Source organism: Myotis nattereri, assembly GCF_964212035.1.
Source record: "Myotis nattereri genome assembly, chromosome: 14".
NCBI lineage: Eukaryota > Metazoa > Chordata > Mammalia > Chiroptera > Vespertilionidae > Myotis > Myotis nattereri.
In genome coordinates this window covers 55,266,299-55,338,387 of record NC_138089.1, presented here as the reverse complement: position 1 = coordinate 55,338,387, position 72,089 = coordinate 55,266,299, and the positions used below count along the sequence as shown (strand labels likewise).

The following is a 72,089-nucleotide window of genomic DNA, read 5'->3' as shown; positions in this document are numbered from 1 at the left end:
CCACATTATACTAAAAAGTGTTTTGAGATGGTTAGTAGACCTAAATACGGAAGCCAAAACTACAAAGATTCTAGAGGAAGCAACAGTTTATGATTTGACACTTAGGACCTTGGGTAAGCAAAAATGTCTTAAACGGGTAAAAAAAAAAAAAAGTAAGTATACTAAGCATTCACAAGCTAGGAAAAGAACAAAATAAAGCTAGCCCATATGGAATAAATTAATATGGATGCAGCAATTAATAAACTAAAAAAAACAAAAAGCAGTAGCCTTGCTTTATAAATAAACAGGTGGTTATTTTAATATGCTATTACAGTTCCTCAAAACCAATGACAAAGCAGAAGGGTAGGGTGACACATGGTTGGTGGAAATCCATGAGCTCCAGTCCTAGCCCTGGCCACACTGCCACCCTCCTGCCCTGTCCATGGTGGTGAAGTGTGTGGTGAAGGTCATGGGACACGCAGTCACCTGACAAGCTAGACAGGTCTCTATGCATAGTGCTATGTGCAAATCTCTGCCCAAGGCCAGTATTTATTGGAGCGACTTTCCGATAAATGCCAAGTGGGGCCCAACCACTCATAGTAGATTTCCTCCCTGGGAAGACAAGGCTGGAGCAGACACTAAGAAAATAACTACATTTGAAACTGAGGAATTCAAATGAGAAAAGAAGCAGCAGCAAAAGCAAGTTACCTCCTGGTTTATAAGAAGATGTTAGAATTTCTTGGAATAAAACTGATCCAGGAAACTGTAGGCCATGATAACTAGCAAGAGAGGCCTTGACCCCTGAGCAGGGCCCTGGACAGCCAGGCACAAATCACCCGAATGCTGGACGCTGGGTGAACTTGGATGGGAACATTCTAGATTTCTTCCAGTGAAATATATATTCTTCACAAGGCATTGGTGTAAACAACCGTATTTGAAGCCTCTGGAATATTTTGTTTATACAATCTGAGACAAAAGGGGGGAACAAAGTCCCTACAATTTGCCAAGAATCCTTTCACTCCCTAGAGGATTTTATCTGGATCCTCCTCGAGAGGGAAGCCGGGGAGCGAAGGGTGGAAAAAAGCACCAAATATGCAACTCCTACTCCTGCTCTGGTCATAAGAGTCCACAAAAAGCCAAGGATTCAGAAAATTCCACCTCCGAGGATTTAAGTAGCAAAACAGCCAAAGAAAGAAGAAACGTGGATGGAGAAGGGCGCCTAGAGAAAGGGAGACTGATGATGGACCCCCCAGAACCCAGCCAGGAGGACACAGCCAGAACCCTGAAATCGCCAACAAATAAAACAAGACACAATCCACATGGAAATGGGACGGATATTCTATCTCTGAAAACAGTGAGGTTGGAGAAAAATCATGACAGTGAGCATCCTGGCAATACAAGTCCAAGTTTCCCAGGATGTTGTCCCAGGAAGGTGTGCCAAAAACCTCAGCCTAATTTGAGTAGGAGGGGAAGTCACTGTATAAGCTACCCCCAAAGACCCAAATGGGGTCAAATTCTAAAGTGAAGACTTAGCCATCTCTTTGTGACTTCTGTTGGAAACATTTTGTTTTTGTTTTGGATGATCAAGTATTTAATATTTCATCAGAGTCCTAAAATAAATGTATGATAAAAATGATTTTTTTTAAAGACCCAGGAACTATGGGAGGGGAAGGGGAGGTCAGAAGGGAAGAGGCCTGGAATAATCGTCATCCCTTCCCTGAAAGTCAGGGATGGAAACTGGTGCCTGAGCCCAGGGCAAGGCTGAGACCACAGCATCTGCCTTCCAGGCCTGGTCTTCCGAGCATGGTGGGCAAAGGGGATCCATGGGGTGTAGGGAGAGAATGCTAGAGCTTCCACTTATTTTAATGTTTGACCCCAAAAAAGGACATTAAGATTTTAAAGTATTTAATACTAGAGGCCCAGTGCACGAAAATTTGTGCACTCAGGGAGGGGAGGGGGATCCCTCAGCCCGCCCTGCACCCTCTTGCAGTCGGGGACCCCTCGGGGAATGTCTACCTCCAGGGAGCAGGCCTAAGCAGCAGTCAGACATCTTTGGTGCTGCCGAGGAGGTGGGAGAGGCTCCCGTCACCACCGCTGCACTCACAGCCATCAGCCCAGCTTGGGGCTAAGTGGAGCTCCCCCTGTGGGAGTGCACTGACCACCAGGGAGCAGCTCCTGCATTGAACATCTGCCCCCTGGTGGTCAATGCACATCATAGCGACTGGTCATTTGGCCCTTAGGGTCAATTTACATATTACCCTTTTATTATATAGGATATAGACATTGGGGCCCTCCCTCACTCACTACTTAATATACAGATTGTCACTGCGCCCTCTCTCACTCACTGTGTCAGAGAGTCCCATGTCACTTCCTTTTGTGGAGAGAGGGCCAGTAGAACCCCCTCAACCATTTGCACTGTGCTGTTTCATGGCCAATTCAGTGGAGAGAGAGAGTGTGTGTAATGTCTAGTTTTAAATACTCGTAAACTTGGCAAGTGATTTAAAAACATTCCTGCAAAGAAAGTTAGTAAAGGTAATCCTAGCTGTGGAAATACAAGCGGGTAAGAAAATGGCCTAGCGGACACTCCTCCCATCGTCCGATTTGACAGCCACAAGCTATGCGTAGAGGCCACTGAGTCCTTGAAATGTTGTTTAGTGTGACTCGGGAACTAAATTTAAATTTTATTTTATGGAGATTTGTATTTAAAGCTGATACTCATTCCATTCCTGGAAACCTCCTAAGTATACTTGGAATGACTTGAGTATGTGAGTCTATTCTGGCAACTATGAAGTTTCTGAAATCTAAAAACAGATCAAGAATTTCCAATAACTTTCCGCCATGGAGTCAAGTCTGCCGTAAATGTAAAACCCACACTGGACTTCAAAGGCTTGGTAGGAAAAGAGAACATAAAGTATCCCAGTAATAATTTTCGATTACGTGTTGAAATGGTAACATGTTTAATATGTGGCAGTTAAAATATATATTACTAAAATTAATTTCGCCTTTTAAAATCGTTTTCAATAGGGCACAAGCAAACTTACAATTCCATGAGTGGGACACATGAAATCTCTCCCAAAGAGCCCTGGTGGGGATGCACTGTTTTCTTAAACCAGACGACCCATCTTTGGTAACCCGGAGGGTCTTGGGAAACGTTTAATGTTGTCTGCCTTCCTTGACGTGCTTTGCTTCATAGCAAGCTCAGCAGACAAAGCAAACACATACACAACCGGCACAAGCACCGCGGGAGTCATTTGGTCTGTGCCAGATGTGGGGCTGCCAAGAAGAGCGCTTCCACTGGCAAAGCTCTCCCGACTTTAAAAGAACATGGGACATCTGCACGGGGCTGATGAAAGTAACAGCCGAGCAAGCACTTTTCCACGTGTCCTCTCCTCTGATCCTCACGACATTCGCTGGACAGACGATGCCCCACTTCGCAGGAGAGGAGCCTGGCACAGAGGGGCTCGGGCACGTGCCCAGCTCCTGTGGCCGGTATCTGGTGGAGCTCACGTCCAGCGGCTACTCTGAGATACCAGACAGTCCTCAGCACTGGGGAGGTGACAAGGGGCCTCACCGTCCAGCAATAATTTTCTTTTTTTTTTTAATATATTTTTACTGATTTCAGAGAGGAAGGGAGAGGGAGAGAAAGATAGAAACATCAATGATGAGAGAGAATCATGGATCGGCTACCTCCTGCCCACCCCACACTGGGGATCGAGCCCGCACCCCGGGCATGTGTCCTGACTGGGAATCGAACTGTGACCTCCTGGTTCATAGGTCGGTCAACGCTCACACTGAGCCACGACAGCTGGGCCAGCAATAGTTTCAAATGAGAAACTGAGGCTGCAGTTCTTTCTTCCCTCGGATCTACCATCCTGGTCCTGGGAGAGCAGCCTCTCTCTGTGGGAGCAACAGATACCAAGCCGGCTGAGGGGGCAAAGGGGAAAGAGAGCGAACCCCCTGGTTGTACTCAGTGTCTTTCTGGAGCCTTCCGGTATGGGGGCTGCTTCTTGAGAAATAAGACGCTCTCGAGCTGGCTCTGCCCGCGCGTGTGCATGCGCCCAGGTGGCATCCATGTGGCCAATAACTGCTCGTCTGCCCAAAGCAACAGCTCACTGTCTGTGGAGCCACCCTTTAGTCCTGCTGCCCACACCCCCGCCGCCCCCTGTGACCTGCGGCCCGAATGCCCAGGCAGCACCGGCAGGTGGTGGAGTAGGAGGCTCCCAGCCCTCAGCCCTCAGGGCCTGTGCACAGGCCCGCCTCAGGCCGCGGTTCCAGGCCCTGCCTTCTCTTCTGAAAGGTGGTAGTTTGACTTGGAATGAGATGCGTCTGCACCTGCCAAGTTCAACACATAGTGGAGACAAACACAGCTCTATCCCCAAGAGGCCCCGCCTAAGGCAAGGCACAGACAGGGCAGTTCATCTGGCGAACAGGGCGGGGGGCGGGGCGGGGGGGGGCAGGCTCCAGGGCAGCCGGAGGGAGGTGGTTGGAGGGCCCTGCAAACTGCGGCTCTGTGCGAGGGGCAAGGGGCCAAGTTTCCACTGCGGCCCACCACCTTCTCCAGTTAAGATACTTTCCATTTCGCCTTAAAATCACCCCATAAGGCTTGATGGATCTCTTTTGTTGTTGTTTTAACTGGCTCTCCTCGGGGAGGGTTTTCAGCGGTTCCAGGAGCTGGCGCAGCCTCAGAGGGAAGCAAGCTCTCCCACACCCACCGGCTTCCTCGGAGCACCAGGCCGGCCCTGGGCCACAGCTCAGCCAAGTCCTCCCAGGCCCCCTTCTCTGCCACCATTTCGCCAGGCGGGAAAATCACCACTGGTGAGAGATGCAGCCCAAACCAGCGACGTCCCTGGAATGGAGAAGACAGCCCTGCCCTGCAAGATGTCCAGCAGCTCTGAGTCTGTGGCCTGGGGAGAGCGAGGAGAGAACAGATAGATATACCTCCTGGATCAGCAGTCGCCAACCGGTGGTCCGCGGGCCACTGGTGGTCCGTGAGGTCCGAAAGGTTGGCGACCGCTGTCCCGATGGCTCCTACCCGCCCTGGAGAATCCCCAGCTCTGGCCTCCTTGGGCAGCTGTTTAAATCCGTCTCCACCTGGCTGACTGGCGTGTAGGTGCTGTTCCCTAACAGAGATGAGTCAGAGACCCCAGGCCATCGCCCACCCGGGTGGCAGGCACCTCCCTCACAGGAAGGGTCTGGAGGGTCCGCGTCTAGACGGGGCTGAAGCTGAGCTGAGACAATAAGGGGCTTTACAGTTACAGTTGCACTTGGTTAGCTGTTATAAAAATTACTCGTTATACCAGTTCTGACACTTCTAATAGCAACTTAATGGTTATTTATTAAACTTTCTCCAATTATGGCTGCTTAGCATATCAAAGGCTGGGAAAATACCTCCCAGATGACCTTGGGAAGAGGAGACAGGCACAAGTATAATGGGTGGACTTGGCTGGGCTGAACAAAGACCTCAGGAGGACAGCAAACTCAAATGAAGGTGAAAGCCATCCTTTAAAGAAACAAACCGAGGATTGAGCGGGGGAAAGCGCTAAAATAACAGACATGCAGAGGAGCCGCTGTACAGTTTTCAACAACTCCCCCTTCTAGGTCATTTAAAATACTGCACCGTATGTTTTGCACTTGGACTCGGCATCATGTAATTGCCGCTGTGACAAGGAAACTCTCGTCTGACAAGCTTACGAACACAAAACCCATGTCCCGTACCCTCTGGGCAAGCGAAGTGATTTTGATCCCTAATGCGCACCAAGCTTGATCCTCCCCTGTCGTTAGAATGTGCAACACAGTTGAACAGAAATGGGATCCCACTGTGCTACCAGCAATATTTCAAATTAAGATTGAACTGTGTGTCAGGCACCTTGCATACATACTCATTTCAACCTTGGAATATGTCTTGGGTTTTGTTATTATCCCCATTTTACAGGTGATGCACTGAGGTTCGGAAATGATCATGGAACATGCCAAGGTCATGGAGCTAAAAGTGGCAGAAGCCAAGATTTAACCAACGGGCAGCAAACGTCAGCTCCCACGGCTTAATCACGGTGCTATACTCCCCTCAATGTGATAGTCAGCTAATCTGTTGACCACTGATTTACAGTGTTGGCTCTCTGACTTGGCTTTCTGATTTGGAGGGGACAGATGTAGCTGGGACACCCTCGGGTCCCCATCAGATCCCCTTTCATTAGTTTCCTATTGCTTCTGCAACAGATGGCCACAAATGTAGTGGTTTCAAACACCATACATGTATTATCTGACGTTTCTGGAACTCAGAAGCACGGAGCGTTTCATGGGCTAAAATCAAGGTGTCACGGGGCTACATTCCTTCCGGAGGCTTCAGGGGAAAGTCCATTTCTTGCCTAGAACCAGGTCGTGGGCAGAGAGTGATATGACAGGAAGGAAGAGACAGCTCAGCCTAGGTGATGCAGGAGCAGGAAATCTCGGGGTCAAGCCTTGAAGAATCAGGAGGAGGCTTCGGCCTCAATAAAAATAGACAATGTGGCAGGAGGTCGAATTCCTAAAAGGGCTTTCAGAGTTGGAAACTAGAACTTCTTTTTGGTGTTTGTTTCCCTGTTTAGCCAAAACAAAGCAACAAGATCACTAAAAAGTTAAAGGATATGAAATCAGGTATACACGGAAGAGCCTCTGGAACATACCTCCAGGCCAGTGGTCGGCAAACTGTGGCTCGTGAGCCACATGCGGCTCTTTGGCCCCTCGAGTGTGGCTCTTCCACAAAATACCGAATTCTGTGCATGGGCCACGAAGTTTCAATCGCACTATACATGCGCGCCCGCACGTGGTATTTTGTGGAAGAGCCACACTCAAGGGGCCAAAGAGCTGTATGTGGCTTGCGAGCTGCAGTTTGCCGACCACGGCTCCAGGCCAACTTGATCTTCCTCTTTTTCTAAAATGGTACAACTAGTGGCTCATTCTCTTGGACTAAGTGCTGCTGAAGGAGAGAGGGATTGCCTTTTGTGTTTTAAAGGCTTTGCCTTCCGCATCCTAGGCACACACATAATATGCATATAACAAAGGCAAGAGGAACACACTCTCAGATGTTCATTGTCATTTTTTGAGTTCACAAGATTACAGCTAACTGATTTGTCCTTTCTGCTGCTCTGTATGTTTTCAAATTTTCTGCCCCAGTCTTTAGTTTTGTCATTTGGAGGGGGAAAGTTCAGACAATTCGTGGTTTTCTGGGCTGTCCAAAGTTAGATTGTTCTCACTTTCCCCTCGTCAAGGAGGGAACTTTACGAGCCAGTGCCCCTCAAGCTCTCAGTGCTTGCAAATCACCTGGGAATATGGTTAAAATGCAGGTTCAAGGTCAGCAGGGCTGGGGCAGCGCCTGGGAGTCTGCATCTCTGACAAGCTCCCAGCTGATGCTCACAGTGCCGGCCTGTGGACCACACTGTGAAAAGCCAGGTTTCAGTCTAAGGCCAGGTAAACTCAGCCCAAACATACACAGGAAACAAAAGCAGGAAGAGAAGGTGTGCCAGTGGGCACACGGGCACCTCATCCTGAAACCAACTCGACTTCTCTCTTGCATGGTGCATTCCGCCCTGAGGAGTCTACTTTGCTCACTTGGTCCATCTGGAGGCTGTACTGCCCCAAAGAAGGTATTAGAATCTACTGAGACCCTGGGGATACTCTATTTTCTCAACAAAAGGATGGGCTGTGGCAGGCCTGGCTCATTTTTTTTGCTCTGCTTTCCGTTAAACACCTTCACGGCTATTGTCAGTTGAGTTCTCTTTAGATTAATGTCTCCTAAATTAATTTTGTGTTCAATAGACCTCCTTAAATATATTTGTTCAGCAGACCAAATTGGAGCCTTCGATTTAACTGAGGGCAGAAGCCCCGCCACGTAATGCTCGTCACCGTTCACACGCTGTTGGCCCTGCTCTTTCATTAGTCACTGTCACCGCCTTGCTCACTGGTCCCCCGCCCCCAAAGCTCCTCCATAGAATCAGATGTTGCTCCTATTGGAATATAATCCTCCCGGAGCAGAGAGGGGTATCTTCTTAATTGGCTGAAGAGGATTACAAAGCACCGGAGAAGAAAATAAGTGAAGGGAGAAGCAATTCCTTCATTTCAGGTTTCCTGACAGCAGCCAAATCTTCACCATTTTTTAACCCTCAGTTTCTCCCAGGAATGTTAATATGCCCCCTCCCACCCACCTGGTCCCCTTCCATTCCCATGTCTATTCCAATCCTACCAATTCCTAATATTACAGGCTCTGGAGTTGGCCCCAACCCCTCATTTTACAGGTAAGGAATCGGAAGCCCAGGGAGGCAGGACAAAGCCCCCAGGGCCCACCCAGATTCCAGAGCTTCCTCCCTCCCCAACCCCCAGCTGCCTGCTTAGTTCAGTTGCTAGAGACCATAGACTTGGGAGTGAGCAAATCAGGTTTGTTGTCGTTTTACCCTCTGGGTATTCCGGGTAAACAGCTTTGAAAGTCAATGGCGCTTTAATAATGATAACAATAAGAACAATGGGCACTGATTTTCTAATTTTTAATCATGGACATTTTCAAAGGGGCCCCAAAGAAGAGACCATGGCATGATGAATCGCCATGTACCTGTCACCCAGTTTCGATGATGCTCAACATCTGGCCAGTCTCATTTCATCCTTTCCCCCACTTCACCACTTACTATTGTTCTGTAAGCAGTCACTCCTCGTGCTTCGGGTTATTTTTCTCCAGGCTTTACCGCTATGTCTCAAGTGATACGCATTTGCTGTTACCTCTAGATTTGTCAGTTTTCAGCTATCACTTATTGACTTCCTGTTAAATCAAGGCAGAGCTCTCTTCCCCAGCCCAGCAGCCTATCCTGCCTGGCTCAGTTTCTCCACAGAACAAATTCTAGGTCTCCTGCAGAAACGGGCTGAGAATCTAATATCTGCTTCTTCCACAGAATTCCAAACAACTACTCTCCCAGGACCCACTCTCATCCAGCATTTTAAGGCTCCTGGACCCCCCATATTTGAAGCTTTCCTGTATTCCACATGACAAAAGCAAACACACAAAGTATGTGTGCCCCCCTACACACACACACACATACACACACATACCTTGCAACCACTCAGTTTTAAGCTCCATCCTCTCAGCTAAAAAATAAACCTTCTTCCCTCCTCTCTCTGACTTGGTGTTTGTGGTTCAGGGTTCCAAGTGACTCATGATTTCCTATTTCTTGTTCTGCCTATTGATTCTGAATCATTTTCAGAGAAGATAAAAATCAGAGAAACAACCTTACTCCATCTTCCAGAATATTCTTCTGGCTGAGATTTGAAAATGGCTCCATCGGTTATTAACTATGGCATTTTGATTTTAAATTTCCTATAGATTCCCTAGTAGAAAAGACATGAAAGACAGAAAGAACAGCACAATTCTTAAATTGTTTTCAGTAATAACATGGTTGATGGGAGTATTGGTTTTATCATCCAACAGACTCTGAGTCTGTGTATTGTTTTAAAAAGGAGGGGGTGGTACTTATGATGGTGTCACTGAGAACAGAGTGATTCAGAGGAAAGACAACACTGATGTCAGATCAGTGAGGTTTATTCTGTGATCCTAACTTTGAATGAACAGTATCGATGTAAACTAATAAGATGTTTTACTTGTTTTCATTTTCTTAAACTTTTATTTTTGAAATAATTCTAGATTCACAGGAAGTAGCAAAAAACAGAGAGGTCCCATGAACCCTTCGCCTAGTTTCCTCTACTTGCTACATAACTATAGTACAGCATCAAAACCAGGACACTGGCATGGGTACAGTGTGTATATACAGTGCTGTGCCCTTTTATCACATGTATGCATTTTTGCGGCCACCACTACAATCAAGTTACAGAATTATTCTACCACAAAGAACTCCTTCATGTTAGCCCTTCATAATCATACCCACTCATCATCTCCCTGACAACCACTAATCTGCCTTCCATATCTATAATTTGGTCATTTTGAGAATGTTCTATAAATGGAATCATACAGTGCATAATTGGCTTTTTTCGTTCAGCATAATACCCTTGAGACCCGCCCAAATTGTGTGTGTCAATAATTTGTTCCTTTTTATTGATGGGAAGTAGTCCATGGTATGGATATACCCCAGTTTGTTTAGCCATTCATCCATTGAAAAAATATTTTGGTTGTTTCCTGTTTGGAGCTATACAAATAAAGCTGGTGTGAACATTCCAATTCTGGTTTTTCTATAGATATAAGTTTCATTTCTCTGGGCTAAATGACCAGGAATATGATTGCTGGGTCATTCTATAAATATATGTTTCATTTTTTAAAAAACAGCCAAATTGCTTTCCAAAGTGGCAGTATCATTTTACATTCCCACCAGCAATTTATGAGAACTAGTTTCTCTGCATCCTTGCCAATGTTTGCTATAGTCACTTTTTAAAATTTTTCTGACGGTTCAAATAGCCATACAGTAATATCTCATTATTGTCTTAATTTGCGTCTCCGAATGGCTAGTATTGAACATCCTTTCGTGTGCTTATTTGCCATCTATATATACTTTTCAGTGAAATATCTTTTCATGTCTTTTGCCCATTTTCTAATCAGATTATCTGTGATTTTTCTGTTGAGTTTTGAGAGTTCTTTGTCCTACAATATATATCCCTTGTCGTATATGTTATTTGCAAGTATGTAGCTTGTATTTTCATCCTCTTAATGGAGTCTTTCCCAGAGCAAAAATTTACATGTTAATGAAGTCCAATTTTTTTAATGGATCATACTTTAGGTATTGTGTCTAAGAACTTTTCACCAAGCTATAGGTCCCAAATACTTTCTCCTATGTTTTCTTCTATACTTCTTATAGTTTTACTAGTGTCCCAGTGCACGGATTTGTGCACATTGAAAGGAAATTATAATTAGGAGAAATATTTTAATATCACTATTTGCCCTTTCTCTATAATAGAAGTGTCAACCAAATTCACAATCGACAATGACAGACAAAACATATGCGTCAATTGGCGCCAGTGAGAGCTTTATATGTATCGTGCATGCCCAAGTCAATTTAGCCTTTTATAAATATAGGATAAATTTGCTTAACTAAACCTGCTTTCTGATGGAGCAAAACTTTTTCCAGCCCAGTAAAGCACCCCAACTTCTCTTTCAGGTAATTGTGAACAACAGCAGTAAATATTAACACAAAGCAGATTATTATTGTAGATCACGCAAGCAGAACAAAGGGTAAAATATTTAACTGCAGCAGTGTTTAACTATATTCTGCGCAGTGAGAAAACCTGAAGTCATTTTCAAGGTCCACCATTTCTTACTTCTTTTCAGTCAGATCAAGTTTCTAAACTTTCTAAATCTCTGTTTTCTGGCTAATGAAAAGAAAATAGGATTCTACGGAGTCTCCTATCTACCTACTCCAGGACTTCTGTGAGGATCAAATGAGATGAGGCACGGAAAAAATGCTTCACAGACATTTGGTTAAAGTGTGGAATGTTTGCACCTGGCTATAAAGCAAGTCGGGTTCCTGGGCTGAAGAAACTCCAAGGAGGCTAGTTGCTAGGGAGAGAAAGCCAGGCATTGCAATGTGACGTCATTTCCTTGTGCCCACAGCGACAGTTTTGGGCTGTGGGCTGCATTTTGCACCATGGGGTCTTGGAAGCATTAGCTACAATTTAGTAGGGTGTCAAAAACCAATATGGCTTATTTTTGGGTTTTCTATCCTATTTATGATCTGTGTGCCTATATACCTCTGCCAATAACACTTGCCTTAATTATTGTAGCAATATAGTTTCTCTCACTTCTTCTTCTAAAAAATTATTTTAGCTATTGTTGTTCCTTTGACTTTCCATATAAATTTTAGACTAAGCTTATCTATTTCTACACACACAAAAAAATTTTGCTGGCATTTTAATAATGGTATCTTTTCTATGTTGAGTCTTTCAATCCATGAACATGGTATGTCCCTCCATTTATTCACATCTTCAATTTCTTTAACATTTTGTAGTTTTTAAGCACACAATCTTGTACAAGTTGTTAGATTTATACATAAATATATTTTTAAAGTAATCATAAATGATGTTTGTTTCAGTTTCCATGCAGTCATTGCTAGTGTATAGAAATACAATTCATTTTTGCATGTTGGTCTTCTACCTTGCAATCTTACTCAACTCATGAATTTTTTTTTTTTTTTTTGTAGATTTATAGGGATTTTCTACATAGGACATCATGTCCTTTGCAAATAGAAAGTTTAATTCTTTTCCAATCTATATGCCTTTTATTTCCTTTTCTTGCCTTATTGCACTGGCTAGGAATTCGAGTACTGTGTCTTCCAGCCATTCAAATTCAGTGTGTTCAAATTTAAACTCATCATCTTTCTGCCCCCACCTCCCAAAATCTGTCTCCTCTGGATTTCTCATCTCAGTAAATGGCACCTCATCCCAGATGCTCCAAGCAAACCAGGAATTCTCCTTTGACTAATTCTTCCTCCTCACCCCCCCCCCCACATCTAATTAGTCATCATCACCTATCAATTCCATCCCCCAAATAATTCCTCTGTCTATGCACCTCTTTCCATTTCCATAGTCACTCCCATTGTCCAAGACATCCTCTTTTCTTGCCTGCATCATGGAAATGGTTTCCTAACTATTGTCACTGCTTCTATTGTTATTTTCTTCCAACACATGCTCCTCTTCTTAGCCAAAGGGATTCTACTAAATATGAAATCTCATCATATCACTCCTCTACTAAAAGCCTCACTGGCTTTCCACTGCTCCTTATGGTAAACTATATGCCATGGCTTCTAAATTCTCCATTACCTGACCCCATGCTAGTTCTCCAGTTCGGGTCTTGTCAATCCTCATCCCACCCTCTATAATGCAGACATATTGAACGTTAGTTCATTCTTCCCATACCCTACCCTTTCTTCCCTTATTTAACTCTTACTCAATCATCAAGTCTTAGTTTTCATATCTGATCCTCCAGGAGACCTTTCCTGACTCCCTAGACAAGAGAGACTTCCTAGCAACCTCATCAAATATATCACCGCATCCTGCACTTCCCTAGCGTAATAGTCATCATACATTACTGTCTGAAAGCTCCTTAAACAAAGACACAGCGACAGCCACTCTCCTCAGTGCAGCCACTGAAGCAGTGGGTAAACCATATCCTTCCAGAAGTGGTAAGTGGCCGGGTGTCCCAGAGACAGTTCCTTGCTAGATCTAGCATGAGAGGTGTCACAAGAAATGAATTCCCTCGGGAATAGAGACACAGTCACTAGGACTTGAGCAAACAGAGAGGTTTTTTCCTGAATGAAATATGATTTTAATTTGCACAATATGCACATTTGTAATAATAATAGTTGCATGAGACATGCAATAATAAGTCCCTAATGCTAACCTGGGGCAAAATATTTAATACAAATTTAATTGGCTCTGTTCCTAGGAATTTTAGTATATTGCATTGTGAATTTCTGGCCAAAGTTGTGCAGAGAATAGCTGATTAATATTCTAATTAAAATCAGAATGGGACAATAGGAAATTGTTGGTTTTCCCCAGTAATGAATAAATAAATGCCTTTCCAATAAAAGTCGATTTCCAACAGACATTTGGATAGACTTGGCTCTGTCTTCTGTGGGAAACCATATGGCAGACCTACCTAGAAGGTTGTAAGCCCTTGAAATGCTAACGTCTCCAAAATCAACGCCATTATTGCCCTCTTAACTATGGAGGTATTTTGGCCTATGGAAGAATTCTAGATACATGCAGTCATTTTCTTCTCTATTCTATCCCAGTATGGAGAAACTGTCTCACTCACAATCTTGAAGAGACAGCTCACTATACAATATGATTTTGCCTTTGGCCACAGATGGTTGAAACAGATGTGGATACTTGTACCAAACTGGGTCAGTTCAAAGGGTCCGTGAACACAGGGAGCTGAGCTGGAAGGCCAGTGGCCTTGGAGTCTGCGGGAAGTCCTTGAGGGAAGTCATGATGGCTCAGTAAACCCCAGTGAATGAGCAGAAATGCAAGCCTGCACAGCCTGGCAAATGCAGCAATCAGCACAGCAGACATAGACAACTATGAGGGCCCAAATGGCAGAGAGAAACCAGAGTGTATGAAATTTCCCGCCGTGCTTAAAATAAATCCTTCTTTCCTTAAGCTAGTTTAAGGGGTTTTCTGTTCCTTGCTATCCAAGACCTCCTCCCAGAGCTCCTGAGATAAAGGGAAGCAGTGCCCCAAGTCCCACGATTCCTGCCCAGGTTCTTAACTTCACTCCCAGTTAAGAACTGTGTTGGTACCTTAGATGAGGACAGAAACGATGTCCTGAAGAAAACTGTGGGGGAGGTGAAGCTGGGTGGAGCAGCAAGAGTAAGGTAAAAGGATCAGCACCCAACAGAACCCCAGTAACTGGAAATATAGTAAATCTAACAAGAAAAAGGTCAATATAGGTGAAAGTAAAGACCTGCACTTGGACTGGGAAAAAAACAATCAACCAGACAGTTCAGGATGAACGGTAGGGTGGAGAACTGATGCCTGTTGAAATGACTGAGGGGACTTAGCTGTAAAACACTGTCTGACACATCCATGCTCATGAATTCAACAACTACTATATCCACCTACTATGTACCGGGCACTCTATTAGATGCTATGCTGCCATGCATGCTTTCTAGCCTATGGACAATAAAATAAACAAATAAATATTAAGAATGAATAAGTAATAAAAATAAAGAAATCATATCCTTACAGAAAGCATAATAGTTACAACTATGAAGGCAGGCTTCTCTCTTCAGGCTTCCGATGCACAAGATCACCCTACAACATGTGTGCTCGGATCTGCTTTACAAATCCTGCTGGGTAGCCAAGGGTGGAAGTCAGTTGGCAGCTGAGCACACCCTCTTGTCTTCTCTCAAAAGTTGAGTGGGGCCCTAACCGGTTTGGCTCAGTGGATAGAGCATCAGCCTTCGGACTGAAGGGTCTCAGGTTCAATTCCAGTCAAGGGCATGTACCTTGGTTGCGGGCACATCCCCAGTGGGGGGCGTGCAGGAGGCAGTTGATCGATGTTTCTCTCTCATCGATGTTTCTAACTCTCTTTTCCTCTCACTTCCTCTCTGTAAAAAATCAATAAAATATATTAAAAAAAAAAGTTGAGTGGTCATTGCCTTCAAAAGGACTGAGCAGGGCTGCATTTAACTGCTGACAATGTCAGAACAGGAGGCGGGACTAGGGCGCAGGGTAAGGGCAGAGGCCACTGGAACTGGGCCCGTCCTTGGAGCACCAGGTTTGTTCACCAACTTCCTTCCTGTCCCCCTCCTCACCAGTGACGTGAGATGTCCGACAGCAGTGGAGTGGCTGAGGTTAGGCTTATGCCTAGGTTACTGATCGGGCTTCCTGTGTTTTATTCTCATTCCTATTTGGTGCTGCTTTTCATACCTGAATCAAAGCAGGCAGAAAATATTCAAAGCTGCACTTTCGAAAGTCGGTAAGGATTCTAGAGCAAAGTTGTTACAGAGCCAAACAACTTGTGACCTTTCAATTCCTGCCAGATGAAAATGTTCTCCAACTGAAAATTAAATAAACAATATAAAGCATTGGCGCCTCTATATGCCCACCAGCCCTGAGCACTGGGCCTTCACGCAGTCAGCACTCAATACGTACTGGCTATTAAATAAAACCAGCTCTTGGCCAGAGGAAATAATGACCTGTGAAGTAAAGCCAACAGTAGAATGAAAACTAATACTCTCCATTGGTTCATTCATTTCTTCATTCATGTTTATTGAGTACCTACCATCCTTTAAGCATACTGTTAAATTCTGAGGATTAAAAAGATGATCTTCAATGAGAATCTGAGGTTATAGCTCCTCTGAAAATGACATGGCCCTCGGAATTATAACAGCGGCGAGATCATCCACCATGGACACCCATCTACAAAGTCCATCTGTCTAAATCAGATGTGCCAGAAACTCCTGGCTCTCAATTTTCCTCTGTGCTGTATAAATGGCACTTGGTTTAGCCAAATTAGAAAACAGCTTAGAAGAGGGAGGGAGCATTTGTTTATGAATTTATCATTCTTTTGGGTTATTAGTTTATTTCATGTTTGAGTTGATGACTTTCAAAGCAAAAGCCTTCACTTGAAATATACCAAGACTGTCCTAGATCAGTCTTTTATCAAGAAGAGTTGATCAAAGGAGTAAGTATGACAAAAACTAGGAACTTTCTGATGGCCTATAATTTAACCACAGTTGTCATGAAGAGAGTTATGAGGCCAGAAAGAATGCAGATTAGAAGAATAAATCATGCTTACTGACTCGTCAAGATCATTTAACGTTATTTTGAGTAATGTGCGCCATTCACTGTACTAACTGTTTTACCTACATTATCCATAACCCTCACAGCAACTCTGTTATTGTCTTTCTCATTTTATAGCTAAAGAAACTAAGGTTTTCTCAAAAAGTTAAATACCTGCCCAAAGTCACATAGTTAAGAAAAGATGGAGCCAGGGATCAAGCCCATATAGTTGAAGACCGGAGCCCCAGCTCTGAACCACAGTTTCTGCAGCTCTGTCATACACATCCATCACTTCACTTGAGCGTCACGACTAACCTTGTGGCAGCCAGAGAGCCTCTATTCCCCATTGAAAGACGGGGAACTACAGCTCAGATCTCACAGCTCTAATGGGCACCAAGGCCAAGAGCACAGAGCATAGATGCATCACCTCAGGACGGCAGAGACCTCACTTACTCTGAGCCTCCATGTGGCCCAGGACAGAAAACAGAATCACCATCTCTTAATTCTCCCATCAATGTTTCCTCGTTCCCCTCAGACTTTGTCTTAGAGTGCCATCTGTTTAATGGCAGAAGGGCAGCTTCAGTGACCAACCGTGTGTTGCTTTCTTGACGCACCTGACTCCAATTCCAGCACTCATCTCCACAGATTGCCCGGTCTGTCCAGTGCCTTCCCGTGTGCTTACACATGCATGCATGCCTGTGTGCACACATGTGCACATACTGAGGCTCTGGTGTAGCTATTCCTGTGCCCAGACCCAGGGGGGCACAAGGAGGAGGATGCAAGGGAAGAGAGAAACACGTCAACAGGTGTCTGAGGAGCAACAATCAGGGATAGGTTTGGAGCTGAAATATCTCTGCCAAGTACCTAAAGCAACACAGATGTGCTCTAGTCCATGAAATTTAGCAGGTGGAAACAACAGATGCAGATTTTGAAGGCTGCTGCATTAAACTAAAGCAAACAAAAGCAAAATTCAACCGACCATGTAACTCCAGGAATTACTCACTTTTCCACCACCATGCGCTTGTTTAATTATTTACATACATCACGTGGGCTCGTGTTTGCAAAGATTTTTCCTCCCAGAGAAATTACATTTATTAGACGGTGACATTTTCATTTCCCCTGTGTCTTATTAAGCAAAGACACATGCAACTACCAAGCAGGGTTTCTGATCTTTCATTTGTTCATTCAACAAACACTTACTGAACCCTTACCGTGTGCAGGCACTGGGGATACCGTGGGGAACATAGACAAGGTCCCTGCCTTCCCATTCTTACCACGGATGCAGAGGTTCATCAAATGATCATAAACATATAAACACCTATTAGAAAGGAGAATAAGGGAGAGAGCGTGAGGTGAGATTTGCACAAAGTGGGGCTTCAGGGAAGGCATCATTGCCTAAGGGATCCCCAAGCTGGGAACAGATTCTCAAGAGGTGTGACCCTAAATTCAGTAATTCTCTCTAAAACAGATGAAGACACTGAACTTACAAAGGAAGTTGATGTCTGCCCTGTGCCACATACAGAGCTGGGCCATCTCTCTACAATATTTCTTTTTCTTTTTTTTTAATCCTCACCTGAGGGTATGTTTTTATTGATTTCACAGAGAGAGGAAGGGGGAGAGAAAAACATCAATCAGCTGCCTCTCATATATGCCTCAACTGGAGATGAACCCCCAACCTAGGTATGTGCCCCGATCGGGAATTGAACCCATATACAACCTTTTGGTGTATAGGATGACACCCCAACAAACTGAGCCACCTGGCCAGGGCTCTCTGCAGTATTTCATCTTTCCTCTGCCCAGCACTTCCTGCTCCCCAATTTTTGCACATTAAGAGCGAGGCTCTCAAAGTTTCAGTAGCTTGACTGCATCTCCTGGGGAGTAAGAGGTAGATCAGAGAGTCAAACCTGGATCCCAGGCCCTAAGGAGCCAGTAGGAGAAGACAGGGATGCTTGTGGGGATCCCACTTTACCACTGGAATGAGAGCCAGAAAGAGTCACCCATACCTGCTACGAAGGGTGAATGGATGCACCAGGTGACACGCACATGCTTAAACCCCCAGAGGGGGCATGTCAAGAAACTAACCACACAGGCCCCTCCAACCCTTGGACCTTCACATCTGCTTCCCAGGCTCTGCAGACAGGTTGCCCCTGAGAGTAGCCCAGCCAATGACAGAACATTGTCCTTTTGTACAGATTTCTATAAATGAAGTCTTTGCTTTGACAGAATTTGACCTCTCATGCTGAGTCCTTCGCAGGTCCCATCATCGTTCCGGGCAAGACTCCCAACCTCCCACAAAAAGGAACGTGTGGCCTATTTTAAAATTCCTCCTGGGAAAGAGTCAGTATGTTGCCTTGGCAACCAATGCAGGCCCTTTCAGGAGTCCCACTTGGTTCTTCCTTCAGTCTAACCTACTTCTGCCCTGATGTAATTCCAAGCCCATTCACTCCATGCTGGACTTCCAGAGGTGGATGGACAGACAGCAATGATTCCCTAGGGCCACACCCTCCCACCTAGCCCTTGCTCCATGAGAGTTCTCGGGGATGGAGAAAGAGAAGGAGAAGACAAGGAGAGAGGAGGGGAAGAGGGGGAGGGGAGGGGGAGGGAGGGGGAGGGAGGGGGAGGGAGGGGGAGGGAGGGGGAGGGAGGGGGTGAAAGGAGGTCATTTATAGGAGGACCCTCTCACCCAGGAATGGAGGCAGGGCTCTAAAGGCCGGGGCAATCTTGTGGACACCACCTTCCCGCCTTCCCCTCCACTGCCCCCTCTTCCCCAGCCTTGGAAGCCTGCCTCTGTTCCCTGTCTGAACTCCTATAACCCTGACCGACCATTTAGTCTCCCACCAGGCCTTGCACTTGGGCTTGTCTTTAGCTTTATTACACGTGCGTCCTATCACCCTTTCTCCGAGTCCCTGGAGTTAGGGCCCATGTGTGATGCCCCTCCACCCCACGTCTCTGCATGGTAAGACACCTTTCTGCTGGCTTCAAGGGGAGTTCTGAGGCGTCATTCCCCTGCTCCGAGTTGTTGAGCACATGCCCACTTCCCCTCCACCCACCGTCTCTACGGAGAAGAAATGCTTGGCATCAGTAGGGATCAAGACCTTAATGGGCCACCACAGAGCAAAGTCCTTCTCTCTAGAAGGTGGGAAACAGATCTGTGTTGGAAGGAGTGAGAGATCCACATTAATTGCATCCCCCAACTATTTTGGCTGCAAATGACAAAAGCTCAAATCAAACTGACTTAAGCACAAACAAAGCGGGAGAGAGGAAATGTATGGACTCATTTAACTGGACAGGCTGGTCCAGAGGCCCCAGCAGTGTGCTCCCATGTCTTACCTTTACGGTATTTTACCTTCATTCTCAGCAGGGAGTTCTTCTCCACGTGATGACAAAGCTGACCCCCAGCAGAGCCAGCTGTCTACCCGACCAGGGCTGCAACTCCAGCAGAAAAAATAAACCTAAAGGCCACCTTCCCCAGAGTTCCAACCCAGTCCCAGGACGGACTCTCCGGGTCACGGGTCCAGTCCTGCCGTTCCCCTGGCCAGGCCGGAGAGGAGTATCTGCTCCCTGGAGTGGGTGGGGTCATCGCCACAAACCTCGTGGCCTTGAACAAGGGAGAGTCCAGTGCCATCTGCACCCTCTCTTTCTTCTTCCTTTTTCTTGTTCAGAATAGTTACAAGTGGAATGGAAGTGTCTCCCTTTAAGAAACATCTTTAGTTCTGAAGGATCGGGCGGGGCCAGAGAGGAACTGGGTTGAGGAGAAAAAAAAAGTCACCTAAAATTGGCACTGACCCTACATTTACAGAGAGAGGAGTGAATGGGGGTCTCACTTATTCATTTTCTCATTGAAATCCCAGCTCTGTTTCACCTTGAGGCCTTTCTCACTGGCTGTCCGTTGCCAGCTGGACTTTGCAGACATCAGAACGTTTGGCTTAAATGTATGTCTGCATTTTAAAAAATAAATGGTGGTGCTTATCACTCTGCCTGCACATGGGGACCTGGATGAGCCGCTGACACAAAGCAGTTTCTAGGCAACTTGTGGAGCTGGTGCCTAATGCAGCAGCCACAAGATTTGGAGGAAAAATAAAATAAAGCCCATGGAAACTCAATGTGGAACCAAGAGTGATTGGTGCACGAAGGCTGCCCAGGGTCCTCTGGGAGGTTAATTCCATCTCAGGCTGATGGAAAGAGCGCTGTTTCCGGAGAGCCGGGCTCTCTGCTGTGGGGCGCTTGATAAGTGGGCTTCTGGAGGCTTCCAATCAGCACTCTGTCCCAGGGAGACCTGGGGCTGATACCGTGCGATGGCAGAAACGCTGACAGTCAGAACCAAGGAAGGCTCCGAGCACTGCCAGCAATTCTAGGGAAGAAGGTGAGGAGAGGCGGGCAGGGCAAGGCTTCCTTGTACCCCTACTGCCCCGGGGCCCAGTGCGGCATTACTGGCGGGAAGAGAGAGAGAGAGAGAGAGAGAGAGAGAGAGAGAGAGAGAGAGAGACTGACTCTGACTGAGAGAAAGGACTCACCTCTATAGGACTAACCTCACAGGGTACAAAGAACGTGGATAATCTCATGCCAGCTGGCAGCATGAAAAAGTGCACGTGGTGCTGGCCAGTGTTGCTAAGTGGTTAGAGTGTCCACCCAACCACCAAAGGGTCACGGGTTCGATTCCCAGTCAAGGGCACGTACCTGGGTTGCAGAGATCCCCCAGCCCCAAGGATGGGAGAGGCAACCAGTCTATGTGTCTCTCTCATATTGATGTTTCTTTCTCTCTATTTCTCTTTTCTCCCCTCCCTTCCCTTTCACGCTCTTTAAAAATCAATGGAAAAAATATTCTTGGGTAAGAATTAACAAAACAAAAACAAAAAACACCAAAAAGTGCGTGGGCGTTCCCGTCAGTGACGCCAACACTTGCAGCTGGCGACAGCACTCACCATCCGCGTGACTCTGGGAGAGTCCTTGAACCTCTCCTGGGCCGTCTTCCTGGTTTGTAATGGGAATAGTAACCGGATTGTCATGGGGCTTCACTGAGGTGATGACAAGAAAGCTTCTTGTTCCTTGTAGGTGCTGGGCAAATACCTCTCCCTCACAACTTCCCCTTAGTGATGAGAAATTTGCTCGCGCAGATCAGAGTTAGAATTGGCCTTAGAGATGACTTAATCCAGTGGTGTTCAAACGTGTGTGACCTGGAACCAGGGGGTCCCAGAAAGGTGGTTCGTGGTTCACTGAGGGGAAAATCAGAAACCAAACAGCACGGAGAGGACATCTGGGCCTCCCCACCCCGGCTTCACTCAGGGCGCTCACAACTTTCTCTAACAAAGAAGCCATTAGCCACCTCATTGCAAAAGTCCCTCTACTCCTTGCACAAATCTTCTCCTAGAATTGGCCTATGTTTATTTAGATTCATTCTATTTTTATTACTTGGCATCTTTGGGGGAACCAATATATGCTGAGGGCCTACTGGACACAAAGCACTATGTTAGGTCCTTCAGTGGGAGTCTGATCCCCTCTGCCTCAGGGGTCTTTCAAAGGTCTTCCCCAATACTGCCTTTATTCTTGACAGCTGCTTGTCACTTCACCTTCTGGTCAAGCATCTGCTCCAGCCCAAGTTCCCCGTCTTCATCACCACCCCACTCGAGGGCCCTTTCCTCCTGTGGTGAACATCAACCTGCTTTTTGATCCAAGGATCACCCAGTTTTATACTGTCAGTCAGCTCTAGCCCACCCAAGTCTCCAAGAGCTCCCAGTCTGAGGAGCAGGAGGTCCTCAGTAAGTCCCCCTGCTCCCACTGTCTACCTGGAGTCATGGCCCTTCTTTCCTAACACCTGCCCCAGGCCAACCTGGTATTAATAACATACACCCATCTAGGAGGCAGTGCCATTTCTCTTTAAGGCTGGTACGCTCGGACTCACATGACATCACCAAAATCTTTATTTTGATACAAACATCTCACAATGCAGCGTGAGGTCAGTTGCTATGAGACAGACTTGTACCATCTGATCATCTAAAGTTCAATTCTTGGCTCTGCCATGGACCTGATCAGAAGCATTAACTGAGTCACTTTATCCCACTGGGCTTCTAGTCCTTCTCTCCCTGCTCAGTTCCCCACATCACATGGGAGAGGGCTGCCAGCTGCCCACCACCTCTCCAGCTCCCAAGCCAGGTGGTGGGAGGTGCTGGTGAACAGAGACTCTAAGGGTTAAAAGGTATGTTCCCATACCAAGAGAATGCTGGAACTGCTTGGCCAATTCTAAGGAGAGAGACTGACATGCCTTAACTGCTGATGCTCCATCAAGGTCAGAAGTTAGTACGCAGCCCTAGTTAACGAGCAATAGGGTAGTGTGTCTAGCTGGTCAAACGCAATGGGAGTTCCCATGTGCATAAATAATGTCTACCGCCCAAATGGTAGATAACTGTCATAGAAAACAGGATGGAAGCTCCTCAAAAATGTTAGAGAGCGAACTACCATACGATCTGTGTATTTATCCAAGAGAACTGAAAGCAGGATCTCGAAAAGACATTTGCACTCCTATGTTCGCTGCAGCAGCCTTCACAATAGCCAAGCGGTACCAACACAGGCTTTGCTCACCATCAGCTTTGCGTGACCCAGTGTTAGCCACGCTGCCACTGTGAGCTTAAAGAACGATTTTCTACAAAATTATCCCCTCCTGGCGGATGATTAGGAAAAGGCATCTGCTCTGGATTGGCACAGCCAGGATCCACAGCTTAAACGCCAGGGCCTACTCACCCCAGGTACCTCTGTGCAATGCACAAAGTGAACAACTGAACTAAGTGGCTCTGATTAGTTGTACGATGAAGCAAACGCTATTAACATGGGAGGAGACAGAATGTGGCTCGGTGGTTTCCCAGCCTCCCTTCTCCAGCGCCGTTTTGGGCTCGTGAATCAGGCCACGGCAGCCAGTGGCCCTAGCTGAGCACACAGAGGTGTTCTGGGAAAGGGCCAACCTGAGCTCATAGAACCAGAGGAAAGAAATCCTGTGAAACCTCTACCCAGATCAAGATAAACAACATTTCCATTACCCACTGAGACAGCTCCCCTGCCCCTTTCCAGTCGATGCCCCCACCCCAGCTCTCTTGGCAACCATTATTGTGACCTCTATCACTGTATTTCCATTTTTATCTGTTCTTTCATAAACATGGAATCACAGCCTGTTCCCTTTTGTGTCTGGTTTCTTGAACTCAACATAATGTGTTTGAAATTAATCTGTTGTGAGTAGCAGTGGTTCATTCCTTCTGGCTGGAAGAAGGGATTCAAATGGCCAGACCACATATGAAAAGGTGTTCAAGGTCATTGGTCCTCAAGGAAATGCAAATTAAAACCACAATGAGACACTCCTACAGGCTCTCAGAACAGCCAGAAACAAAGACTGACAATACCAGGAGCTGGTGCGGGCCTGGAGAAACCAGAACTCTTGGACATCCCCACGCATGGGAGTGCAAACTGGTCAATCACATGGAACGCTGTTGGGCTTCCCAATAAACATTCACCTCTTCTATGACCTGGCTCGTCCACCTCTAGTATTTACTCAAGAGAAATGAAAACATAAATCTATAAAGAGGCCTATACAAGAATATTCACGGTAGCCTTATTTACACAAATCCTATGTGGAAAGAGCTGAAATGTACATCAATAAGAGAATAGATAAATAAATTGTGGTATATCCATACCATGGACATGTCACTCAACTCTCTGAGGCTCAGTTTATGGGAAGAATAATGTTTATTCCATACACAGAATTGTTAGAGGAATAAGGTGGAAAGCAGCTTACAATATAGGATTTGTTTTTGTTGCATAAATAAGAGAAAAACAAAGAAAAAATAGGTGAAAATAAGCCACAAATCAACATGCTTTTGGCTGCCAACTCCTAAATTGATTTAAATTTCTCATCTTCCTGGATTAAGCTGCCATTTCTCTGACTTACTGCAAGCAAGAAATAGTCCGGAAATAACACCATTTTTGTCAAAACAAAAACAAGGTAATCAGAAGGGTTTGTTTTAGAACCTCAACTTTCAAGAAACAGCCAAATTTCCTGCACATGTTTAGACTGTTCAACAAAGAAATCTTAAAGTATCGACTTCTGAATCCTTCCCATAATCTTTATTCTATTATTTATCTTTATTATCAGACAACTCCTCTTCTATTCTGCTTTAATCGGGAAACCACCTCAAAACTATTGGAAACAAACAGGAAATTAATCACACACACACACACTCAAACATGGACATGCACATATGTGACCTTCTCCAAATATGTATATATGAGGTCTTCATGTTTTCTACATCTGTGTACAATAAGCACAATATGAAGCAGTGAGTCACTTCATGGCAAACGTGCCAGAACATATACATTCAAATACGGTTCCCAAAGTAGAGAACTTCTTTCCTTATTCGGCTTACGGTGTTCTTGCTCAAAACATCTTTGGCGTTTTGAAAGTTATGTTATATAAAGAACTGTGAACTAAAGAGAAAATAAACAAATGGGACTACATCAAAATAAAGAGTTTCTGCACAGCAAAAGAAACCATCAACAAAACAACAAGAAAGCCCACTACATGGGAGAACATATTTGCCAATGCTATCACTGATAAGGGTTTAACCTCCAACATTTATAGGGAACTCATACAACTCAACAAAAGGAAGATAAACAATCCAATCAAAAAATGGGCAAAGGACCTAAATAGACACCTTTTAAAAGAGGACATTCAGAAAGCCAAAAGACATATGAAAACATGCTCAAAGTCGCTAATCATCCGAGAGATGCAAATCAAAACAACAATGAAGTACCATCTCACACCTGTCAGACTGGCTATCATCAACAATTCAACAAACGACAAGTGCTGGAGAGGATGTGGAGAAAAAGGAACACTTGTGCACTGCTGGTGGGAATGCAGACTGGTGCAGCCACTATGGAAGACAGTATGGAGTTTCCTCACAAAACTAAAAATGGAACTCCCATTTGACCCTGTGATCCCACTTCTAGGAATATATCCCAAGAAACCAGAAACACCAGTCAGAAAGGATATATGCACCCCTATGTTCATAGCAGCACAATTCACCATAGCTACGATCTGGAAACAGCCTAAGTGCCCATCAGTAGATGAATGGATTAGAAAACTGTGGTACATCTACACGATGGAATACTATGCTGCTGTAAAAAAGAAGGAACTCTTACCATTTGCAACGGCATGGATGGAACTGGGGAGCATTATGCTAAGTGAAATAAGCCAGTCAATGAAGGAAAAATATCACATGATCTCACGCATTTCTGGATAATAAAGACCATTATAAACTTATGAACAAAAATAGATACAGAGGCAGAGCTGCCTCAAACAGACTGTCAAACTACAGCAGGAAGGCCGGGGAGGGTGGGAGGTCAGGAGGGGGGTGGGTAAGAGATCAACCGAAGGACTTGTATGCATGCATATAAGCATAACCAATGGACATAAGACACTGGGGGGTAGGGGAGGCCAGGGGATTGTCAAGGGCGGGGAAAGAAAAAAGGAGACATATGTAATACTCTTTGTAATACTTTAAGCAATAAAAAAAAAGAAAAAAAAAAGAAGAAGAAAAAAAAAGAACTGTGACAATGACAGAGCCCAGTGAACCGGAAGGAGAAAAGCCTGCCCTTGACTATTTGAAGAGCCATTGTGCAAAAAAGGGAGTACATTTATTATCCCCATTTTACACATGAGGAAACTGAGGCTAAGTGATTCGTCCAAGGTCACAGTCAATAAGGGGTGACAGCTGGACGGGAGCTCAGGCCATCGGTCCCTGATCTGCTTTATGATCGGCCCTCTCGGAATAGCATGGGGCAGACTCGTGATGAAGAGAGACAATGCATCCCAGGTGCGCTGGTGGAGGAGGACTGGACACGGGGTGCTTCAGGGAGAGAGTGCTCAATCAGGCCCCGGGTGGAGGTGGCTGAGGGGTTGGTGTCGGGAAGGACTTCATGGAAGAGCTGCCACTCGCAAGGAAGGGACTTTAAAAAGTGGACTCAGCTCCTGGCAGACTGATGGGTTTGTATTTTCTCACCTTTTTCCAGGGTCAATTCGGAAAAAGCCAGGTGGGACTTGTAACATCCTGTTCCTCAGTCACTATCCACTTGCTTGTCTGGTCTTCACACGGGCATTTTATGTCTCTCCTACAGATGGGGCCTTGAGAAAGCCTCTGGAAGGGGGACGACAGCAGGGATATATGTGCCCAGCCAGTACCTTCTCCCCTCTGCCTTCCAGGCTCCGGAAGTTATCATCTGATCTTTCCTGAGCAGTCAGGTGGTGATCCAAGGAGTGTGCATGTGCCTGTGTGGATGTGGGTGCTCTGGCATGGTTCGTGTGTGTGTGTGTGTGTGTGTGTTGGGAGACAGGTGAGGAGGGGGCGGAGGCCCAAGGCCGTTACTCCCCCACCTCAGAGCCTCCAGTGCCTGCACAGGAAGATGAGCTGCCTGGCCCTTTGATCCCGACCTCATGCTGTGCCTTGTTCAGGGGATTTTTAAATTCTCTTTCATTTTATTGAGCGGCTTCCCTCCCCACCACCCATCCTGGAATCAGGTCTCAGGATTATTGGGTCCTTCTCCTCATCGATTTGTTTCCCTGACCTTTGTAGCAGATACAGAAATACACGGATGGAACAGGGAAGGAAGGAACAGAAGGGGAGGGGGCCTGGCGGGGGGAAGCATGGTGAGGGCCTGGGGTCTGGACACATTTACAGAAAAGAGGCCAGTGGGGTGGCATGGTGCCCAAGATGGGGAACCACTGGCCACTGAAGACCAGGCTAAGGCCACCACCCCATGGTCCCCTGCAAGTGCCAGAGACTGACGCTGAACCTCAGCACCTCTATGCATTTGCTTCCTGCTGCAAAGGTTCCTGTATCAGCTCATTTTTCATTCTTTCAGTGAATCGAGGCTCTGCACTAGGAGCCAGAAATGCACACGCCCTTTCCTTCCCCTCTCTCTGTGCCCCTGTGTGCATTAAACCCGATGTCCTCAGGCCACACACACCCCCACACCCCCCACACCCCCACACACCCATGCATGTTCCATCAGCGACACTGGGAGAATATTTATGGAGGACCCACTGCCCAGCCCTAAGAAAGTCGTTTTGTTTGTATTAAAAGGTGCTGGATGAGACTTTTCCTGCGGCTCCAGAAGTTGGAACCCACCGCAGAGCCACCAACTGGAAGGCGGTGCTGGATCTGGGAAATGTGATTCCTCCCAACAGTGTGAGTGCTGTTCCCACCTCAAAGCCAAATGTTAAGGCTCCAAGATCTGGGATTCTGGCAAGAGTCTGCCCCTCAAACCCCAAGGATGTACTCTGTCCACCTGAGCAGGGACGCGCTTGGACTGGACACACATGGCGGGAAAGGAGAGCCTGGAACAGCCTGTGCTCAGCTGTTTGGTGAGGCTGACAATGTGGGGCCCCCAGAAGTCAAGCAGACATCCCAGAAAGTGGCTGGACTCGTCTCTCCTGTGCTCTGCTCAACTGGGCTGCCCGCCCAGCAGCAGGAAGCTGGGGGTAGACTCCACAGTGAAAGCTGAGTGGGGGGTGGAAGAGGTCAGCCCCCATCAGGCAGTTCCCACGGGGCCCTTTAAGGACCTAGACATGCACCCTACAAGGAAGTCTAACCTTTGGACTCAAGTCACGGAGACTATCAACTGCCAGTCAGTGTTGGCCCACAAACACCAACACCCAGCAACGGGAGCATGACGGAAGGGCACGGTTACGTAAAAAGATGCTTGACTTCTCTTCCGTCTACAGCAGCGGTTCTCAACCTGTGGGCTGCGACCCCTTTGGCGGTCGAACGACCCTTTCACAGGGGTTGCCTAAGACCATCCTGCATATCAGATATTTACATTACGATTCATATCAGTAGCAACATCACAGTGATGAAGTAGCAACGAAAATAATTTTATGGTTGGGTCACAACATGAGGAACTGCATTTAAAGGGCCAGAAGGTTGAGAACCACTGCTCTACAGGGATAACATCTGGAGGAACTAGGTCTGAAGACAGAGGAAGGGAAGTGACGTAGATGAGATTTAAACTGAGTTGGAGTTGGCAGGCCTGTGAACCTCCCTCCCTCTTCAGATCCCTTCACCTCTAAAAGCATATGTCTGTACATGTGTGTTAGAAACTGATGCAAAATTCATTTCTTTCTGTGGGACAGAGCTAACGTTTTGAAAGCCGTTGTGGAAAGCGCTACAGGACTTAAAGAACACGAGTTGCTTCATTTGACCCTGATGAAATGTAGAAAGACGAGGCCTTAGAGGAGATTAGAGAGAAGAGGAGGAGGTAGAGAGAAGGTCAAGAAATATGGAAAGTTGGAAAGCACATTGTACAGCTAGAAACGGACATGTAAGCCTGGGGCTGTTATTTCTTGAGTTAACGCCTCACTTATCTTCCCAAGTCACATTTGTATTTCTACCTGCTCATCTCTTCCTTCCATGGAAGCCTTGTGTCATGGCCCATATTCTGCCTGAGCTCCAGCCAAGCCTCATGCCTAGGAAATACCTTATACTCTCATGAGGGAGACCTGCTCTATAACCAAATTGTAGAGATGAAATGCAAAAAAAAAAAAACCACAACTCATAGTATTAGGGGGATGATGGGGGTTCCCAGGAGGAAGCTAAGTCACTTGAAACAACTGTACATTTTCATACATTTTTCAAAACTCACTTTGAGACTGACTTTAAATAGACAGGTACCAAATGACTCTTGACCTCTATGTACCCCCAAAAATGCCCAGGAGAAATCAAGGCCTTCCCATGCACTCAGTTGTAGGTCTATCAAGGGCTGGCTAGAGGAGCTTAAGTCTAAATTAATTACCCAGACATCCCTAGTTCAGAAGCTGGGCCACAGACACGCTCATCAGCATGCAAACGCCGCACCATTCCCACGGTGAGAAGAGAAGGGAGCGGGATAATGAGGACAGCAGATAAAAGGGAGACCATGGAGGAGGATCTTCATTGTATCTTAATTGAGTCACACACTTTCTCCCAGCCCTCGAGTCAAAAAGAGAGTGGCCTCTCGGCTGGGGTGCTAACCGTGCCCTTGCCATGTCTGGTGTCCAAGGTCAATATACGGTAGCATTCTATTAGAAGACGAATGTATCAGTTAACTGTTGCTGCAATAATGCCATTTAACCTTTATAACAATCATGCATTTTTCACTTCTGTGTCTGTGGGTCAGCTGAGAGTTGGCTGGACCAGGAAAGATTTGGCTGGGCAGCTCTACCTCAAGCTTTGGATGCATCTCATTTTGGCTCTCACTGCGGTTTGGCTCATCTCTACTCCACAGCGTATTCATTCCAGGGCCCATACCTAAGAGGGTCACTGATGCCTAGAAGATGGTCTCTGAACACGAGAGAAGAATCAAAATCATCTGAGGGCTCTTAAGGCCCAGGTTAGAACGGGCCTTTTATCATTGCCCAGATAATTCTGGCCCAAAGAAGTTCCATGGTTGAGCCCAAAGTCAAGAGGTGGGGACTTCATCCCACCTGCAAGGGGCCACAGCAAGGATGAAGATAGAGGGCAAGATGAAGGATGCAGAGCCAACAATTTCATCTACCAAGGCCTGGGTCTTGCCTCCAAGCTCAAACTAAAGCCATGCTGATGATGAAGACTGGAATTCCCATCGTTTGTGGTACTAATTAGGAAGTCTGAAGGTGCAAGTGACATGTTCACACACCTGACCACCACCCAAACTGGAGGACCATAATGGAGCACGCTGCCCACGTCATTTGTACTGCAGGACCAGTCAGCGTAGAATTGCACTCAGGGGCCTGTATCGTCCAGCTCATCCCCTCTCACCTACAGGGATCCCCTGTAATCACCTCCCAGATAACCTACCCACACTGGAACCCTGGTCTCAGGGTTTGCCTCTGGGGAACCCAAATCAAGACAGGCTACCTTCCGGTTAAAAGTAGGGCTTTAAAAAAATCAACTACCTCCCTTTTCCCAGATGTTGTTGTAGGTTTATGAGACCAGATTCTTAAAGGCAGAGGAGAGAAAGGTGCTTGATTAGGGGCAGACACCAGCTGTATTCAAAATCCATGAAACATGCTACATCCCATACAAAATGCTATGTGTGGCCATCTTCAAAAATGAGGAAGATCTCAATATATTGATATGAAACCATATCTAAGACATATTGCATAGTGAAGGAAGCCAGTGACAGAACAGTGCATTTAGGATGCTGCCATGTGTGGATGCAAAGGATTTATATATAAAGTAGAGGCCCGGTGCACAAAATTCATGTACTGGGGTGGGTGTCCCTTAGCCCTGCCTGCGCCCTCTCGCAGTCCAGTCTTTGAGCCTCGTGATTGATCACCCCAAAGAGGGCAGAGGGAGGCCCCACCCACCCACCACAGCGCAACCACCAGCCAGGTAGCCTGGGCCTACCTCTGCATGGCAATCTCGGAGTCTTCCCCTCCCCCCACATTGATTGCCTTGCCGGCTGGTGGCCTGGGCCTCCCTCTGCGGGGCAATCATGGGGCGATGGCGCCCCCCACAACCAATCGCATCGTACCTGACTTGGCTGGCCTGGCGCCAGTGCGTGTCATAGGATGGTTGCCCAGACAGTCCTTCTGCTGTTCAGCTGCTCAGTCTATTTGCATATTACACTTTTATTATTATAGATGATGCAAAGAACATCTCAGGAAAGGTACTTTTTAAAAATGACCAGGTAGGAGTACCTAAGGACGGAGCCTGAGAACTAGGGACTATTTCTTCACTATATTCCTATACTGCTTTTTTTGTGCGGGGGGGGGGGGGGGCACTATTAAATTAAACAAAGAGCCCAGCCAGTGTGGCTCAGTTGTTTAAGCATCATCCCATGAACCAAGAGATCATGGGTTACATTCCTGGTCAGGGCACATGCCCGGGTTGCAGACTCAATCCCTGGTGGTGGGTGTGCAGGAGGCAGCCAATCCATAATTCTCTCTCACTGATGTTTCTATCTCTCGCTCCCTTCTCCTTTCCTCTTTCTAGAAAAATCAATAAAAACATACTTTTTTAAAAAATTAAAGAGGTTTACCAAAAAACTCTACGTGCATTCTCTTTACCAGAGGAACTTGTTGAAAATGCCTGCTCCAATTGGTCAGGGGACTCTCAAATCTGTTTCTAATCAGCGCCCAGGCCAGTCTCCGGTCATTGGACTGAGCGGAGAAAACCTATCACAAGATGCTAGCCCACCACTGGGATGCAGTGCCGGCTGCCCAGGGCTCTGGAGGATCTGGATTGGGGATGGGCAGTTCTGGGGCCCTCTTTGTGCCACAGGCAGCTCCCCTGCTCACCGTGACATGAAGCTCAATAATAAAACCACATGCCATCTCCTTTCCCCGACCACCACTCAGGCCCACGCCCACCATCCACTGGATGGCACACTCAGCAGTGGTTGCCTTGTTTGCTTCCTCCTTTCCCTTTGTAGAGGATGCTCTCCCGACCTGAACTGAACAGTGAGCAAAATTAGAAACACCTTAATTTAAAGAGAAAGGGGAGGATGAAAAGCACAGGCTGTATGAAATCCAAACTTGAGCCCCAAGGACCTCGCAGTGATCTATAAAAGACCCAAGCAGAGAGAGACAATGAAAGGAATGGCCAACAATCTCCAAATTGATTTACAATTAACTGGACATCTGGTCCTCAAGTGAGTTGCCAGATGCCCAAACCCGATGGTGGACTTTCAATGTGTCTCGGGGGCTCACAGGATTGTACTCACCCCTGGGAAATAAAGAAGTCCCCATTAAATGGTGGTCACGATGCAAAGCTACTATTTGGCCCGTTAGCTTGGTGTCCCCAGGCACAGACTGGGCAAGAGAAACAGGTGCAGAGGAAAGAGAGGAAGTGATGGTTTTCAGGCTCCTCTGGAACTATAGTTCACACAGGCCCCAGCTGCCTGGGCCAACACAGTGCTCAGGCACTAAGTGATTCACAGGCTGTGGCAGACTGAGCATGGGCAAAGGCAGCAGGAGCCCTGCCCAGCCCCATCCTCCTGTATCTGCCTCCCTGCTCCCCTTCATCCCCCAGCCCCCACCAGAAGGGCAGGGAAGGAGGAAAGAGTAACCAAATAACAGATGCATGCTGGGAGTCAGTGATCCAGCTTGGAGCTGGAACTTGGGACCCCACTGGACCCCAGGCCCACAGAAGAAAGAAGAGCAAAAGCCAACTTCTCCTCAACCTGATAATGAGCCAGCCTCATTATAAGATTAGCGGCTGGGATGAACACCACTCTCTTAATAATGCACACATCGCTATGACAACCACCCACTTTGGTTCCTAAAGATAACTTCATTGGGCAGCCATGTTTCCTGGTTTGAAAAGAAATGCTGTTTACCGAGAGTTCCACCATTCTGCTCCTCCTGGCTTCATGCCAAGTGTGTGCCTGTGTGTATGTGTAAGCAGGCCCATGTGCACATATGTGTGTGCATGCATGTGGGCGCACTGCGGGGAAGCCCAGGCCCCGTGCCAGTCCTGGGTGCAGAGATGCTACCCAGTGCCCAAGGTTGGTAAGATTTCTATTGGGCCAGCCACTCGAGCGCGTTGACATAATTATTCAGGCAGACAGGCTTGGCCAGGATTAACGCTGTACTATGATTAATTATGGTGGGAGCCTCAACAAGCAAGTGCATGCTGGGGAGGGCCAGGAGGGCTGTGACAGCCCCTGCTCGCCTGCTTGCCGGCAGGACGGCTGGGGAGGGTGTGGAGCGGGGAGCCGCTTGGGCCTGACTGTAATGAGAAATGAGAAAAGTGCTGAAAAATTGATGGCGCCTGCAGATTGCGCAGGCTGGCACACAGCAGGGGGCCCCCTGCAGCCGGCTCGGTATGCTAATGCGGGCGCAGGGGCCAGGGGAAAGGGAGGAAGAAAAGCCGGCACAAAGGAGAGAAATGCAAATGACAGGCACAAAGATCAGTGCTGAGAATCCCGGATTAACTGCAGGAGCTGGTGCTCTCCCCAATTTAACCCTTTCTGGACTGTGGCCAGACTGTGGGGGCGGGGTGTGGGGGTGGGAATGTGGGGGCGGGGGGGGGGAGGGAGGCCTGGGGGAGCTCTGGTCTGGATCTGGGTCCACCCTGAGTGGGGATGCAGGAAATTGAACTTGGGAAGAACAGAGACGCTGAAGGGAAAAGGCCGGTTCCCCCAGGGTGGTGACTTCTTTGGGAAAGTCCTGGGGAGGGATGGGGAGTGTTAGGAAGTGACATCTGGGGAGGAGATGCAGTGGCCCAGCTGTGCGCTTCTGGGGACCGGTGGCCTGACAGGCGGCCAGACCTTCTGCCACCTGGGCCAGTGGAAAAGGCAGCCCAGAGGAGAGAGCAGCGGGTGCTGGCACGTCTGGCACTCTGCCCCGGGTGGGCGGTGGACTCATGGATGGTTACCCACTCATCTATGCGATGCTGTAAATATCCGATGTGGGCACTGTCCTGCATCTGTTAGACTCCAGTCCACGATGACATGAGGAAGAAACAAAAAGGAGGCCAGAGCAGAGGAGCAGACACGGGCTCCGAGCTCTGCAGACTTTTCTTCTCTGGGAGAGAACAAGAGAGGAAGCGGTTCATGGCTGTGGAGACCCCCAAAACACATGTCAGGGTCTCGGCGCTGTGCGAGGGGCCTTCCTGCTCTGGGGCATGCACTTTCTCTTAGAACGTCCACCCTGGTTTGTACTTGGGGAGAGGAAAACATGTGCTCAACACAGATACACCTGTCCCAACCGTCCTTCTTAGGGAAGCTTGTTGGGGTAAGACGTCAGCAAGAACCCCACAAGGAAGCCCCACTGCAGGTGGGACCTCAGGTCCTCAGACCAGCAGAGGAGGGAGGAGGACCCAAAATTCCAGACCAGGGAATTCCACGTGGAGATGGGCAGACCTGAGAAGATGCTGGGGCTACAGGGTCAGCCTAACACAGGAGAAATAGAAATCTGTACATAGCGAGAGAGAACGGAATAAAAGGGATTCCACGCATGTAATACAATTTAAGTCACTGACATGTCTACATATTCACTGCTGAAGTCTGAACGACTATACGTCCAGCTATGAATGTGGTCCCCTCCACGGGATAAGAGCATTTGAACTTTCTCTGTAGTTTTGAATTTTATTTTCTTTTTTTACAATATTCAAGTATTAGGGAAACATGAATAAATCGATTCCCTTGTAAAAGGAAAAACATGGCAAAGTAAGTGGGAGTCAGGGGAGCCATGAGCGCTGCCTTTCTGGTGCCTCATGCCCAGGACAGGATTCTGGGTAAAGTGTCTTCTCCAAAAGCTTCCCAATCCTGAGGTCACAGCTCCTCCCTGCTGGGAGCACTAGGCTTCCCATCTGCTTCCCCAGGCAGCACTGCGCCTGATCCCCAATCTCACTCCATTTACACGGAGGCATGGGATCTTAGAATGGCCTGTGTGGGGGCCTGGCTGGTGAGAAGCTGGTATTTATATATCAACAGCCTCACTGTGCCCAGACCATGCAAGACACTCAGTGAGCAGGACTCTCCCCAGCTCCCCCCCATCGTTTTCCTGGTAAGAAAACTTCTGGTGAGCAGTTGTGTCTTACCTACAGAGGCTCTCTGGGGAAGTGCGGAAATGACCCTCCACCCCGGGGAGTGGCGCACCATCTGCATCCCAGCCCCACAGCTCCGGGCCCAGCCCAGGGTCCAGGACACAGCAGAGGGACCACCCCTGTGCTGAGAAAGGAGCGAAATCTACATCCCTGAAGGAGCAGGAGAAGGTGCAGATAGATGCACCCCACCAGGGAAGAAGGCCACTCTGGGGTGTTGGTTGTTACTTGATCCCTGGGACAAGCAAGGCAGAACGCTTATGCTTGAGTTCCTCTGAACCAGAAACTGCAAACTTGGCTCCAAGAGATGAGAGGATTAGAAAACATTTTAAATGTCCTCTTTTTCTCCTTTCCACTGCAAAGCTCCAGCGAACTCCAAACCCAGGGGTATTCAGTGTAACACCACAGATTAACCAAATAGGACTGGAGAGTCATTTGCAATCTTTTTCCTTTACACAGTCCCATGTGAGACAGGGCTTTGGGGGAGTGCGGGGGCGTTGAGGGGGGCTGTGCTAAGGCAGACACAGCAATTATTCTAGAAACATCTGGAGCATAAAATTTTAAACCGCCCGAATGGCAGTGGGTCAATCTGGTGCCCAGGATATATATTCTCTGGGCAATGCCACAGGAGAGGGGGGCGGCTTTCCTGGGAGGCGAGGTCTGCCTCTCCCTCCACCTGTCCTGAAGGGAAGGCTTGGGGTTTGAATCCATTTGGTGCAGGACCCTCCTGTCCTGATTCCCAGACAGGAAGAAATCCGGGAAGCACAGTGGATGGCTTATGCATCAGCCCCATTGAAGGGCAGCCCGGCTCTTTTTGCTTTCTATTTCTCAAATATGTTCAACTGACGATTAAGAAAACAAGCAACAAACAAACAAACAAAAACCTGACCTGTGACACCTGTACCAGCTCCTTACCCTGAAAATTAACAGAAGGGAAGAATTAAGCAATTCTCTGCTGCTTAGGAATAATAGTTTACATCTAGTTGATGATTTTAAAAAATAAAGAAAAAAAGAACTTCTTTACAGAAGAATTCTAGCTAATCAATGCGGAAGGAATGAAGAAATTAGAAAATCTACCAGTTTGCAGCCTGAGTGAAATGTGATTCACGCAGGGATGATCAATGAAAGTTAAGGCCGCCAGCGGAGAAGAACGTCATTTTTAGTGTGGAAGTGAGAAAAACTACCTCCCATCTGTCCTTTCTTAGGAATCTCTAGGATGTGAGCACCTCCCACCCCCAAAGGGAGTAGAAACCTGAGAGTCAGCAGAGGGGGTGGGGGAAGGCCTTGGAAAGACAATCAGTTCGAACAGGAACCCAGGGTGGAAGCTGTGGGTTGGGGGTGAGATTTCAGAGAACTTACACCTTTCCTGAGATTTTGGACTCAAGGAGACAATGAAAGCAAACAATTTTTTTAAAAAGAGCCCAGCTGAGGTGGCTCAGTAGTTGACTGTCAACCTATGAATCAAGAAGTCACTTGTTCCACTCCCTGTCAGGGCACATGCCCAGGTTGCAGGCTCGATTCCCAGTAGGGGGTGTGCAGGAGGCAGCTGATCAATGATTCTCCCTCATCACTGATGTTTCTATCTCTATCGCCCTCTCCCTTCCTCTCTGAAATCAATAAAAATATATTTTTAGCCCTAACCGGTTTGGCTCAGTGGATAGAGCGTTGGCCTGCAGAATGAAAGGTCCTAGGTTCGATTCCGGTCAAGGGCATGTACCTTGGTTGTGGGCACATCCCCAGTGGGGGGTGTTCCGGAGGCAGCTGATCGGTGTTTCTCTCTCATCAATGTTTCGAACTCTCTATCCCTCTCCCTTCCTCTCTGTAAAAAATCAATAAAATATATTTTTAAAAATATGTATATATTCTTTTTAAATTTTTTTTAACAAAAACCAAAAAACATTGATCTTTTTTGTTGTTGTTCCACTTATCTGTGCATTCATTGGTTGCTTCCTGTGTGTGCACTGACCTGGGATCAAACCCACCACCTTACAGTATGGGGACAATGCTCTAACCAACTGAGCTATCGGCCAGGGCTATAATTTGATTTTTTAACCAAGAACATATATTACCAGACCTATGTTAAAAAATATAGTTAAAGACCATTAAATTGGGGATTACTGTCATCCATTGATATGTATCATGTTGACTAAAAAAAATATTGACATAGAGTTAACAGAATTGCAACTCAACAATAATATGGGAATTGTTGACACCTACACATAGTGGGTCTTCCCATTTTTGAGTAGGTATGTCTCTTATTGTTTTCTTTTATGTCTCTCATTGTAGAGCTGAGTGTAGAACAGCCTTTAGTTGGTTCTTCCTGCCTTCCCCATCTCTCTGAGTGTCCCCAACCACTCACTCAAGCTAGAGACCTGGGGACACCCTCAGAACTTAGTCACCCCTCAATTGAATTGATCAACAAGACTGTTGATATCATTTTCTAAATCACCCCCAATATGCCCACGTCCTTTCCCCTCCATCTTCGATGCCTCCTGAATTACAACTGGCTCCTGCTTGGTCTCTGTGTCACAGTCTTTCCCTCTCTGATCCATTTCCACCCAGCAGCTTAGGGGACTGTGCATTTCCACGCCACCACGAAGGGTACGTTCCAAATCCTTAGCATGATCTACAAGGCCCTGTATGATCTGCCTCCATTCACCTTTCCCTGCCTTCCTGGCATCCCCAGGGCCACATCCAGCCAGGCTGAGTCTGGTCCAGCTCTATAGCACTCATCACCTTCTCCCTGACTGTCCCCACTGCCTCTAGCCAACCCCTCTGGTTAACTCCCATTCACCTTCAGCCTCAGCTCAAGTGTCATGACCTGGGGACACCTTTCCTGGCCCCACCCACACTGAATGCTAGAGCCACTGTGATGATACCCACCTTCCTCTAGCAGTTGTTCAGGAGTGTGGGGTGACATACTTCCTGACTGTTTAAGCCAGGCAGGGACACGTGTTCAGATATTTCCTGAAGAACACATCCCAAAAGATGCAATCTCTTTACCGATTACCTTTCATTACCCTTATGGGAACGTCATGGGGACCCAGGGGGGAGAGAAGCGTAATGAAACCTGAGCATCCTGGAGGGCAGTAGTTAACAACGTGGACGCAAATTGTGTTCTAACCCCAGCTGGGACGTTCACTAGCCCTGCTACAGGGCATGTTACTTAACCTTTTGAAATTTCAACTCCTTTAACTGTGAAACAGGGATAACTCTTAGCTCATTGGACGGTTGTGAAGAGTAAATGAGATAATGCATAAAAAGAACTTTGCACAGTGCCTGGTGCGTAGTAATAGCAGCTGCTACCATTTAGTGATAGTGGTGGAATGGAGGTTAGGGGTGGCTTAGGAGTAATAATTACTCCACACGCACAGAGCACCCCATGAGACCTCCGAAGTCATCCTATGCGTTGTTCTGCCCTGGAAGTGCTGATGGAACTTAGAGTGGCTGTGACTCAGAGTTTGAGCTCATTGCCTGACAGTTGAAACTCCAGCTCTTTGCAAACAGATATTAATCTCCAATGAAATATTGGAGAGCTTTAATTAAGGCAATGGGGCTGATTAATGATCCCCTCTGGGCGAGTGCTGAGGCACCCAGAAGGAAGCAAGGATTTTTTTGAAATATTTGTACTTATTTCCAAGAGGGAGACAGAAACATCAGTGATGAGAGAGAATCATGGATCAGCTGCCTCTGGCATGCCCCCTACTGGGGATTGAGCCTGCAACCCTGGCATGTGCCCTGTCCAGGAATCTAACCATGACCTCTTGGTTCACAGATCGACGCTCAACCACTGAGACACAGCATCCGGGCAGGAATAAGGACTTTATGAAACAGAGCAATCCATCCAGCAGTTTACAAATGACACCAGGTCTTCCCAGGCTTTTGGCTCTCGAGGCTGTATCTCCATCCGGGGTTCTTGTGGCTACTTTTACAACGAATGATAAACACTGTTGAGCTAAAATAGACGGCTAGATATTTTCCCAGCAAAGTGAGTTTATTCAGGAACAACACAGAATTGCAATTTGAGACGTAGGTAGGGAGTGGGTAGAAAGGCCCCGCTTAACTCTCCCGGGCCCAGTGTCCTGTCTCCCTTCACCGCTGTGGCCACAGGTGCTCGCTCATACCTGCAGTCACTCCCACCCCCTCCTCCTCCCTGGTCTCTGAAGACTCCCTTCACCTTCTTGTCAGGTCATCCATGCATTTACGATTCTGTTTCTTAGGTTTTATCTAGCATTTTCATTATTTGCAATTAGAAGGGTTTTAGAAATTCTAACCTTCCATTTTGCCAGGAACTGAAATTTCCTCTTGTTCTAAACTCGCAGGGCTTAGTAAAGATGATAAAGTGTCACACCCACCACGCAGCAAGCAAACTACCAAGGTTGTTTGCCTTGTTAAAGGGAATAAGAGGTTGGCGATTACCCACAGTAAGGTGTCTAGGGGATAACACTGCTCCCAGGGCTTCCCCAGTAAACACTGAGAGGAAAAAGGCAACATCGGGAGAACATTCCGTAAAGTACATTCCTGGGAGAAGTTCCTTCTTGGAATTGTGACAAGGACTTGCATCCAACTGTCACGGGGAGGGTTCTCTACACTCCATTTGAGATGAATAAAAACCCTCCACTGAAGATCAATGTAATGGTAACGTTACAACAGCTTCAAATTGCATACAGGGCACTGCTGACAAAGTACTTCCATGACACTTATTTTGTCCCCCTTCTGACAGCTGACCCCAAAGGCAAGGAGCTCTGTTGGGAATACTAGGGCACGTCCTCTGGGTCAAGAGCCCCCATACCGACAACAATACATCGAAGGCTTTTTGAAGAAGGCTTTGGACAAGCCCCCTAGAGGCCAAGAACCTCTGCTTTCTCCCCTCCCTGGGGGTAGCTCCATCATAGATGCTGAGATATATGGGGAGGCTGGGACCTGTCACAGTCACTGGTGTTTGCCCAGCTCAGAGTTCCTAGGGTCCTGGCCATTCGTACATTTCAGCAAAGATTCAACCTAAGAGCTCATGTCCAGCACCCTCCCATTCCCATTAACATCCACCCCCAAGGCTCTCAAAGCAGGACGGGCTACTGGGAGACACTGTCCAAGAGGAAACACGATGAGACTCCCCCAGTCTCCCCACGAGCCTACCTCCTGTGAAGGAATCTCAAACAGCGGGCTCTGCACAGCTAGGACAGCCCCGGGGCAGGGACAATGACTTGTAGAATAAAACTAGCCCCACGCAGACTGACGTACCCGGCCCCCCAACTAGAACAGCAAGGTTCGGGTCAGACTGGTATTTCCAGGACTGGCAAGAATGACCTGTGGCCATGGGTCCACACTCCAGCGAGTGTGGTGTCTTTATTCTTTCAATGCTCTGACTCTAGACGTTAAAAATGAGCGTTATTCATTGGTCTTTCCTTATTCCAAAATCTTCAGTTCCTCTCCGCCTTGCCCAATGTGAAAACCTCAGGAAATTGTTGGCCTTTTCCCTGACACCCCGACATGAGCCAGACATTCCAAGATATGATTACAAATAATCACCTAACATTTCAAAGTGGATGTTTGGTTTTTATTCACCTTCAAGACGTATCACAACTCCCGTTTCACCCAGAACATAAATACTGCAGAAGAGTGAGGCGTATGTGAAAAGTGAGCAAAGCAAGGTCACGGGCACATGGGAGGACAGTGAGGCTCAGAGCAGGTGAGTCATTTCCTCCAGGCCACACAGCCCCAGAGCTCGGGCAGGACACACTCAGGCCAACTGTGGTCAAATCCATCGACTCTGCCAGTACTCCCTGCTATGCTCTCACCCCAGGCAGCTCATCCATCAAAACAACTCCATCCTAGGAGGGAAAATGACCCTGTTATAACCTTCCTGGAGAATACAGCAAGGCCAGGATTTTACCAAAACAACAGAGACGGAGGGAGATGGAGAGATGGAGAAAGAGAGAGAGAGGGAGAGAGAGAGAGAGGGAGGGAGAGAGAGAGAGAGAGAGAGAGAGAGAGAGAGAGAGAGAGAGAGAATATTTCTTCTTAAAGTTATTATTGCCTTTGCTTCTGTTTTTTTGTTTTATTTTGTGTGGAGTTTTTGGAGGGATCTCCTACTAAATCAGATCTCCTGCTAATCTGATTTAGGTCACACACACACACACACACACACACACACACACACCCCACACCCTGAGTCATCTAAGAGATGTGGGGCCATAGAAGTCTCTGGGAACAGCATCGTTAGGGGCGCAGTGGCCTGTCCAGAAGGGAGGGTCCTGAGCCAGGGACACTGAGGTCCCATCCAGTTACACCCAGGACCAGAGACGCAGAGGCCAGGTCAACAAGGCTGCCCCGGGCTCAGCTTCCTCTCAAGAGCGAGGTGGTTGAGGGTCAGAGAACAAAACACGCCTGTCCCAGGGCGAGCTGGGTCTCCCCCAGTATTCAGGCAATGGCTTCTCAAGAAGCTGGCTTTTTAATGAAACTAGCCAATGTGCAGGCACCAAGACCTCCGCTCTCAGCCCTGCCTTTTTCTTCTTGTCTCCCTTCCCCAGGGCCCTCACAGAAAATGCAGATGGCTGTCCACTGGCCTTTGGCACAAGGCCGCAATCAGGTGTGTGATCAAAATAAAAACAACTACAACTAGCATTTATGAAGACCTACTATGCGCAGATTCTTCACATACAGATCTTAACCTGCCAACAGCTCTCTGAGGTCATTGTTCTTCTCATTGCCAGCATGAGAAAGGCAAGGCTCCAGGCCCAAGGACTGGCCTCAGGTCACATGGCTGGTAAGCAGTAGGACCTGGATTTGAACCCAGGCCCTCAAAACCTCTGTCCTGGTGCCAAACTGTTGCTCTTGCCTTCTTCACATCAGTTTCTTTCCCCAGAGAAGGGCAGTGGCTCCACTGGGAGATGGGCACAACCACTTTCTTCCTCCTTTCCTCTCCTTCCTCTATTCACCACCCTTCCCCCTCAAGTGCATTTTGATGTTGGATGGGGGGGCGGGGGGCGCTTAAGACCCAAATATGGGGAATCAAGCCCATCAGTGCCTCCTCCTTCCACTGTGGGCTTAGGAGACCATTTTTAACATTATTTTTCGGAAGATGCCCCTGTTCCCTGCAGGGGCGCAGACCAAAGGGATTCCTAACAGGGTTTTCGGAGCCTGTTTGCTGTCGCTGTTTCTGCAGTGGGCAGACTTCATGAGCATGGGAGAAACGGGCCTCCCTGCACAGCACCCTCAGCCCTTCTCCCAGCTGCCGGTTCCCCAGGACTCAAAGGTGCCCAATCAACAGACATTGCAAAATAGTATGATGGGAAGGAGAGCGCCCCGACCTCAGCTGCTGTGCAAACGGCAGCACCTGGAATGCCTGGCACGAGGGCAGGCTGTCGTCCCTCTCACTTGCTCTCCTGGCCTGAGACCTTTCCCCATAAGCCCTTGGGCCGTGAGTTCAATGTTAATGAATCAGTAACATGTATCAGATAAGGTGTCTTTAAACAAAAACACATGAAACAAAGTCATGTGTTTATTGGCTGATGGAAATGTGGCCAGAGCTTTGCAGGAACCTCACCCAGGGAGCAATGGCTCAGTAGTTGCTGATTCAGTGTTTGAAGTGACTTTACAGAACAGAACTACCTTAAGCAGAATCAACTGTACTCAGTACTGCCTCTGTGGCCAGAGGATAGAGCCTCGGTTTACACTCCAAAGAGTCTTGGGTTTGATTCCCAGTCAAGGGCATGTACGTGGGTTTGCAGGTTCCATTGGCCCGGTTGAGGCACATGCGGGAGGCAACCAACCGATGTGTCTCCTTCACATCATGTTTCTCTCTTTCTCTCCTCTCTCTCTCTCTCTCTCTATCTCTCTCTCCCCCCTTCTCTCCTTCCCTTCTACTCTCTCTAAAAGTCAATGGAAAAAATACCCTCAGGTAAAGATTAACAAGAGAAAAAGATTCAACTGTCTTCAAACAGTTGTAGATTATATGTGGCAAAAACACTGTGCAATGTCAATCAAAGACGTCTGCGGGCCTGGATTTGACACACAGGACCCAATGTTTAGCCCCTGGTCTAGTTCATTCTCCTTGACCTCTGCACAGTATAGAATTCCTCCGGAGTTGCGTGGTTTCCAGTCGCGGTGCTCTGATCCGTGCTGCAGTGAACGTCTGCACATGTGCACAAGTTCCTCCCGCGGAGACACGGAGCCGTGTGATGGCTGAGTCACAGGGTCTGCACATGCTACACAGGCATAGATGCTGCCAAGCTGCCTTCCCAGCCGTGCACCAATTAACACTCCCACCAACAGTCTGCGCGAGTCTGGGTCTCCCACGCGCTTGCCGACACTAATTCCACAAGTATTTTTGGAATCCGGATCCTGCGTGAGGCACTAACGAGCTTGTGGGGGTGGGAGTGGATAGAAACCGAGACGTGGCGTCACAGGCCCAGAGACAAGACGCTGGTCCTCTCCGGAGAGTCACCAGAGATGCACAGACCAGGAGGCGGAAGTAAACAGCAAGCAGCGATGCTCAGCTCTTACCCCGTGGCCCACTTATCTTACACAATAATCCACAAAAATATCCCCTTGAAATGCAAACTACCCAACTGTTCAAAAATAGGGCATTAAGTAGTTCCATATATCAAAACAATTTTGAGCTGTTAATAAAGAGTTCAACAAACTGAACTATGAGGAACCCTTATGCCACCATCAGAAATAATGTGTCTGTTGTCACGGGAAGACCTTTGCGAAACAGTATTGTTGTTTTTAAAAAGCCACCACCGTGTGTCCATTTGTTCATTCACTCACCACGTACACGCTGGGCACCGCTGTGTGTCAGGCACAGTGCTGGGCTCCGGGGACAGAGTCATCACGACGCAGGCAGAGTCCTTGCCCTTGGGGGCCACGCTGTCCTCAGTCCCTCCTGCCTGCACTGTGAATGACACAGATGACAAGTTTCTCAGGCCTGGATCTGAGCAATCTGCTTGCTCTCAGCTATTAAGCTTTCTGTGGTTTCACAAGCATCGATGGGTTGCTTCTAATTCTTAACACCACGTATGACGATGCCCCACTTACTTAAAATTGTTCCTTCCCACTATCACAGGACTCAGACCGGGGGAAGAGTTTCTCTTATCCACAGAACCCGCAGATCAGACTTCCCTCTCCAACACCATCTCCGAGGGAAAGCATCTCGGACGGTGGAAACACAGTGGCCCAGGGCCCAACAGCCCGGGCGCCAAGCCCCTGTCCTGCCTTTTTCGGCATCTGAGGTGACATCTCCCAGGTTCAGGGGAGCAGTGCCCGGTTGACTTTAAATGGATCACAGCCTACAGCGCGAAGATGACGTCCGGCTCAGAGTGGCCACGCTCCAGATATTAGCTCCCTTCCCACCTCCTATTTTCTCGTCAAAGATTGGTTTCTTCTACAGAAATCACTAGTCATAAAAGCAGAGGGGTGCAGTGCTTCAGCTGGATGTTCACTTTCCTTTTACCTCATAACGTGGGGGGAAGAGTGGTCTGGCTTACCCACAGACACTGAAAATGTTCACCAATGTCGTCTGAAGGTCAGCAGGGGATCCGATTCTAGAGGTTCAGGTAAGTTCAAGGCCCCTCCCTTCTACAGCTGGGCATCAGCATGTGCACAGGGGCAAGCACCTGCCCTTAACTACCTCCAAAACACGAGTCCCGTCCCTGCTTCCGGTCCCTGCAGGATATGCAAAGGAGTGGGCGGGGACGCAGAATGGGAGTGTGCAGAAGAGGACCTGAAAGGGAACCACAGGCCCAACACTCGGGACTGGCCAATCGGATCATTCCATCCACCCAGCCTCAGGGATGGCTCAGAGATGTGCAAGTCGGGACGGTGATTTGCAACTCTATGATTTTCATAGAGTTCTCCTTTTATTCTGCCACGGTGGTTTAGTTGGGAGAGTATCAACCTGGAACTGCTGGCGGCCACTGCGCTGAGAATTTCTGACTCAAAAGAAAGCAGAGCCAAGTGATGTGAAGAGAGAAATCAAGTCCTAATAGTATTTGAGTCTGCTGGGTGCAACCCTACCTGAAGCCAAATCTATGCCTAGATTCGTTATATGGGGCTAAATCTCTCTCTCTGTGGAGGCTTCCCCTAAAACATTCATTTGCAAAGAGTTTACTTGAGAAGTGATGCCAGATAGCCCAGCAGGAGAAGAGGGGAGCCCAGGAAGACACGGTGCATTACTGAGCAGGTAACAGCTCAAGGCCAACTTGGGCTGAGTCCCGCTAGGAACTCCGGGAGACCGTCTGGGGCACACATTTCAGAGCCAGCCTGCCTGAGGGCAAGGGAGCTGGGGCACTGACCCACTCCTCCTGCCTGTCACTGTCAGGCTGGGCCTGGGGGGCAATGGGTACCCCTTCATTCCTGGACAGCCATGACAATGGGCGAAGCAAGCTCCTTAGGCAGCCAGGGGGGCCGGCAGTGGGCAGACAAGCTGGTGTGCCCTGTGCAAAGGAAAATGGGTGGGGTACTGCTGTTTTGTTCTGTATTTTTATTTCATTTTGTGAGGGGTGCTAGGTTTTCTACCATCTGCAAAGGAAAGACCTCCTGACCTGACCAATGTATGTGATACTTCCACCCAAGTTAGAGGTGATCCTAGAATATCCCTGAGATTTAAAAAAAAGCCCTGGGCCCAGTTGGTGTGGCTCAGTGGTTGAGTGTCGACCTATGAACCAGGAGGTCGTGGTTCAATTCCTGGTCAGGGCACATGCCCAGGTTGCAGGCCTGATCCCCAGTAGGGGGCGTGCAGGAGGCAGCTGATCAATGATTCTCCTCATTGATCTGTTTTTAAAAAAAAGGCCTGGATTTCTTCCTTGACTTAACCCCATCCTAGACGTGAAAGCATCCTGGTTACAGGAGAAACCCCTGCCGATGGTATCTTCTGTGCCCAGCACTCACACTGGCAGGCCAGCTTGTCCATCGGGACACCCCAGAGCGGTCAGAGTGGTCAACTCTGCAGCCATCCAGAGTCAGCGCCACATACTCTGGCTCCCTGCTCCAGCCGAAGGCCTGCTCCCCGGCCCTGTCCAGGTGCGGGTGACCACCCACAGCAACCACAGCAGGCAACCCGCAGGCCCAGCAGCCCCTTGGCAGCTTCCCAGAGCAGCTGTCATGAGCTTCTATCTTCAACATGCCCTGGAGGAAGCAAAATCACTCCTACCAAGAGAGCCCGGGCGGGGCAATGCCGACTCCCAATCGTCCTGCCCCGCGGCAGAGGTGGGGACCACCTCAACCATAGTCACACAGCTCTCTCTGCCATCACAGAGGGGTGCCTGGCACGGAGGGAGGAGGTGTCGCCCTGGTGTCTTCTCCCAGAACCTGGCCTGGAGGTGATAAATATCTTTGGTTTCTATTGTGAACGAGATCTTTCTTTTCCATTATTTTTTTCCTCAGTGGTTACTGTTGGAAATAGCAAAGCTATTGATTTTTGTACATTTGTTTCATGGCGGGCTGCCTTACTGAACTCTCATTATTTCTAATAGTTTTTCAGTTCAATTCTCCCAAAGGGGAAAAAAAAACAACAGTCCAAGAGCGGGTGAAACCAGCCACCGTCTGTTTGTTCCGAGACGTGTGAAAAACAATGAAGATGGAAACAAAATCCCACTCTGGCCAGATTCGAGTCCTCTGCTCCCACCCCCCCACTATCCCCAACATTTCCGTGCCCCACTCCTTCACCCCACCCCTGGGGAAAGGCCATTGCCCTGTGTGGCAAAGAAAGTCTTTGAAACCCAGACTCAGAAAAGTCCTTTTTGGGGGCAAACGCTCAAACTCGAAACCTTCCTGGATGTCAGTTGTGAGCAGGTGTCCCAGCTGTGAGGAGAGGCTGAGGCGGGCTGGCCCTCTGCCTCTGATCCCAGCCTGTCGCCCATCCCCCCAACCCCTCCCCAAGCATCCACTCAGCCACTCTCCAAGCAGCCCTCCAGCCTAACTGAGCACCTACTGTGTGCCACGTCTGGGAATGCAAGAATGCAAAAGGTTTAGTCCCTTCCTCAGAGGACTTCACGCATTCCTGCAGATGTGCCAAATCCCGTTCTGCCAGATTGGTCCTGGGCACTCTTCATGTGCATCTTGTTACTGGCTCGGGCTTTCCTTTGTGGGAGGTAGTCCCGCAGCCAGTGCCCTGCCCGGATACCCTCCTGTCCCTTTTACAGCTGCTGGGTGGCCCTCCCTCCCCATGCTGGCTCCTGAGTGATCTGGCAGCTCCCGGTGAGGGACTGTGCTCCGGCCACTAGAGCTGCTCTGCCCACACCTGCAGAGATTGGAAATGCCGGGGACTTACTGTCCCCCCAGGGCAGCCCTTAGGCAGTGACTGACAGGTGCAGGTGTCTCAGGCTCAGGAGATGGAACTCACACTCCAGCCCTCCCCTGCAGGTCAGGATGAAGCCACCCCCTGCGGGGACTCACCTGAGCTCTCACCTTGCCTCTCCCTGACTCCCAGTCCCCCAAGAAGCACATCTCCAGTGCATCACTCGCACATAAGTCCTCATCTCAGGGTTTGCTTCTGGGGAAACAGTCCTAAGGCTCAGAGCAAGCATCTGACCACCCCCCGCCACACACACACACACACACACACACACTGCCTTAGCTTCCCCATCTGTCCTGTTGGCGTAATGAGAAAGTCTCCTGAGAAAAGGAATAAGGTTCTGTTATGGACTAAATTGTGTTTCTACCCTGGCCTCCCCACAAATTCATATGGTGAAATTCCAACTCCAAGGTGACTGTATTTGGAGATGGGGCCTATAAGGAAGTAATTAAGGTTAAACAAGGTTATAAGGGTGAGGCCCTAATCCAACAGAATTAGTGTCCTTGTCAAAAGAGCACCAGAGAGCCAGCATGCAATCAACTCTCTCTCTCTCTCCTCTCTCTCTCTCTCTCTCTCTCTCTCTCTCTCTCTCTCTCCACACACACACACACATACCAAGAAGAGACCATGTGAGGCCACAGTGAAATGGCAGCTGCCTATGGACCAAGAGAGAGACAGAATTTGCTAGCATGATCATGGACTGCCAGCCTTCAGAACAGGGAGAAAATAAATGTCTATTGTTTAAACCACCCCGTCTGCGTATTTGCTATGGCGGCTGAGCAGACTAACACAGAGTCCTTCACCGGCTCTCTGGCTGGGATCCTGGAAAGCCTCCTTGGCCTCATTCAAGTGCCTTGTCACCGCAAAGTAAAATTACAGTAGCTCTGGGAGCAACTCCGCCTCAGTCCAGGGAAAATAAGTAAGACTGAGCCACGGAGCAGAGTTCGGCAAACTCTGTGGAGAACCAGGTGGTGAAACCTGGGGCTCCGTGGGCCGTGCAGTCAGTCCCTGTCACAACCACTCATTCTGCTGTTGCAGGTGTAGACAAAGGCAGCCACAGGCAGTGCGTCCGCGATGGCGGGGCTGTGTGCCAATAAGACTTTATGTAGACAAATAGGCCGCTGTGGACAATAGCTTGCTGGCCCCTGCCACAGGCTGTTTGAGCTGAGATTTGAGCGAACCTCAGATCCAAGCTGGATCCTAAAGATGAGGACAAGCACAAAGGGAGGGGAATGGACTCGCCCAGGTCCCACAGGAATTAGGGGCAGTCGGACTGGAAACAGACACCCACTCCTTGTTTGCATTCTGCTGTTCAGTGGGTGGGGCTGAATCCTCAAGGCTTCTAGAATGCTGGCAATAGAGGGTGCTGTGATGCGTCAGGGGGAGAAGGGAAGGGCAAAGGTTCGAAGACACCCAGGCATGGGGACAGCCATCAGCACCCCTGCCTGTGGGTCACCTCTGGGCCGTGCAGCGCGGGGCAGGGCCCACGACAGCCCTAAGATGGTGCCCCAAGAGATCCAGGCCCCTGCTGCTCAGAGGAAAATGAAAGGCCGGCCACGCCCACCTCCACGGCCAAGGTGAGTATGAGGGAAGAGATGAAGAGATGCCCAGGTGGCCGAGCGATGGGTAGGGAAGGACTCCTCGTGCAGTGCTCACCGCACAGGTGTGACAGATTCCTGCTCTTTGCTTCAGGCTGGAAGCTGTGGGCCCATTTGGAGACACCAGCTGCACAGACTTCGACCTGCGGCTTTTCATTTCACAGAGGCAGGAGGGCCTGGGGAGAGGCAAAGGCGAGAGGCAGCTGTCGGGACCCCCGTCCTCCTCGCTCTCTCCTCCGTTGCCATGGACCCCTGGGCCCTGACGACAGCCTCTCACACCTTCAGGGGAGGGAGCAGCTGGCTCACAGCAATGACCCTCCTCCGGCCACCAGGCTCCCCATCCTTAAAATCTCCCAGGTCACAGCCTCAAGCTTGAGAGAAGGAAACGTTCAGGTTTGGAAAGAGAAGGGCAAGGGGACATCAGCCCCCCACCGAGGACTGCTTCCATTCGGAATTCTGTTTGACCACTTCAACGTCAAGGAAAAAGGAACCAAGCAGGCCACCAGCACCCTAGAAACAGGTTTTTTAAAATCTCCCTCTCAACAAGACTTCAGTCTCCAATCGTCTCAGATGAAATAAAACCTCGGCCGCAGGAGTTATTGCAGATACGCTCGATAAAGAAAGGAGAAGGGGGGGGGGGGGCTTTGTCACGTGACTGCTGTGCTGCAGAAACTTAATGAGAAACACACCACATTTCCAGAATCCTCTTTCTAGTCGGAGCTCCCGCTGAGATAAAAGGTCACACGAAGAGGAGGAGGGAGGGAGGGCGGCGGCCCGAGCAGGGAGGCAGGGAGGCAGGGAGGCAGGGAAAGGGGCCTGCATTTCAGACAAGCTGCTATAGGCCTGAGCGTCTAGACGGGTGGTTTTCTTTGAATGCCAGATGTGGAGGGCTTTCAGAAAGGAATCTCAAACATCACCCATTTGAAAACAAATCCACCCAAACTGCATTCACTGATGCAGGGAACTTTCTATCCCAGACTGCGAGGAACGCAGCCAGACCGCCTGGGCCGCGCGTTTCGTTGCTGCCCCCTGCCGGCCAGCAGCTGCAGAGCGGCCGGAAAGCCGGCCCAGGCTGGGGTCCCTGGGCGGAACCAGAGAGGCAGGCGAGTGGTCCCCTGCACGGTGCCGACCCACGGTGGCTGGAAGAACTGAGCTGGGCCTCGTCTCCTTCAGTGTTTAGCCCTGCGAGGGGAGGCTGGCCCTCTTTATAGATGAGAAACACAGGTCCCAAGGAGTTGAGCGAGATGCCGAGGGATGCGCCTGGTTTATCCGGCACTGGCATTTGACGCCAATGCCTCTCCTAGGACCCTATGAACTGTGCTGGGACTCCCTTCTTAGGGAACATCAAGTGAGCTCCGTTACACCAGCTGGACCAGGCCAGCGAGGAGGCCGCCCTGCCCTCGAGGCCCACAGGGCGGGGGGGGGGGGGCGGGGGGGGCCTTGCACCCCAGTGTTCTCACCCTGGAGTGGCCCAGGATTCGGGGTGTTACGCCTGCTGTGAGGCCGAGGGAGGCTCCTGGGTTCCCACACACCAAGCAGGGCTGCGGAGGGTTTGCAGAGCCAGGAGCATCCCGGCCACCCTCTGGCCTCCGGGATCTCCTGACAGCCCTGCATGTCTTCCCCTGCCTCGCTCGCTGCCTTGGGCTGCGGCACCCTCGCACGGGGCCGACTGCAAATAGGACGCTGACCCCTGACCAGGGCCTTCCCACTGGACCAGCGGCAGCTACAAATTCTAATGCCAGACTCTGGGGACCCGTGACCTTTAGAAGGGGCCGGGCGTGGCAGGACCCTCCGAGTGATTCGTGTCTAATCTGGCGTGAAAGGACCTCTGGCCCCTCCGCTCCAGCAGCCCGGCCTGCTCTGCGGCCTCTGGCTGGCCTGCCTGCTCCCACCTGCACGGGGACAAGACCAGACGCCCGGCAGAGCCTGTGGCTTTCTGCCCGCTGGCGATTTAAGACTCTGTCCTGGACCCCTGGGTATTCCTTCCTTTTCTTTGTTTTTTGTTAATCTTCACCAGAGGATATTTTGCTATTGATTTTTATTTTGTTTTGTTCTTGTAATTATGATTTCAGAGAGAGGAAGGGAGAGGGGGAGAGAGAGAGAAACATCAATGATGAGAATCATGGATCGGCTGCCTCCTGCACGCCCCGGGGATCAATCCCGCAACCTAGGCATGTGCCCTGACCGGGAATTGAACTGTAACCTCCTTGTTTGGAGGGTCCATGCTCAACCACCCAGCCTTGATGGCCAGGCTCCACTGATTTTTAGAGAGTGGAAGGGAGGGGGAGACAGAGAGAAACATCCATGTGAGAGAGATACCTTGATTGGTTGCTTCCTGCACGAGCCCCAACCAGGGCCGGGGGCAAGCCAGCAAGGGAGGTAAGTGCCCTCTGCCCGGAATCGAACCCAGGCTATTTCTTCCTTTTCTGATTGCTCCCAAAGTGGCCACTCACCTCTCCGACCCCATTTTCCCACAGGGCTCCGACCCCCACCCCGAACCCCATCCCCCAGGCAAAGCCGCCTGCCCAGCCCAGCGCACGCACCTGGCTCCCACCTCTGGGCGTTTGCACAGGCCGCTCCTCCTGGGAGCCCAGCTGCCCCTTCATCGTTCGCCTGACTCCGACTCGCCCCCGAGCGTCGCCCCAGCACAGATGGCTCTTCCATTTCCTCCCGTTCCCGCCAGGCTGGGCCCCGCCCTGAGCCACCACACCTCGCACCTGCACGGTCGGCCCTCCACGGCTACGTCACCACGCAGGCCCCTACGCGGTCCCCCACGGCTACGTCACCACGCAGGCCCCTACGCTGTCTTCCACGGCTACGTCAGACGCAGGCCCCTGCGCGGTCCCCCACGGCTACGTCACCACGCAGGCCCCTACGCGGTCTTCCACGGCTACGTCAGACGCAGGCCCCTCGCTGTCCCCCACGGCTACGTCACCACGCAGGCCCCTACGCGGTCCCCCACGGCTACGTCACCACGCAGGCCCCTACGCGGTCTTCCACGGCTACGTCAGACGCAGGCCCCTGCGCGGTCCCCCCACGGCTACGTCACCACGCACGCCCTTGACCTCGGCTTCCCCGTCCCGCATAGAGACACCTGGAAACGCTTAGCAGCGGTTGGGTGGATTCCTGGCCTCGCCCACCTGGACGTGACTGCCCCGTGGTCACGGGCCACGCTGGCTGGGTTGGAAACGGACTTGGGATCGGACCGCGGGATGAAATGATGGCCTTGGGGGCGGTCCTGGGAGAAGAGGCTTCCTTCCGGCCCTGAGCCCTCCGGGCACCAGGCGGCAGGGAGAGGCGCCAGCTTCGCCATTTCAGTGGAGTTGGCCAGAGGGGCCCCTCCGGCCCCAGCGGGAGCGGCCACCCGGGGGAGCTGTCCCTGAGCCCCGGTTCCAGGGCCACCCGGCCTGTCGGACCCGGAGCCAGCCCCTCCTGGAAGAGGCGGCTGAAGGCCCTTGCACACTTCAGCTGGGGGTCGCGGGGACCGAGAATCTCCCGGCGGGGCGGCAGCTCCCTGTGCCTCCGGATCTGCTGTCCCGAGAACATGGCCCAGAGCAGCCTCGCTTATAGCTCCTGTGAAAAATCGATGGACGGTTCCCTACTGTATCAGCCATTCACACTGTAATGAAGACAAATGAATACAACTGGGTCATTGATCCCGGAATCGGAGGACAAAGGGGGCCTTAACCACCGGCGCCCGCTGTCTAGCTGGCTTCCTCCCTTTCAGGCAGCGACGGCGCTGCAGCCAGAAGCCTGTACAAAACACATCTCCTACCCTCCCTGCGCACACCCTCCTTTCTTAACGAATTTAAGTCAAACGCTACCCGGGAACCTTGTTAAAACAGGCATCCCTCCTTGAAATGACAAAACCTGAAAAGGTCCCAGGTCCAACGCCCACAGGGCACAGACCCTGCCTCGTCTCCTAGACGAAGCCCTTGACCTGGGAGGGACCATCACCGGCCGCCTCACTGGCCCCAGGTGGGAGGTACCAGCTCTGAGGTGGCACAGAGGCTGCCAACATGAGGGGAAATGCATTTCCTGATTCTGCATGTCCAGTGTGACTCCAGTCAGCTGGGCCTGGACAGGTCAGCGACAAATACGCCCTGAAGTGTTGCTGTCCCTAACAGAAGCCAAATTGGGGCTGGGGGCCCCCTCGCCTGTCGGAGCCTCGCTGCGGCAGGACACACAGAAAGCAGGGCACCCCCATCCTGCTTTCCCAGCTCTGCCCTCCACCCTCCTCCTGTCTCCGGCTCCATCTCGGAGGCAGCAGGAGACAGGGAGTGAAGAACAGCTGGGCCCAGGGCGGGGCCTTGAGGCTGCAGGTGTGTGCAAACGGAAGTGAGAGCCGCAGGGGACGCGACTCTTAAGCCTTCGCCTGGAAGTAAATGAGAATGTGGAAAATAAGGCACGTGCCTTGTGCATCGCAGCCACTTGACTTTGAGCAGGAGAGGCCGTCTGGGGTAGTGGCGAGGGGTCCTGGGTCTGAAGGGCCCCTCTGCCACTGACTAGCCTGCTGGGGTTACAGAAGCACCGCCTTACGGGGTCGACACCCGTGCCTGGCCTGTGATGCATGCTCTCCAGGAGTAGGGAGAGGAGTAAATGCCATAGAGAGACAATGAGCACATAGGGCACTTTAGAGTTGGCAAAGCTCCCTTGGTTCTTCCATTCTTTCCTATGATGCTCACAGAGCATCCATCTCCCCTAGGAGGCGCCAGCTGCAATTATCCCCACATCACAGATAAAAAAAAACTGAGGTTCCCAAGGGCCAAGAGACTCGCTTGGCATCCACAGGATTTCCCAATAGACAGAACATCAGGAACGGAGACTACCTCTGATGAGGCCGTCCAGAATTTCCCCGTCAGAAAACCTAGAAACACTCCTTGCCGTTTTGCCCCATGCATGTTGGGGGCTTGTAGGCTCAGGGTTGTTTTTACATGTGTGCGGGAGGGGATCTGTCCAGTGTCCAAATCCAGCTGCCTGTGGCTCCCTGCAGGTAAATGCAGATAGGACAAGGATGGGACCCCACCCTCCCACTTCTGGTTCCCTGCTAGTGTCAGGGCCTACCGTCCTCCTGAGGCCAAGGACATCAGCCCTGGGCTTGTGAATGGACCAAGACGGATCTTGGCAGCCCCACAAGTGGAGATTGTCACCTCGAAGGTGTCCAGTTCTCCCTGCCTCCATTACCGTTTCTGTTAGAGACACCAGCACAGTCACCCACCCTCTGCAGGTGCAGCCACTGCAAAATCCTCAATGCCCTGTATGCCTGCATCCGAGCTCCATCTAGTGGCACAATTTGGGTATAGCATCCAAGTGTGCATTTTCTTTTTTAAAAAAATAGTTTTATTGATTTAAGAGAGGAATGGAGAGGGAGAGAGAGATAGAAACATCAATGATGAGTCATTCATTAGTCAAGCAAATGCAAATTAAAAACCACAGTGAGATATCATTTCGTACCCATTAGAATGGAAAATCAAAAATACTGGCAACGCAAAAGATTGTTGAGGATGTGGAGCCAGCAAACTCTCACGCAATGCTCATAGGAAAGTAAAAACATGCAACCGCTTGAAAAGTAGCTTTGCAAATTCTTCAAAAGTTAAATGTGTACTGACTATCATCTAGTCATTCCATTCACAGATAGTTATCCAAGGGAAATAAAAACAGCCCACTGTATTTGTTATCTATTGCTATGCCACATAGCTCAGACTTGGCAGCTGGAAAAGCATGTATTGCTTATCTCACAGTTTCCGTGAGTCTAGAGCAGGGGTGGGCAAACTTTTTGACTCGAGGGCCACAATGGGTTCTTAAACTGGACCGGAGGGCCGGAACAAAAGCATGGATGGAGTGTTTGTGTGAACTAATATAAATTCAAAGTAAACATCATTACATAAAAGGGTACGGTCTTTTTTTTCAATAGTTTTATTCATTTCAAATGGGCCGGATCCGGCCCGCGGGCCATAGTTTGCCCACGGCTGGTCTAGAGTCTGGGCATGGCTTAGCTGGTCTTCTGCCTCAGTATCTCTCACAAGACTACCATCGAGGTGTCGGCAAGGGTGGAGATCTCATCTGAGGCTTGACTGTGGAAGGAACCACTTCTGAGGTCACATGGTTGTTGGCAGGACTTGGTTCCTTGAAGGCCCTCAACTGAGGGCATCAGTTATTTGATGGCTATTGGACAGAGGCTGCTCTCTGTTCCTTGCCATGAGGGCCTGTCCAGTGGGCAGCTTGTTTCATCGTAGGCAGCAAGAAGGTCACTAGAGTGTGCTAGCAAGACAGAGGACACAATGTGACGTAACAGTCACAGGAGCGACATCCCATTACCGTTGTCGTCATCTGTGGGTCAGAAGCAAGTCATGGGTCCTGCCCACACTCGAGGGAAAGAGGTTATGCAATGGCGTGAACGCCAGGAGGGGGATCACTGGTCCCATTTTACAGTCTTCTGCCACACTCATGCAAAGGCTCGTACACGAATGTTCATAGCAACTTTAAAATAGTCCCAAACTAAAAACAACCCTAGTGCCCATCAACAGATGAACGGATAAACAAATTGTGTGGATATACAACAGAACATTCAGCTATACAAGGGAATGGACTAGAGATACACACAGCATGTGTGGGTCTTACAGACATGATAGTGTGGGGGGGGGAACCAAACACAGCCCTAGCTGGTTTGGCTCAGTGGCTAGAGCAGCAGCCTGCACACTGAAGGTCCCAGGTTCGATTCTAATCAAGGGCACATGCCCTGGTTGTGGGCTCAATACCCAGTATGGGGCGTGCAGGGGGCAGCCAATCAATGATTCTCTCTCATCATTGATGTCTCTCTCTCTCCCTTCCTCTCTGAAATCAATAAAAATATATTTAAGAAAAAAACCCAGACCAAAAGCATTCACATTGTATTTAAAATGCAATATTCAAAAACAGGCAAAACTACGGGGTGGTGATAGAAATCAGCATAGTGGCTGGCCCTGGGTGGTGGGTATTGACTGAAGGGGACAGGAAGGAACAGGCTACCATGATAAAAATATTCTATATCTTGTTTTGATAATGGTACATGGGATGGGTATATATCATTGTCAAAACTCATCAAGTAACCAGGCTATGTGCATTTCACTGTATGCTAATTATATTTCAATAAAAACTAGGTCTAGTCTCTTGCCATCATAATAGTTATATTTTTAGCTTGAAGAAAACCATGGTTGAGTGTTGACCTATGAACCAGAAGGTCATGGTTCGATTCCCGGTTGGGGCACATGCCTGTATTGCAGGCTTGATCCTCAGTAGGGGGCGTGTGGGAGGCAGCCGATTGATGATTCTCTCATCATTGATGTTTCTATACCTCTTCCTCTCTGAAATCAATAACAATATATTTTTTAAAAAAGAAAACTTATTCTGGCCATCAACTAGAACAATTCTAATTTTTAAATACTCTTTTCTGTTGAGAGGGGAAATGATACAGTACATAATAGCAAATAAAAAAATGTTAGAACAAAAAAAATGTTAGAATATAACACTCACAATATAATCTATAGACCTTTTTGAGTATTGTTGAAAGGTAATATATTGCCAAGGGAGAGGGCTATGTTCAAAGATGGTGCTAAAAGTTTGTGCTTTTTCTATTATTATTATTACTATTACTATTATTATTATTATTATTATTCCATACAGAACACAGATAGCACTTCATATTGGTATGGGCTTTTGCACCCAAAGCAGAATATGTCATTCAAGGCACCATAAGAAAGACATCCTAAGCTCATCTTCACGCCACAGAAAGAGACGGCATTCAGTGGGGGCTGAAAAAGAGTCCAATCCCTGAACAGCCCAACCACCGTGCAGAACCACAGCCCAGCTTGAGGGGCCAGATGCGAAGGGGAGACCAAAATGAAAGCTATCAGCAGAATGAAAGGACACACGGGCAGGGAACAGCAGGAGGGCTGCGGAATGCGGGCCAGCCTGGGGAAGCATCCCAAGAACACGGAATGTGCTGCGCCGGATTTGCATGTTGGGTTGGCCGATACACAGCATCTTTGAAAGAGAAAATTAAATTGAAAGATTTTTTTTTTAATGCACAAGAGAAGACAGTATGCAGGCAGATTCCAAATAACCTAGGAATGAGACCAATCTCTTCTAGTCAAAATTAAATTCCAACAAAAAGAAGGGGTGTGTGTGTGAATAAAGAGCCATTTTAAACAAAGAAAAGAAAAGCTATTGGAGTTGAGAGATACTGTGTGTCATAAGGCAGGCTAGTTGAACCTTTGAGCATAACAAACACACCTCAGACTAAATGCTTCTTAAGGTATATGCTCAGTGGCTGGGAATCCCAGAATAAAAAGCAGAAAGAATAGAAAATGGTGTTTTGCCACCCATGGTCCCTGATGCCATTCATGGTCACTCACTTATTCCATATACATTTAGCAAGCCCAAGTCCCCAGTCTTCCTGGCTCAACCTGGACCGCAGCATGACGTCATCCTCCCAGTCCCTCATTCACCGTGCCTGCCCCCTCCCAGCACCTCACTGTGTACAGTGGGGCCTTCACTTACGAGTTTAATTCGTTCCGTGACGGAGCTCGTAGCTCAGATTACTCGTATGTCAAATCAAAAGTGAACGAGTGAGACACGTGATGCTGGGCTGACGTTGTGGCCTTCACTGTGACGTTCGCTGTGCCAACTAGCGGTGGGGTATCTGAAGCTGGCTCGTAACCCGAATTTTAACTCGCAACTCAAAGCAAAAAATCAGCCGAGAGATGGCTCGTATCTCGAAAAACTCGTTAGTCGGGACACTCGTAAGTCAAGGCCCCACTGTATTTCAAAGTGCTTTCCTCCTGCTCTGTAACCCTCCGCCGTAGCCAGGCCTCAGGCCCTCATGTTCCTGTCCCAGCCTGGACCACAACCCCCAACATCGCCACCAGACAGACGACCAAAACACATCCGAGCCTTTGTGCTGATTGCTTTTCAATGTGACAATGTAGGGTCTTTTTCTTTTTTAAAATATAGACATGTGTGTTTATTGACTTCAGAAAGGAAGGGAGAGGGCGAGAGAGATACAAACTTCAATGACGAGAGAGTATCATTGATTGGCTGCCTCCTGCACGCCCCACACTGGGCATGTGCCCTGACCGGGAATCGAACTGTGACCTCATGGTTCATAGGTCAACGCTCAACCACTGAACCACACCGGCTGGGCTGTAGGGTCTTTTTTAGACTACCTATCTTTTAGAGTTGCCTACTGAATATTTATGGATGGAATGATACGATTTGCTTCAAGATAATATGGGGGAATATTACACGGCAATTTTTAAAACGTCACAACTACATGGGTGAATCTCACAGAAAAATACTGAATCAAGAAACTAGACCCCAGCCCTGACTGGTTTGGCTCAGTGGATAGAGCATCGGCCTGCGGACTGAAAGGTCTCAGGTTCAATTCTAGTCAAGGGCATGTACCTTGGTTGTGGGCACATCCCCAGTGTGGGGTGTGCAGGAGGCAGCTGATCGATGTTTCTCTCTCATCGATGTTTCTAACTCTCTATCCCTCTCCCCTCCTCTCTGTAAAAATCAATAAAATATATTTTTTTAAAAAAGAAACTAGACCCCAAAAAGAGTACACACTGCATGATTCCCTTTATGTGAAGATCAAAAACAGGCCCAACCAATCTTTTGAGCTACAAGTTAGAACAGTGGCCAGCTTGCAAGGAAAGATGGCGATGGGAACCGGAACGGTCCCTGCCTCTGGGTCCCTGACTGGAATTCCCTGGATGGCTGAAGTGTTCTCTACCTTATTTTGGTGACGGTACACAGTGTATATAATGATCAAAACTCATCACATGCTCAAGATATGTGCATCTCATTGGATATTAATTCTTTTTCAGTAAAAACTAGGTTTGGCCTCTTGCTGTCATAGTTCTTTTCTTAGCTTGAGGAACATGTACACTGGCCACCAGCTTTCTTGATGACTAATGCAATGAAGACTCACCTTGAACTTGAATCTTTGTACAAGCCCGCAGGCATTGATTCTCTCTGCTGGTGACTAAATGAATAACTGCACTGCTGTTTAGCTGTGAGAATAACTCCATCCGGAGCCACAACTACTTAGAAAAGCCCGGCAGGACTTTGTCACTGACAAATCACCCCATTCGGGATCTCCTGTGGGAAGCACCATTTTTCATTATGCTGTGTATATCGAGGAACCGTACCGCCCAGGACCAACAAATAGAAAGCAAAGGTTCGCTTTTGAGAGGAGCAAATGCACCATATGCAAGGAGCCAGGGGACGCCCAAGCCCCGCTGCCCCAGTGAAGCCAGGGACCCTCAGCCCTTCACTGCCTGGCGCTGGAGGGGCAGGTGGTACGACCAGTACGTGTTCCTTATACGTCCAAGGATTCTTCGTGAAGACGAGAAGCTTGCCCAGCCCGGTGGTTCAGTGGTTGAACGACAATCTACGAACCTGGAGGTCATGGTTTGATTCCTAGTCAGGGCACATGCTCGGGTGTGGGCTCGATCCCCAGTGTGGGGTGTGCAGGAGGCAGCTGATCAAAGATTCTCTCATCAATGATTCTCTCTCATCAATGATGTATCTATCTCCCTCTCTCCCTCTCCCTTCCTCTCTAAAATAAAAAATATATTTAAAAAAAAAAAGTGGGGGGGGGGGGGAGGTGAAGCTTCTCCCTAGGAAACGACCTCACCCTTAGAAACTAAGTAGAATTTGAAAATAAATATTCAGGAATTCAACAGAGGGATGAAGGATCCTCCCAGTCCTAAGAATAGTGGCGGATCACCTACAGGGTCAACCTGGCCCCGAGTCACAGGAGAACCATCACCTGAGGACTCAGAGGCCCAGGCTCAGCCTGAATTTATTCTGTCTTCTCCTGAGGTTGTTTATAGCTCCGTTTAAAAATATCTGGCAGCTCTCACCTGGTGGCTGGGCTGCCAGTCTACTGAATAAAGAGTGCGAAGCATGCTGGCGCGCTGCAGCCATTTCACCTGCCAAGGACAATTTAATAAAATCATGAAACTGGAGCCAGGTGCTGTCTTCTGCTTCACAGATGATGCTGACAGATCCATACCACCTCCATTTAGAAATTAGGGTATGACTCAGGCAAGACTAGGTGAGAGTTTGCTAAGGAGTATATTTACATAAACTCAAATACCTCCCACAAAAGTACCTATTAACCACAAAAGGGAAAAGAGTAATTTGACAGTGGAAAATCTAATCAACACCACCTTAACTAAATGCTCAATGTCCTTATTTTCAATAATGAAATCAACCCACAAGGTATGCCTCAAGATAAGATGTACTGAGGACGCATTATCCCTTCTGGGATATTGGGGCCAAAATGCATAATCTGAACCTAATAATGAGGAAACATTAGACAAACCCAAATTAGGTAAAGTCGAAGTCATGCAAGACAAAGGCAGGGTGAGGACGTGTTCTAAATCAAAAGGCCCCAGAAAGACATGAGAACTAAATGTAATCTGTGGTCCTGAATTAGAAATACAGATAGCTGTAAGCAACATTAATGGGATAGTTGGCAAAATCTGAATATAAAGTAGGAAACAGTATTAGATCCGTGTTAAATTTCATGAATTTGATAACTACATTGAAGTTACATTAAGAAAAGATTCTTGTTCTTGGATATACCCATGGAAGTATTTAGAGACAGCCAGATAGCTAGCTAGAGAGGATAGAGGAGGAGGAAGAGAAAGAGGAGGAGGAGGACCAAATGTGGAAACAACTGGGGACTGTGTGAAACTTTTGTCAAATGGGGTGAAAAGGAGGGTGGAGACCTGAACAGGGCTCAGTCCCCCCTCTGGATTACTAACATCCCAGAAAGGTCAGAAGACCGCTCGAGTCAATCTCAATAGAAACAAATTGAACTATTTGAGGAGGCGGGGTATATATGCATCCAGCTAGGAACTGAAATAACTCCAACCATCTTTTTCTTTTCCCTTTGCTTCCATGGCTAATGCTTGCTGTGCTCTCTAAGATGACAATTTCACTCTTCCTTAGAAATGCCACTTTCTCACCTGGCTGGCGTGGCTCAGTGGTCGAGTGTCGACCTATGAACCAGGAGGTCACAGTTCGATTCCTAGTCAGGGCACTTGCCCAGTTGTGGGGTCAGTCCCCGGTGTGGGGTGTGCAGGAAGCAGCCAATCAGTGATTCTCTCTCATCATTGATGTTTCTACCTCTGAAATCAATAAAAATATATTTTTTAAATGCCACTTGCTTAAAATCTAGGCACAGGTAAAAGTTCATAAACAATGCTGAAGTTTGCCCCTTTCTGCACTAACAAAGACTAAACTTACTGCTTCTCACATCGCTCACTTCCCTTTTGCTAGTGACCAACATTTATCTACCAATATACACTAATTATTTTAAGATAACTTTTGCTGTAATCCCATAATTATGGCAATAATTTCTTCAATTTATAAACAGATCCACAGATATTACGATGTATTTTAATACATAATAGGGCCTCTTTTACAATTTATAGCTCATGAATCTCTATATTGCTTAGCCCTCTGGTGACATTAAACTACATCTCAATAGAAACAAATTGAATTATTTGAGGAGGCGAGGTATATATGAATTATGATGAAGGCAATAACCATTTATACAAAGATGCTTTGGTAATTTATTTAAAAAGCACTTATTGAAGCTTTCAACATTCAGGCACTCTGTCAGTTATTTGGAAATCGAATGAATTAGACATGGCAGCCAATCATAGATTTACTCTTTTCTTACACACACACACACACACACACACACACACACAAAGGCGACAAATTCAAATAAGAACCAAAAATCAATGCCTCTTGTCATATTTTAGCACCAAGATCGCAGAGATCCATCTGATAATTCATTTTGCATTTTCACATGAAAGCCAGGTGAATTTCCAACAGCCCCCCAGCCCTGAACTAGCTGACATGTACAAATCCCAGCCTCAGGACATCCATGTTCAAGATACCACATCTGGTCCCCAGTTCTTGGTTTCTAAATACCATGTCCCACATCTGGACTCCTTGTAGAAATGGTTGATTCCAGGGCCAGGGCTGGGAAGTAACAGCTAAGCATGGACATCGTATTATAACTAGAAAGCCCAAAAGCACTTTTTAAAAATAGAAACTGTTGTCCAGACAGTGTGGCTCAGTGGTTGAGCATCAACCTATGAACCAGGTCACTGACCCGGTCAGGGCACATGCCTGGGTTGCAGGTTCAATCCCAATAGGGAACATACAGGAGGCAGCTGATCAGATTCTTATCATTGATCTCTTTCTCCCTCTTCCTTCCTCTCTGAAATCAATTTTAAAAAAAATTTTTAATAAAAAAGTAGAAACAGTTCATAAAAAGATTTATGGAGACAAAAAGTAGATTAGTGGTTGCTTGGGCAGGAGGGACCTTACTGGATGAAAATGTTAAACTGATTTATGGTCATGTTTAATGTTACTAAAAAAACCATTTTGAATTGTATACCTGAAACGGGTGAATCATTTACATGTAAAATATACCTCAGTACATGTAAAGAAACTTTTAAAAAGTCAGTATCATTTTGTTTTTAATCAGGGGACTGTTCTAGAAGAGATGTAACAACCAAATCCATGGGAAACCTTCATTGGATCTTGGATTGGGGAAAAAAATCAGCTTTAGAAAAGGTACGGAGGAAATCAGGAGAGATTTTTTAATGGACTGTAAATTAGATGGTACCCCCACATTGTGGTAATTTTCTTGCGTGTGAGAGTGCTATTGTGATTATGTGGAAGGACTGCCTTAAATTCTCAGGAGATACAGCTGAAGAAATCAGGGGCGAAGTGTATGATGCCTGCAACTTACTCTGGAATGAGTTAGGAAACTATACGTACGTACATATGAAGATAGAAAATAAAATGCTTGGGTAAGCCGAAACCGGTTTGGCTCAGTGGATAGAGCGTCGGCCTGCGGACTGAGAGGTCCCAGGTTCGATTCCGGTCAAGGGCATGTACCTGGGTTGCGGGCATATCCCCAGTAGGAGATGTGCAGGAGGCAGCTGATCGATGATTCTCTCTCATCGATGTTTCTAACTCTCTATCTCTCTCCCTTCCTCTCTATAAAAAATCAATAAAATATATTTTAAAAAAAAATGCTTGGGTAAAATATTTGGGCCACATTTCTTTGCTTTAGAGGGGACTTTGAAGAATCTCTGTGTAATGAGTGAGTTGAGCTAGTAAAACGACTGTGTTATACTGTTTTCTCCATCCCTCACTTATTACCCCCGCCAGACTGGATTTCCTTTAGCATCTGAGATGAGCCATGTGTCTTCCTACTTCAGGACCTTTGCTGTTCCCTCAGGCCTCCTTTTTCCCGGATTCTCGCACAACACCCCACACATTTCCTTCACATTTGAATAATTTGTTAAAGTATCTGTCCCACTTTCTTCCCCAAATAACTAAGATTCAGGAGGGTGAAGACATCCACCATCATTTCCCTGGTTTTCCTACGGTGCCTGGCACACAGTAGATACCCAATATTTTTAAGAGAATGAATAAGTGGACTTGTTTAATGGTCCCACCAATGTGGCATCAACTGTGGTGAATCTCACTAGCGTTAGGGAAGCACCACTTTATCTTGAATAGCTTTGTCTCTAGGGAACAGTCAACACTTTAGACTCAGGTCTGCTGATGTCCCCTGGAGGTCTCTGCCAGCCTGCTTCTCAGTCTCCACCACGGACTCTGGTCTGGGGGAAGGCAGAGAATCAAACTGGTTATCTCACACGAGCTTTGGCATAGGTGTGAGATCCTCAATGATCCGAGCGAGGACAATGCAACTTCAACTGCATTACTACACCATCTCGAACTATTCTCAACAATCTGCACTCATTTCTAAAGTCTGTTGTTGCAAATTTACTGCAATTCTCTGCTCTCCTCCATTTCTCTCAGGTTGCTTCTCTCTAATGGCCTAACACAGGGATGTGCTCTCCCAAACTTCTCTAACACCACAGTGTCCGACCAGCACCCCCACAGATACAGCCATGGCTATTCAAGCCAGAAAGGGGCCAAGGCAAAGATCAAGTATTTCCATCCCCCGAAGAAAAGACAACATACCATATAAACACAATCTTTAAATATACAGATTACAATGCAGTGTGCGCGGAAACACATGTCAGGCGAGGAAAAAAATACAAATGAAACTCCAATTAGGTTGGAGATTTGCTGGGCGTGGCAAGATAAAGCTCACGAGAGGCGAGATGAACCGGGGAAGGCTTGACAGTGGGAGCAAGGCCCGGGAAGACCTGCACTAGTTGGACAGGTGGCGAAGGCATTCCAGATGTGGGCAGCAGCACGAACAAAGGCCCAGAGGTAGGAAGGAGCACAGCCTGCGGGAAGGTCAGCGAGGGGGTGGCCACAGCGGGAGCCAAGCACAGGCTCTGGAGAGGACCCGGCGACAAGGCTGAAGAGGGGCACTGGGGACTCGCCAGGACGGGCTTCTTCTCCACGGGGTGCAATTTCTGATGCTGAACAAAACTGCTGTACCATCTGAAGGCTTTCCCACACACCTTACACTCATAAGGCCTCTCTCCAGTGTGCACCCTCTGGTGCTGAATGGAGGCCACCTTCTGTGTGAACGCCTTGCCACACTCCTTACACTGGTAGGGCTTCTCCCCAGTATGAGTTCTCTGGTGGACAATGAAAAGCGACCTACAACCAAAGGCTTTCCAGCATTCCTTGCACTTATAGATTTTCTCCCCCGTGTGTAGGCGCTGATGCTGAAGGTAGGCTGCATTCCTGCGGAAGGCCTTGCCGCACTCCTTGCACTTGTAGGGCTTCTCCCCCGTGTGGATCCTCTGATGCTGAGTCAAGGCTGTGTTGGAACTCAAACCTTTGCCACACTCCTTGCATTCATAGGGCCCTTCCCCAATGTGGTTCTTCTCGTGTATAATGCAGTCATAGCTGGACTTGAAAGCTTTGCTGCATTCCTTACATTTGAAGGGCTTCTCCCTGGTGTGGCTCATCTGATGCCGAATGAGCCTTGAGTTGTACCTGAAGATTTTCCCACATTCTTTGCACTCATAGAACTTCATTCCCCCTCGAAGTATCAGATTCGGGTTCAGGCTGAAAGTGGGCCACGTGGCCGTGCTTTTAAATTCAAGGCGCTGAGAAACATTTCTAAGTCCACCTCCCGGCACTCCAAGCCGCTCTGTTTCTCCGGAGGCTTCCTGCTTTACGGCAGGCTCTTCATCCTTGATCCAGGACTCGTCACCTGACCAAAGCAACCATGAGCACTCCAAATTACTGAGCTGGACAGAAAGCAGAATCCAGGGATCCTAATTCTCTCTTGTAGGATGTGATTTTTAAAAAATATACTCATAATATGGCTATAAGCATCCATAGAGGAGGACAGGAGAGAAAAAGAAAAGTAGTAAAATACAGCTGTAAGACATTGGAAACAGGATGTGCCTCCAGTAAGGAAAGCTGGAGTTTGGGGGGGGAGGGGGCACTAAGGCAGGTGAAATGGGCAGAATGAGAACTTCAAGAATGAGAGGGAGCCCTAGCCAGTTTGGCTCAGTGGATAGAGCATCAGCCTGAGGACCAAATGATCCCTGATTTGATTCTGGTCAAGGGCACATAACTTGGTTGTAGGCTCCTCCCTGGCCCGGGTCCTGGTTGGGGCTCGTAGAGAAGGCAACCAACCAATGTGTTTCTCTCACATCAACGTTTCTCTCTGTCTTTCCCTCTTCCTTCCACTCTCTAAAAATAAACGGGCCCTTGCTGGTTTGGCTCAGTGGACAGAGCGTCAGCCTGTGGACTGAAGGGTCTCAGGTTCCATTATGGTCAAGGGCACATGCCAGGGTTGCCCATTAGGGGGCACGCAGGAGGCAGCCAGTCAATGATTCTCTCTCATCATTGATATCCCCCCCCCCCCCCCGTTCCTCTCTGAAATCAATAAAAATACATTTTTTTAAAAAATCAATGGAAAAATATCCTTGGGTGAGGATTAAAAAAAATCAGTAAAAATAAAAAAAATAAAAAGAATGGGAAGGAAAGAAGGCATGAGGGGGGACAGAGAAAAGGACAGATAAGAGGGATCAGCAAAAATGGAACATTTTGTAAAGAGAGAGACCCAGAAGAGGAAAAAGACCAGTGAGACTGCTCTGAGGTCAGCTCTAGCATGACGAGGCGGAGCAGGCTGGGAACACAAGTGAGCAAACAACAGATCATAATGCCCCCCCGCCCTCATAGGCCAGGAAACCACCCGAATTCTAAATTCTAAATAACGGCCTAATAAATTCCATTTTTGAATGTTCCACGTAATATCCTGAGATAAAAGATTCCTCCAGAAAGTCAGCTGGAACAGAAGCTGGAGGACTGCAGGCCACAGTGGCATCATGCTAAATGAACCGCTACTTACCAAATCCCAGTATGTGTGAGAAGTGAGGCCTGAACCTTCTTTCGAAAGGAAAGAAAACCAAGTAATGAAAAGCTCCCAGGACTGGGAAGCAGTCTCGGGGAAATTAGAGGCTGTGTGTACGTGCTGGGTGCCGTGGTGGGGGAATGTGCCTTGCCTTCTCCTATGCAACCCCATACAGGACAAATACAATGTAAACCCAAATATTATGGCATAGGAATCTTTAAACTGCACCAGTAAAGGCAAATTAAAATAAAATCCATAGCTGCGGCACAAAGAAATCAGTTTGACCCACAGAATCAAATTTTCCTTAAAATATGGCAAAAACCCTACTCCTCTGCTGCCAAGAAAACTGGCATGAAATTAAATATTTCCTCTGTGAGAAAGAAAGTGGTTCAGGAGCTCCTGGGTCACAGCTTTCTGCAGGAGCACGGCCACATGTGTGTGCAGACGGTGTGTGGCCACGGACTCCGGGGACTGGTCTCTCTGGGCTCGGGGCTGGAACTCAGTGGAGGTCAGAGTGCACCGACTACTGCCTGATGGACAACAGGGAGCTTTGTTTTCTGCTGCAGAAGAAACATTTCCAGTAAACCGGGAAGGCCAAGCCAGAAACTGCTGTATTCTCTTACTCACCTGGACAGATGCCTCGCAAAACCTTTGCTTCCCAAGGATCGGGGCCCCAGGGTGCGCTCCCTCTCTCCAGCTGGGAGATCAGATCAGGCTTGGGGGCTGGAAATGCCACTTCAGTAAGAAAAAAAGACAGACAAGTCGAGGGAGACGTTCAGACCTCTTCCTGAGATCTCTCTTGGCCCAGCTCCTAATGGGCTAGTTGGGAGGGGAGAGAAATGGACCGCCTCGGAGACCAAGGGAGCCAGCCAAGGTTCTGAGGATGAGCTTAAAGTGGATGGGTTCTAAAAGGAATGACAGGGAGACAGCCATTCTCCAAGGAAATTTCAACCTTGCCCTGGCTATTAGAAAGGAAAGCCCCTCAGGAAGGATATATGCACTGATACACTGGGAGACTCTCCTCAGAGAGGAGGACCCACAACCCCAGGACAATGGAAGGATGGAGGAACAGGTCACCCAGGGCACCAGGAAGTCCTTCCACTCAGTGCCCAGAATCTCACTCCTCCCTGAGGTGTAAGGAAGTCCAGTTTCAAAACCAAAGGGCACCAGGATCTCCCCACCCAGCATCTCCAAAGGCTGGGACTGCAGAACTCCCCCACAGAGTCATCAAACCCAAGGGCTACTAGAGTCCCCCAAATATCTGAGAATGATGTCAAACTATCACGAAGAGCCAATGAGAGGGACCTACCCAGGGCAGCCACATTTGCATAGTTCTCCAGCATCACATCCCTGTACAGGGCCCTCTGCACAGGGTCCAGGCTGGCCCATTGATTCTGGGTGAAGTACACAGCCACGTCCTCAAAGGTCACAGACTCCTGGAACAACAGGTTCCTGCTCAAGCTCTGAGTGAGGGGCAGAAGGAGGCAGCCTGAACTGCAGGTCCCCAACTCTGAGCCCCGTGGAAGGTCTGCTCTATCAAGATCGCCTTCAGCCAGTCATTCCACTTCAAACATGGAACCCCAACGCACTCCCATCTGCTCAGCTCTAAGTCATCCTAATCTCATAGCCTGGCATCTGGGCTCTCTGCCTGGTAACTGCATCAACCCCTGAGGATCTGTCCCTCTGGCACCTCCTACCTCAAGTACTCCATACTCTGGTCACCTTATTTTCTATACACTAACCACTACAGGTAGCTGCCACTCACCCCATCTCCGCCCATCTAAAGTACGCACGCACAGCCCTAGCTGGTTTGGTTCAGTGTATAGTGCATCAGCCTGCGGACTGAAGGGTCCCGGGTGCGAGGCCGGTCAAGGGCATATATGCTCAGGTTGTGGGCTCGATTCCCCCAAAGGGGTCGTGCAGGAGGCAGCTGATCGGTGATTCTCTCTCATCATTGATGTTTCTATCTCTCTCTCCCTCTCCCTTACTCTCTGAAATCAATAAAAATACATATTTTTAAAAAGTTTTTCCAGCATTTTGCAAATTTCTTTTCATACCTTCTTTATCAAAAAGCTAGCTCTGTTGAAAAAAACCCACAACCTGCCTGTTCCAGTCTCTTCTCTGAACCACCTGTATTCAAACAAGGTTGGCAGTGCCCTGTCTCTGGGCACAGATCCACTGATGTTCCTATCTCTCTTTCCCTTCCTCTCTTAAATCAATAAAAATATTAAAAAAAAAAAAAAAGACACACAGATGGCAAATAAGTATATGATAAAATGTTTAATATCATATGTCATCTGGGAAATGCAAATTAAAACAATGAGATACACATCTATCAGAATAGCCAAATCTAGAACAGAACACTGACAACCAAATGCTGGAAGAGTGGAAGAGGAGCTCTCACTCATTGCTGGTGGGGATGCAAAATGGTACAGCCACTCTGGAAGACAGTTTGGCAGTGTCTTACAAAACTAAACATCCTCTTACCATATGATCCAGCAATCACGTCCTTGGTGTCGTCCCAAATGAGCTGAAAGTTTATGTCCACACAAAAACCTGCACACAGAAGTTTACAGCAGCTTTACTCATAACTGCCAAGACTTGGAAGCAACCACAATGTCCTTAGTAGGTAAGTGTCTAAAACAAACTGTGGTACATCCAGACGAGGGAATATTTATTACTCAACACTAAAATGAAATAAGCTATCAAGCCGTGAAAAGTCATAGGGGAACCTTAAATGAATATGACTAAGTGAAAGAAACCAATCTGAAAAGCCTATACAATATAATTCCAACTATTTGGCATTCTGAAAAAGGCAAAACAATGTCAATAGTTGAAAAGATCAATGGTTTCCAGGGAGGGATGAGTAAGTAGAGCCCAAAGGATTTTTAGGACTATGAAAACACTCTGTACGATGCTATAATGGTGGATACATGTCACATACGTTTGTAACCCATAATATGTAAAACACCAAGAATGAACCTGCTCAGCAGGTGTGGCCCAATGGTTAAGCATCAACCTATGAACCAGGAGGTCACAGTACAATTCCTGGTCAGGGTATATGCCGGGGTTACGGGCTCCATCCCCAGTAGGGGGCTTGAAGGAGGCAGCCAATTATTCTCTCATCATTGATGTTCCTATCTTTTTCTCCCTCTCCCTTCCTTTCTGAAATCAATAAAAATATATTTTAAAAAATAACAAAAAAAAAGTGAACCCTAATGCAAACTATGGACTCTGGATGATTATGATGCATCAATGCATGTTCATCAATTTTAACTAATGTACCACTCTGATGGGGGACAGTGATAATGGGGGGAGGCTATGCATGTGTGGAGGCAGGAAGGACATGGGATCTGCTTTTTCTGCTCAATTTTGCTATGAAACTAAAACTTCTCTAAAAAATGAAGTCTAATTACAAATGAAAAAGGCAGTAATTAATCTCTTACCTGATCTACAATATGCAACTGACCAATACCCTTCCACAAACAACTCACCACCACGGAAAATCTTTTAAATAGATAAATCTAACCATGTCACCTCCCCTTTTTAAAATTGTTTGGTGCTTTTCCAGTGAACCCAGAGTAGAAACCAAAGTCTTCATAGGGACCTACCAGACATGTGCCTACATCCCCCATCTCACACTGAACAACTTTCTCTGACTTCCCTGTTTCTAAAGTCCACCCAGCTCCCCTCACCCCCACCCCCACTACAAGGGGTTTGCATTTGCTGTCTTTCTCTCTGGAAAGTTCTCTCTTCTGCAGTTCCCAAGACTGTTTCTATCGCATCCTTGACATGAGATCCTACCTCTAGGAGGCCTCCCGTGGAGAGGTAGCTTCCTTGAGGTGTCTCGAATTTGAGAAGGTATATAAAAATCCCCTGAAGGGCTTTCACAGCAGATTCCCCGCCCCGCTATCCTCGCTATCCTCCTCCCCAGTCTGACGGAGTCTAGGATGGGGCCCAAGACTCTGCAATTCTAATGAGCTCCCAGGTGATGCCCACACTGCCAGTGGACCACACGCCTGAGAAGCATTGTGCTTTGGCAACATGTAATTATGGTATCTTGTGTCTCTGTTTGCAGACCGTCTATTTGGCTAATGAGAAAAGGGAACTTGTCTGCATTATTCAATACTATGCGCCCAGCATTTAGAAAGTGCGTATGGGAGGAACAATGCTGGTCTCTCTGGGATACGTCTCCAATTTGTGGGGCAATCTCTTCAATGAAGAATTTCTCTGACCTCAGCAGGTGACTTTTCTTTGTAGAACATGGTCTAGATTTCCACAGTGAAGGAGAATTTCTAGGCTTGGGTCCCCCTTTTACACTTAAACCTACACACCCAAATTCATCCCTCTCTACACACAAAACTCTCATTTCCTCCCCCGGGTATTTACTCAAAGAGAAAACCAGAGCCTGGCCCCCTAGGCCTTCTGGGTCCTTTCCTGATCAACTGAGAGCTACTGTGATTTTTAAAAAAAATAAATTTGTATTTATTTCAGAGAGAAGGGAGAGGGAGCAGAGAGGCAGAAACATCAAGGATGAGAGAGAATCGCCCTAACCGGTTTGGCTCAGTGGATAGAGCGTCGGCCTGCGGACTCAAGGGTCCCAGGTTCGATTCTGGTCAAGGGCATGTACCTTGGTTTCAGGCACATCCCCAGTAGGGGGCGTGCAGGAGGCAGCTGATCGATGTTTCTCTCATAGATGTTTCTAACTCTCTATTCCCTCTCCCTTCCTCCCTGTAAAAATTAAATTAAAAAAAAAAAAGGGATGAGAGAGAATCATTGATGGGCTGCCTCCTGCTCGTCCCCCACCAGGGATCGAGTCCACAACCTGGGCAGGGGCCTCATCGGGAATCCAACCGTGACCTCCTGGAGCCTGACCTCCTGGTTCATAAGGCCCGCGCTCAACCACTGAGCCACACCGGCCGGGCGCTAATGTGCTTTTTAACAGACGGAAAGGAAGCTCGGCTCACCTGAGGCCCAGTTGTTTGGCGCATGGCTGGTGTCCCTGGCTTCGGGCACTGTCTTCCGGGTGTGGAAAAGCAAGAACCTTAGAAGCTAAGAGAAGACGAGCCATGAGTGCGGGAGCTCAGGTCTGTACCCCCCGCAGCAGCACGGGCAGGAGGCTCTCCAGGCCCCTCCGGCTGGTCGCCCCCACCTCCTCGGGAAGTGCTCGCCTGGACCTCAGCCAGGCCCGCCCCTGCCCGCCCCGTCCCAGGGCTGCTGAGCCCTGCACGGCGGGCGGTGAGATCCGAGACCAGGCGAGCCCCTAGAGTCACCTAAAACCCCAAAGAGGCTCTTACAGGGACCATGACATGGACCCACAAAAGGTGCCTGTGGAAAGGCGGGACAGGGTGCCTGGCTGCGGATAAAGAGTAAAACGGCGTTCTAGGGGGTGATGCCGGCCGAGACCCCGAACACAGAAACGGCAGGGAAGCAGGGACCCAACACGGACACTCAGCAGCGGCGCCGAGGCTGTTGGGGTGGGAAAGAGGGTCGCGCTGCGCTGGGCAGGGGCTGGGCTCGGGCTCCGGAGGCCGCGCAGCCCCTTCGGCGGCGTCTGCGAGGCCCGGACCCGGGTCAGGGAGGCGCGAGCCACCAACGGGACCGAGCTCGGGGCGCCAGGAAAAGTGAGGGGGCCGGCACCGGGCGGACCTGGCACGGAGCACTCGCTGGGACGCACACACCTCCTCGCCGAACCGCGTAAAGCTGGCGGCTAAACGCCGACGCGGAAGCGAGCGCGTGCGCCCAGCGCCCCTCTAGGCCGCTGGAGGCCGGCCGTCTCGGTGGTCCCGGCGCCCGCCCCCACGTGACTGGGCCGGCCGCGGAAGGGGTGGGGCTGGGGGCGGGTCCCTGGCCGCGCCGCCCGTCGCTGGTGGGGGTGGGGGTGGGGGTGGGGGTGGGGGTGGGGGTGGGGGTGGGGGTGGGGGTGGGGGTGGGGGTGGGGGTGGGGGTGGGGGTGGGGGTGGGGGTGGGGGTGGGGGTGGGGGTGGGGGGGCCCTGCCAGCTGCGACCTTTGTTGCAGGCTTGGGACTGGGGTGTCGAGGCTC

At 48.6% G+C, this 72,089-nt stretch overlaps 1 protein-coding gene across 2 annotated transcripts; it reads right to left on the bottom strand.

Moving 5' to 3' along the window:
- Window positions 1–63,735: 63,735 nt before the first annotated feature.
- Window positions 63,736–71,730, bottom strand: ZNF621 (zinc finger protein 621; the record flags this gene model as incomplete). Of its 2 annotated transcripts, XM_081106623.1 has the most annotated exons (4): window positions 63,736–64,893; window positions 66,673–66,780; window positions 67,355–67,481; window positions 71,013–71,036. In XM_081106623.1, 4 exons carry the CDS (start codon window positions 71,034–71,036, stop codon window positions 63,830–63,832), a joined length of 1,323 nt encoding a protein of 440 aa, XP_080962749.1. In that variant the 3' UTR covers window positions 63,736–63,829. The 2 variants fall into 2 exon arrangements, 1 of the variants encoding a protein (XP_080962749.1); XR_013996820.1 differs by lacking the exons at window positions 63,736–64,893; window positions 66,673–66,780; window positions 67,355–67,481 and adding exons at window positions 68,351–68,601; window positions 71,695–71,730 and having other exon boundaries at window positions 71,013–71,097.
- Between the last annotated feature and the right edge of the window lie 359 nt (window positions 71,731–72,089).